We start from the raw sequence: 55,956 nt of genomic DNA, 5'->3' as shown, positions 1-55,956 counted from the left end.
AGAAATTACACGTCATTAGAGAATGTACTGTCTATATGGGGTTCAATCCCATTCTGCCTACATCCCAATTTGCCTACAGAAAATAATGTAGACACATTGGGAACACAGTTTCATCCCCATCTATTTACAGTAAACTACGGTTATAACGAACTAATTAAGACCACTAATTTTTGTTCGTAATAACCGTAGTTCGATATAAGCATACATACAGCATATATACAACAAATGGTCGGGACTAAAAAATAAGTTGGTTTTATCGGTCAGATCGTTATAAGAATGTTCGTTATGAACGTAGTTTATTGTATGTAAATGGCACTTTTGTTTGACTTATTTTTTAAAATACCTATTGCCCAATCAAGTCAGGCTTGTACTGTTGCAGCTTCTTGTATAAAATGTTAGTCACCGATATAGCTGAGTAGAGGAATGAAATTGTTATACTTATTACTGTTCCATCTGGGACTCCGGAAGAAAGACAACCATGCAGTTCCTAGCTGCCGCTGGTCACCTTATCAAATTTGAACAATAACTTTTATGATTTGCCTTTGGTTAATTGATTGAATGTGCAAGTATTGCCAAAACTATAGTTATATTTTTTCTTCTGTGACTTATCCGTGACTTTCATTATGTGTTATGTTTTATTTCATTTAACAAGTGTTTCCCATTGTGCCTACACTGTTTTGTTGTCTCAGTATGGACTAGTTTATCTCCTATCACAGGTGAACAGTCATGTTCACTCATGTATCACTTTCTAAGCATTAGACCGTGCATGATTTTACATTAGGCAGATAGGGACTGTGGGCATATTTGGATGACTTCCTATATGGGGTTATGCGTAATTAATAAACTCGTAAAAGTATATCTGCAGCAACACAAACTAATATTGCGTTTGATTATTTCTAGTTATTGTTTGACCGTACAGCGGTTTCCCTTATGATTGGTGGATTGAAATAAGTATGAACAGAGTCGCATTCTTTACAAAACTGATAACATTCACTATAACACTTGTATGAACTCAGAATTATTAAATTCTGTACACTAAGTTTAACAGGACATGTTTCAAGTAACAATGTAGCAAATGTAATTTATTGTCATATCTTACAAAACGTAAAATAAAAAAAATAAAAATGTTAGGTGCTATATTTAGCATGCATAAACAAGTGGACAAATAAATATTTACACAGTGAAACCGCGTTTATATGGACATAATTAGTCCGGAAACTATTTAGTAATGTCTTCATTGTTATGGACATTGGCAGCACTCCGTAGAAATGATCCTGAAATTTTGTTAATTCGAACGCTTTCTTTCGAAACATTAAGTTGTACTATTTTTGACGGAAAGCTTAATATCTATAACAGAGAGAGAAAAGGCGAAAATGTAAAGTCATTACCAAGCATGGTTAGACATTTGATCAACAGTTGACAGATGGACAGTTTTACTGTAATTGGAGTAACAGTTAAAAGGGCTTACGCAACGGCAATATTACGACCATTTATAGACGGAATGGAATCATGACGGTATTTGCGTAGCTCCACAGCCTAGATTGGTTACGTTAAGTTGATATTGGTATTATTGGTGTTACAACCATACCTGCTAGTATTGGTCTACCAGTCATACCCAAAGGTAGTGTAAAAGTCATATCTCACAGTAGTGGCGCAAGAGTCTTACCACACAATATTGATGTAACAGTTATACGACACGGTATTGGTAATAATCACACCAGACAGTACTGATGTAACCAGTCATACGAAAAGGTATTGGTGCAAAAGTCATACCACTGATTAGTGATGTAACATTAAAACTACAGTAAACTACGGTTATAACGAACACGCTTATAACGAACTGACGGATATAACGAACTTCTTTTTTGGTCCCGACTATTTGCTTTAGTTATGCTGTACATATGCTTATAACGAACTACGGTTAAAACGAACTAAAATTAGTAGTCCCTTTGAGTTCGTTATAACCGTACTTTACTGTTTTGCAAAAAGACGAAGCTTACATCACACAACTTGCTAAATATATACCATGTGGTGGTGGCTATACATAGCTTTCTCAATATGACTACCGTGGTGACCACATAGAACGATGGCTTCGAACCCCTTGAGACAAATATGGGTGTCGTCATTAGTGGGAACAAGCATGTGAAGTTTCAGCTTCATTGGTCAATTGGGTTCTAATGATGAGGGGAAGATGCTTACAAAGCAAGGGCGAGGTGGTGTCAAAGGAGAGGATGTTTGCAGGTGAGCTAAAATATAATACTTTCTTCCCATGTATTAGAGAACGTTCATTGTCATTGTTAGTGTAATTATTTGCTGAAAATCCTTTTGGTTGAGTCACTGGTTGAAGATATCTAAAGGCCGAGGTTTCCATGCTGTCTATCGCCTGCAGTATTGCGACCACACTGCCGTAACACTCACATGAAAATGGTGGTAGTGTGTTTTACTTGGATTTTCCTTTTCTGATAACAAACAGGTATCTGGGGTAGGCCTGTGTGTCCCTGAACACGACATACATGGTGGGATTGTCGCTTCTGTCGACGGCGCATCCATAACGGACAGATCGTTTCCGGTCAATTAACGGGGTGTCAAACATTTTCTTGCTGCCTTTTGTAGACACGCCGGTGAGAACGTGCGCCAGATAGATGTACTTGTGTTTGGCATCGTCCGGAACAGAGAGGACATCATTGGCGGAATAACTGGCTTCGGTAGCAAAGTATACACCCCGTCCATACTTCGTGCCTGAAAAATACATGCACACTATACAGCTGGGGTAGCATCGCTGCGATTAATGTTCGTTTCATAATGTCCCATGTATGGAGCGGCTGCTATTCCACTCTCTGATGTATCACGAATGTGGATTTCTTTGGATTGGATTAGATGTTCTGGATGTGTTGGAAGTTATGTAAGGTGTCTTTCAGGACTTCCTGTGTGATCTAGTGGTAGAGCGTACGCCTGGCGAGCGGAAGGAAGGTCGTCATAGCAAAAGACATTAGAAAATGGTAACCCTGCCTGGCGCTCGGCATGTAGGCGCTAAAACAAGGACTGGTCGGCTCGGAGTCACTGCGTCCGAGTTGGGTATTCATGTTAAACTCAGTGGGTTAGCACTATGAAATGGGTTTTAGTCCGGACTAGTACAAGCACACACACACACACACACACACACACACACACACACGCACGCACGCACGCACGCACGCACGCACGCACGCACGCACGCACGCGCGTTACGTTAAACCCCATTTTATCTCACCTCACCTTAATACCAGGTTTACGTTACGATAGGTTGGCAGTTTTTGAATTAATGCTTTTATCTCAGTGTACCATATTTTCCATTTTCGCTGGAGGCCATCAAGACACATATATAGTAATGTTATTTAATGCTTTAAATAGCAACACCACAGGATTATTTAGAAAGCCTGATTCTAATAGGGTATCGGCAAATTAGTTTTTGATAGCATAAACACCCATCCACGCAGCCAGGGAGGTTAAAAACAATATCAGCCAAGTCACGCAAAGACTACAAATACGTGGTACTGATTAGTCCCAATGGGGTGCAATACATTCTAAATAACACTATTTACATAAATAGTACGAAGCTATTTCGAAATTGATTCCTAATTATTACTTAAAGGTCAATCACCGATAACTATAAAGTCTGAAAAAAATGAAACATTCTTACTATTAAATTATTAAATCATCTTTCTCCACTTTTTATATAATTGACACTGGATGGTTACTACAAATGTCAAAATCGGTAAGTTTTATGTGTATAGACCAGTATATATGTTTGGGTCTGAGTATAATTGTGACATGACGCAATTTTATGGCAATACTCTTACCGTTCTTTCCGCAGTAGCCTCTATTGAATCCATATTTGTTGATGTTTTTAATGGCTTCTACATTCGTACCATGCCAGAGTTGTCTTTCATTGCTCTTGTGTGGGTAGTTTCTTTCCATGGCTTCTTTCTGTATCTGATACTGCTCGTACAGGTACCTGTGCTGTATCCTGAACACCTGAAAACGTTGACAGAGAGGTACGTTACTAGCTACAATATATCTAAAATACACTAAGGAATACAAGTAACTGTACTTCACATAAAGTTCAGCAAAAAATAAATATATTTTGAAATTTATTCTGAAAATAATGCGTCCTACAATATATATTCATTTAGACACCTCCACCACTTTAAGGTCCTGATTCACAGTTTTTACGTGCTTGTTAATGCACGGGGCACTATTTGGATGTTTGCGTGTTTGTTGTGAACGAGATACTCATACACGTGGTTTATGACCGTGCGCAGCACGTAATGATTGTTTAGCTATCAGGTGCTCATAGAAACAACGGAAATAATTCTAACCGCTAACGCTTACGTCTTGTATGCTGCAAAGAGTAATGGACCAAAACGAGTGAGTGAGTGGGGTTTTACGCCGCTTTTAGCAATATACCAGCAATATCACGGCGGGGGACACCAGAAATGGGCCTTCACACATTGTACCCATGTCGGGAATCGAACCCGGGTCTTCGGCGTGACGAGCGAACGCTTCAACCACTAGGCTACCCGACCGCCCCTGGAGCAAAACGAAGTTGCCAGACATTTTAATGTTCTTCGAAACACAATATCATGTCCTTGGAGGCGTTATCTACAGTCAGGGCAACACATATGACTTGCCATAGGCCGATCGTCGACGGACAACCACATTCGTCAGGCACGCCCAGCTTGGTGGAGACAGAATCTGAGTTTCAGAAGACAAGACCGGGACATGTACGGTATACTGTCCACAGATGAGTACAGGTTTCACATGGACAGCTCTGTCTGATGGTCGTGGGGGATCTACAGGCGTTCACAAGAACGTTTAGGCTCAACTCAACGTCAGTTTGGGGAAGGAAGTGTAATGTCATGGGATGGGATCACAACCCATAGATGAACACTACTCATCATTGTCAATTTGTCATCTGGTGTCTTCAATGCATGTCTGTCTCGCCTGTATCAAAGCAAATGGTGGTCACACCCGATATTGGCATTTTTAATTGAGTTGTTACTGTAACACCAGCTCTCTTTACAGCGTGTCGCTCTGCTTCTTTTTACCAGGCAAGGGTTTCGTCAATGAAGTTGTTATGATAAAACATTGATGAGAAGAATTTCTTTTTCAATAACAGAACATTTACACATCTTTACATGAAGCACAATTACTTTTTTCCGTTAGTTTATTTTAACTAATCCCTCTTTAATCGTACCGAAAGGTGCACGGGTATGGTCCAGGTTGCTGTACAGTGGAGAAGAAGTCCTCCTCCTAGCTGATCGTGGGTTCGTATTCCAGATTCGACCCACTTATGAACCTTTTTGGTACTTTAGGCTCATTTTCAACCAAACTTTTACAAGACTTTACATGACTGAACTTCTTTTGAAACCAAACCAACTCACTCACTAACTATCATATTCATTACACAGCATCTCCCAGCCATTATGCAAATTGCTATTGCTGGCAAATTCATTTTGAAGTAATGCAACAGATAAATAACAGATAGTTTGTGATGTTAAGAAATAATCCATCACTGATTACATCAATACTATATTCAGAGCTTTATTCAGTCCAGTAAACATTGATGCTTTAGTTAAAAAAAGCAGTTAATATTCTATGTTATTGGAGCATGACGAGACATATTACCCCTAATATCTCAAACTTGTCCCCAGCGCTGGACATGAATATTTGACGAAGTTCATCTGCTTCGGGTCCAGCCATGATCCTGGGCGCGACCATATCTTTGGCACCCATGTCTTCCCAGGTATTAGGGAGAGGCACAGCTGAAGGCACAATAGTTAAACACCTCTATTACAGACACACCTTTTGTTTTAACTTTCAAATACCATGTGTTATTCATCTTCGTGTATCCTGTGTTTTGTGTCTGCATTCAAGTCTGATAAGTACCTTGGACCCATTCGCTGCAATATCTTCGTTTCGGAAGTGACGTCACACCCCCATTGTTTCTATGTCCTAGTTAGCATAGAAATTCTCTCGCTCGGAAGTGTAATTTTATTGCACAACCACTACTGTTTTTCGAAATCAGACTCAAAGCAGAGCTGTGGCTTCGAACTGCTCCATGGCATTAATCGTGTTATTAGATTGGCGATATATATCATACACTTTGTGTTGTTTTGCGTTTTCTAAAGATATTGAGTTTTGGTCTAATGTTGGTAATGTTGTGAGGCAAAAATATGAAAACGAGGAACAACTATAAAGAGATGATGGGTATAGTTGTTTTGTTTATCACTACAATAATAGACAGAATCGAGTAATGAAAATTGAAAAAGGTAACATTGCTTATGTTAAATTCAACCTCCAATTGATTATACATGTATACCATTGAATTGAATTAATATTACGAGTCTATTATCCGTCTCGATGTGTTCATGTCAAGTTTGACATTTAAAGCCTTCAGGGTACATTGCAATACACAGTGTATGTTGTCTGCAACCACCAACATACAATAGCATACATGGCAAACGTGATAAAATTGTATTTTGGACCAACCTGGGCCTTTTTTTCTGAAAATCTGTAGTGTGTGGTTGGGGTTTTCCCGGGGACTGAGCTCCATAGAGGTGAAGTCTATGTTGACCTTACATGTCGCTGTTGGTACCACAGCCGTAGGATGTGTAGACCTCATAATAAAAGCTTCTTCGATCAACATACTGGTCATGGGCGTGAACCCCATCTCAAGACCATCCTCCGTAATATACCACCACTCCACAATGCAGCGTAGAAGTTCGGCCTTTTCAAGGTTCTTCTTCAGGAACTCAATATTTTTCAGCACTTCCTGTGTTAGGCTCTTGGCCTTGATGGCGTCAACCTTCATCCCAGAGTGATGAATGACACAGTTCTCAGTACTCACCTCTGCTCTCACGTCAATATCGGCACACGTGCGTTGGATGTCTTTAACCTGGAAATGGTAGTAATACTAATACATCCATCACAGCTACATCAGTGCGTATGGGACGATCTGACCTATGATATATTATAAGTTGGTATCGCAGGAAATTATCTGCCATGACGGGTTCTTTTGTCACTAAAATGCAAATCCCAACATGATTATGAGGTATAGACACCTGAATTTGGAGAATTCAAATCAATCATAGGCCTATGGCCTCTGAGAACGCCTAGCTGAACGCATGTGGTTAATGTAATTTGGTACTTGCTGATAACAGTCATTTACGCTCTTTCTCACTTCATCCCAACTTGAGTACTGAGAAATCAACGCGTTACATATTAGCAACCACGTATCAAAGGAAAAAAATCCGAACAGTTAGCGTCTCCCTTGAGAACATAGGTCAATCACTTGTAATTTTGCACGATATTCGACGATCACCTAAAAAGTATACACTTTGTATAAATTCAATTAATAATATCATATTGCATCAGTGTATTCTAAACATGTAGTTTGATTTTAAGTATGTTTTATTTCATTAATGAAAGGTGAACAATTTCCTATGATATAAAATTTGATAGTTTTACATGTTCATTTCCCTATGTAATATATTCGAGTAAATCAGCTATTTAAATGTTCACTTAATAATCCAAATAGTAGTCGCTTTCTTAAGATCAACACATGGATATATCATGACTTATCTTTTCAAAATGAGTCTTTTGTTGTTACTATTATTATTATCTCAGGTATGACTCATATGGGTGGAGCATATGAACGTTCATACTAATATGTTTCTTACTGCTGTTGCTTATAATAACTTATGGGTATGAGAAATACTAACAAGACTTCCTTTGTTGATCAATCAGAATAAAGTATTCTCCTAACCCATGGTTAGGCATGCATCACATTTCCTAGATAAGGTCTAAAACGCTGATTAGTTGTAACAAACTGGTATACCAAACCTATGGTTAGTGAAATATACGGAAGAGATATATATGGCCTCTGCGCATATTTGGAATAATTAATAATTAATAATATAATGTCGACATGCGATCAAATCCAGACCTGTTGTTGTGTCAGTTCACAGATCGTTGGGTTCTCTAGTGTCTCCACAGACAGGTTCTCCTTCAATAGGTTGTCCAAGAACTGCTGACATTCTCCAAAACTTCTTCTGTTGTTAAACACTATGTTCATGACAAGTCCACCTTGCATTGTACTGCCATTGGTGTCATTCGGTGTTAGTGAGCCTGATAATTACAAGGGCACCTGTGCTGTATTTGAACATTCCGTCAGAGCATTTCTTTCTGTCACTTGGTATACTCAGAGACCATATGGTATTTCTGTGACAATGTAGTATTCTATTACTCAGTAACATTGTGAGTGTAAACGAGGTAACGCGTTTCCGAAATTTTCCAGTTGATCCATCGAAAGTGCCAGAATGTCAAGAATTAGGAAAGATGGTTTGAGGCCCAAAACTATTTTGTTGTAAAAAAACTTAAACGTAAAAATATTTCAGAAACTATGAATGACATATTGATATGGATAATTTTCACCGCTATTTTGCACAATGGAATCTGTTCCGTTGGAAAATCGAGACTAGATATTCGCTAAAATTGACGATATTTTTAAGTGGCATTTTTGAAGCTGTGTTATCAATAAAGATAGAGTTGATATTGAAAAAAACAAAGAAGTAAAGTCATTGGTGATCTCAGTCTGCATTGAGATGGAGTCAAAGCAGACGTCATTTTGAGATGAATTGTGATTGCATATGGGCGATGTGTAACTTACCCTCAGTTGGATGTTGAGAAGACGTTTCTGCAAACCTGTATCTTCCCACACATGTAGAACTAAGATGTTTTTCGAACAGCTGCACGGCGGCAACTATAGCTGCAGGGTCAGTGAAGACAAGTCTGACTTCTCGGACAAACTCCAGGGCGCCCATGAGACCTCTGACGGAGTTGATCAATACTTCCGGGAGAGTTTCAGCCTTACCTGGACATAGCAAAGAGAGAAGAAAAAAAATCATTCTGTACAATATCTTTGAATATAATCAACCACAATATCAAAAACTTCTTAAATTCATCACGATTCCAAATGCGATGATGCATCATATCACTGGCCTTGTCATTAAATATAGAAACAATAGAGCTGTTCACAAAGCTCTATGGAGTGCACGCGTCCATATAGGCATTGCATACAACAATATGGAAGTCATGTCTCTCTATGTATTAAACCCAACAAATCAGTGATTTAGTATGAGCAACATTATGACAACATGATCCTCAAGTATATTTTTAATGGCTATCAAAAGTAGCACTTGAGACCTTTCTGCCTCCTATCCCCACGGACAGGAGTGAAATACGACTCACCTGCCATAAGCGGGATGGCGATGGAGGTGACTTTGTTTTTCTCGGCTTTCCGCAGACACTTGCAGATCATCTGGAACAAGTCTCCGTTGAAGTAATCCTTGGATACGCCCAGTATACTTGAACAATGATGTCCGGGGACTCGCAGCATCACACCTCCTGACTTTCGGATGTTTGCATCTTGGAGCAAAACATAAGGTAATCAAATCATCCACGTTTAAACTATCATTTCGAGATGTGGTGTCATCACTGATTTTCAGTGATCTATTTATATACGTTTCACCACTAGTTTTCCTTTTACTCCCGATGGAATGTGTTACGGTAAAAAATCGAGACTGACTTTTCTTCTGCAGGATTGATATTTCAAATGTACGTGCATTGATGGCATCGGTTACGTTGAATTGCATTGTGTCATCTTGGATCGATTTGGATGTTTGATTCGGATACCATGATGGCTGAATTGTTTTCTGTTTGAATATAGAGCAATCAAAGGGTAGAATGAAATGTTTGGAATGAAAGTTGCTTTGTCCAGTGTTGCCACTGATGTTGTGATGACATTATAAGACAGATTTAGAACCCTTTTTTTCTACAATTGAAATGGAATCCGTAATCTACCTTTCCACTGACGAAAGGTGTTGTCTCCAAATTCATGTACAAAGGTCCACTTTACTTCGCCTGAAATACGAACGATAAAGACTGTACTTTGTCTAAATGATCAGAAATCTGTAAAATAAAATAGCATTATTTGTGAAAAATTACACTTGCACGCCAAACCAATACATGTATGTACTCCAAGGAACTCACACGAGACTGACATCTTGTTGTCGGTGGGGACTACAACAGCATCCACGTCTTCTTTAAAGATGTTGCCTTCTTTCACTTCAAGCTGAACATGGCCTAGGAGGAACTCTGTTGAAGATAGGAGACCGTAAATTAAAAGAAAAGTCAAAATAAATATTCGAATTACAACATTGGACCAAAAATGAAATTTAAAGAGTATATACAACTGTAATGCTATGGCCATACCTGTCATCATTGAACTGTTTGAAAGGGAGGTAATTCGTGGGTTCATTTTCCCACTGTCATAAGCATCCTTGAACATCTGTAGAAAGATACAAAGTACAAGATTAAACGTCCAAGTACTGTAACAAAAAAAATCCTATTTCGTTATTACGAAAATAAAACATAAAAAAAAACAACTAAAAAAGACAAAGTTTTTTTTCAAAAAAGTTTTAGTGAGACTGGTTATTTTTGTGTTACAAGCAGATACATCGTACCAGAATTTATATACATTCTCGTGATCTGACTGTGCGTCATCACACTTGTGATAATTGTTTTTTTTAATATTAATGTGAGTTCACATGCTGTCATTATTTATGTACCTTCAATAGATATTCGTCCGTGTGAAAAAATACAATCACAACCTCTGCTAGAGAATTGCAGTGGTTTGATGTTGAGAATTCCTTAACAGCCTCTCTAAAGCATATTGCCACTGTATCTGCCAGATATTGCCTTTTGCCCGTGCCAATGGCAGGGAAGGCTATGCTGCTGTGACCCGCTGCAGACGCTTTGTGTAGACACTGCAGTATTGTCTGCCGTAGAATCTATAAATGTCACACGTATGTTGGTTATGCAGTTTCATTATTAAATATATTTTAAGTAGGTTCCGTCAACCAAAATTAGCAAGACAAGTAATGGAAAACGAGGTTCACATCTGATTGTGATAATAATTGAGTGAGTGAGCGAGTTGGGTTAAACGCCGTTTTTAACATTATTCCAGTTATATCACGGCGTGTCAGCTTAATGTTGGAGGAAAGCCCGAAGTGATGCAGTTCTCAGACGTTTACCACTTCCGTGAAACCCACGAGCACGGGTATGGTGCTGGCAAACCTAGAAACATAATCGGGGCGAACCGGGATTCGAACCCACAATCATCGGTTTCTGGGGTGCCCAATGGAGGCAATTCTGCAAAGCGAATTACGAATTACTGCCCCCCACCCGATTTACACATGTATCAATAATGGATATTACTAGCAGGAGGTCAAATATAACATACGCGGAGGTAGTTGACATTCGAGACGGTTAGTTAAACTTGAGAGTCAACATGATTATGGGAACTCAAGGAATGCCACCTTCTCAGCTTGATCGTGATGCTCTGGTCTACAGATTGGAAGACAGCAATGATACAGCTCCTTGCAGCGCAATTTTCCAGGGCGAGTCTTCACAACATCACCAACTCTACAACCTTGTGGATAAAGCACCTTGCATTCCGCCTGTATGCTAGCGCCGCCTACTTTGATGATGGCCTTCGACAGGTCACCACCAGACAGGTCGAGTTTCTCGTTTGTTGAGTTGACAATGACATCCGCCTAGTTGTGAACACAGATTAACGCATGATAGTATCCGTTAAGGAAAATGCAAACTACCATTGGGTTTAAACTGTAAAGTATTGCAGTCATAATTTGCACAAAGCGGGAATCCAAGTCCATCTATGTAACTGGTAAATGATCATGTAATCACACTATGTGTTTCACGCCACATGATCAAGACTACTTCTTGATTTAATTACCTTTGTTATTGCGATATCTCCTAGTTTGAGAACAACTTCAACGTCAACTGACGCAACGTCGTGCGGGTGTTCTTCCCCTGGAAGAAAATCGATTGCAGATGATACAGATTATTGTACGAAAAGTCATAGACCCAGAAAAAAGTATTTACAGAAGGTTTGTTTGTCTGTTGTTTAACGCCGAGCTCCAGCTATATGACGGAGGTCTGTAAATAATCAAGTCTGGTCCAGATAATCCAAGGATTGACAGGGCTTGAGTATCGAGCTACACACCTGGGCTACGATGACATGCATCAACTAAGTCAACAAGCATGTACACCCGATCTCGTTAATCGCCTCTTACAACAAGGAAAAAGTTGTTAAAAACGCGGATCTTCAAGGGGAAGTTCATGAACACCAGGTTTACTCACTACAATTTCATGGGTAGCATGCGCAAAAGTACAGGAAATGAGTGTGAACGATGCTGGCAGCTATTCAAAAATAGAACGTCAACCTCAGAGAACAACCAGTTTCTATATTATCTGCCGAAATAGATTCAATTTGGTTTATTAGGCAAAATAGTGTTGACACCACCGTCATCCACACACCTTTCCTGCAGAAGTAAATGTTTGTTGCCCGACGCCCCACAGCAGTTATCATGCCATGAGATGGCGACCTGTAAACAAACTCGACGATCAAGTGATGGACCGAAAATGTCACTGACACAATAACACATTTACTGATTTGTAATTTTGAATAACGTCTGCTGTGTACAAGTGCTTAAAAGTAGTGGGGGCAGTTTTATTGCATCAGCCAAAATATTTCTTTTGTTGTTGACTCAGCATAATACACATGTACACATTGACAACTGTCAGTGCAAATCAACAATTATGAAACTATGAAGAGTGAGTGAGTGAGCTTTGAACAGTAATTCAGTCACGGCGCGTCAGCTTAATGTATGACGAAAGCCCAAAGTAAAATTACCACTTGGATGAACCCCACGAACATGGGTATGTTGGTGACAAGCATAATCGAAGCTAACCGAAATTCACACCCAGGATCATAGGTTTCTGGCGTGCCCAAGGGATGCAACTTGTGAATTGTGGAGTCTTTGATGACTGGACCACCCAATCAAATAGAAAGAGATAGGTACGTGTAACACTGTTTACATGATGTTGACGACAACCAGATGAATATAATGTTACCCTTTTCGCGAACAACTGGTGTCATCAGTGATCCATTCATATAATTGTCACCTCTATTTTGCCTTTTCCGCCCAATTTAGACTGTTTCAACGGATAATCAAGGTTTCATATTTTCATAGGAACCTCGTTTATAAAGTAGAAATGACATTCTTTTTCAGAGCAGGGGGTTAATTAGGATCGACGGGACACGAGAAACAAGCAACATACAGATGTTCTTATAGCCATAAACATAACGCATTACGTAGAGGTTGAATATTTCTGACGGTTCTTTTTACATTTACGAAGGCTTCCACATAATGCGTTTGCATGGTAAATGGGAAGAACGTCAACAGCAGAACCTTCCTCATAGAAACTGTACCTACCTGTCCTCTCAGGGTCTCTACTAATGAAACACTTATATTTATCTTCCGCTTGTCTGATTGTCGACTCTCCTGTTGCGGATTTGAAATATTTTCTGCCCCCCATCAGCTGTGACTTGTATGCTTCTATCTGAATATCAGTGGCCAGGGTCTTTATGCGGCTAAAAGCTTCTTCAGCCTTTCTACCATGCATGATGATACAATTGGACTTGAGATCAAATGAGATAATGACAGACAGTTCTCTTCTAATAATATCTATTGACGATGAGCAGTGTCTCTGAAGAAACACGATTTTGTCTCTTTCTTCGTAAATCTTTCTTTCCTGCTTTTCCTCTCCTGAACCAGCTTCTCCTGATGACGGTGTGGCCTGTTCTGGTGCGTACTTCCTCAGGATATGCTCCTCCTCGGCGCGTTCAACAAGCACCAGCAGATTTTGTACAATAGGTAAAAGACGGTCCTGTCCTCCAACCACTAAATATCCTGGATGGTCCTCGGACTGACTCACCATTACTTCATCTGATGTTTGTGGAAGAATATTTGATAAATCTTTCTGTTTCATTTCCGGCCACAGTATATGCATTACTGTAACTGTATGTACTTTTATATCTCTCAGGACATCTGTGATCATTGTATCCATGTCTTTTCTCCATGTCTGAATGTAGGAAACTGAAGAGTCTGAAGTATCGAGAAGATTCTCTTTTACCAGTGCAACGACCAGTTCATTATCCCCACTTTCGTCCCATCTGATTTCACCATGTTTAGGGTATACTGAGGCTGCTAACTTCATGCCATATGTATGAGATTGTTTCACAAACTTCACCTTGTTGATATCCAGGTTCTGAATGGTATACAAGATATGGTCATCTGCGCGAAACAGCTCAAGGTATGTAGCTGAGGGCGGATCAGGAAGGCGTTCTGAATCTAGAACAAAATTTGTTACAGTTTCATTATGCTATAATAAATATAATTCTGGAGTACATGCAATGTAATGTAAATTATGACGAGGCATGATTAAATGGCTACCCCAGCATAAATGAGCTAGCAGTTACTCTATTTACTTACACTAACTACCAGAGACGATGTCTGTATTTCAAAGGATACCAATTATAGATTGAGGTATGGATTTGAAATTGTTGCCATACCATAGAGCATTGTGTCCCCTTTGATGAAATCTTTTGTTACATAAATTTACCCCATTATTCCACAAAACATCCAGTGATATGTCGTGTCATATGCTTGTGACTTCATGGTGGCTTCTTACATATATATGTGTATGTGTGTGTGTGTGTGTCTGTGTGTGTGTGTGTGTGTGTGTGTGTGTGTGTGTGTGTGTGTGTGTGTGTGTGTGTGTGTGTGTGTGTGTGTGTGCGCGCGTGCATACATATATGTGAAGTTTCCGGGGTCGAATAGGTCTTCAGCAACCCATGCTTGCCGTAGAAGGTGACTATGCTTGCCGTAGAAGGTGACTATGCTTGTCGTAAAAGGCGACTAACGAGATCGGGTGGTCAGGCTCGCTGACTTGGTTGATGCATGTCATCGATCCCAATTGCGTGGATCGATGCTCATGATATCGATCACTGGATTGTGTGGTCCAGACTCGATTATTTACAGACCGCCTTCATATAGCTGGAATATTGCTGACTGCTGCGTTAAACAACAAACAGACAGACAGACATATATGTAGACATGTTGACGCTGCCATTATGACATGACGTTTTTCCGATATGGCTAAAAAAATAGAGTTAACATTATATCAATATTTCATATTCTTATATGTTATTATATTTTTCTATTGATGCTTACCGGATACAGTGTCCCAAGGGGAGATAATTTCACATATCTCTGATGTGATGATCTGGAGTGTTCTATCCCTTGGTTGAACAGCCTGGCCTTTTGGGCGGTCAGTACAGTACGACAATAGGCTACGCCTCTTTTCTCTACTGTCCAACGTTCTTCCAGCACGATTACGTAGCACTGTACGAGCACTGTCTCCAAAGTCATTTGTCACGTCATCCTCGTCAGGATCGCCAAACACGCTGTCTCTGCCCATCAGCAACCTTCTGTAAAGAATATCTTCATCCGCCACATCCTCAGATACACTGCTCATCAGAAAGCCCCGGACACCATCTCCAAACTGAGCTGTTGTGATTCCCAGCTGTTCATCATTCAGCAGCAGCTCATCCTCAGATGTTCCGAACAGTCCGTACATTGGGTTGGTAGCCATTGCTGTTTGAAGTCCTTCAAAAATAAGTCTTCTCTGTGTCGGCACCTTTTCTTACAAAATCGTTATCTTGTTTACGTTCTGTCATAAAACTCCCAAGGCGACATGCGAATCATGCAAAGTGCTCACTGGATATCACTCATCGTGTCTGCATGTTTGAAATAAATCCCAAACACCTTCACGTTTTACCAGTCGAATTTAGTGTGTCCTTCACAAAGGTATGTACACGTACTTCTGGATATGCTTCAACATGGCTGCAATGGGCCCTGCTATCAATTGTACCTACAATCAGCAGGGTGGCAGGGGCTAGTTAAGGCGTCCCTAGCCAAGATTCACTTCTTTGACAGTGTCAGTGTATTAGACGCCACGTCAATTACAAACCTGTTGTACTATCACATCCTGTTACAACATACCTGGTGCAGTTAAAAATACCTGCTACCTTAACTGGCCACCTATACAACTAATAGCCGTACCTGTGCATGTATAAAATAACCAATGTCTATATATATTCTATTAATTTTCTTCCTGCTTGAAGTTGCTTGCCGTGTCCTGTGTTGAAAGTTTCAAAGGCAAATGTCATGCATGGCTACTATGTCATTCTATTCTTAGTTCAGTATTCACGGTTTGCCCTAGATGTGCGGCAGTTACATTTCTGTTTATACAACTCGTGCGGCTTAATCAAAGAGGATCCTGGTTTACAAGTTTAGAGTTGAATATGTCAATACAATATTTCCGTACGTCTCACTAACACTTACAATTTGCTTGGTGTGGAGAGGGCTATTCAAAATGTATTCTATACTTTGATTTGTTAGCGAAACAGTTCTCAAGAGCGAAATATTTCTGGTATGCCCCTCCGCTCACCCACTTATAAACGAAAACATGTTTCATTCAGGAAACACCCGAACAGGTTTGTGACTTTTATTAATCAAAGATAATCCGTTGTTCTTCGTGTCTCGTAATTGTCAAATATAGTTATAAACTGGGTATGCCACCAGCATGCATGTGGCTACCTTCAATTATTGATCTGATGGTTTAAGGTTCAGTTTGTATATGTAGGATGTAGGATATTTAAGGAACATTTACCAAGTCTTAGTATCAAGTATAGAAATAATATTTTCTTTCAATTAGATTTACAGTCTGCTGATTAAAAGATCTCACATTTCTACATCTTTACTGATATATCTCTAAAATATATACTGAACCCAAGTAACATTGCATGAAAAGTTGTCATTTATATATCCGGGTAATTTTGGTCAAGTTTCTAAAATTTAACATTATCTTGTCCGGAATAATGAAATTTGATGATAACAAAACAAAGCAGATGACAATAAAACCGATCGCCCAAACCTATCACGGCATGGGCCATGGTGACCCGATGCACGTGAGTTCCGTGCAAATTAAAATGCACATGCGTTCCCCCGCTTCTTGCCCTATAAAAATCCACCCAGGTCGGATAACATTCATACGTTATTGAATTGCTACCACTTGCGAGAGCAACAAGAGACTTCCTCCAGCAGAATGGCATCAGAATACCGAGGACTTATGCAGGATTAAATCTTATGCCAATACTACATTCAAATGAAACTGTTTCCATTCCCTGTAATAGTTTTGACAGTACTTGTGTATGTATCCTTATGAGTGTATATGTAGTTTAATTTACGCAGCTCCGAGACACATACTTGCAAAAATGTATATTTTTTTCAATTTCAATCTTGTCAGCTGTATTGTTATCTGTTGCCAACTGAAACGTCACTAATTCTGTCAATGGTTGGTTCTATCCTTTGGAAAGGCAATGTTTTCCCACTTCGCCAACACACGGGGTCATCATACCATTTACCTTACACATTGTTGGTGCTTCCAGCGGACTACCATCCACTTCACCAGCATCTGGTGTCTTCATACCATTTACCTTACACATTGTTGGTGCTTCCAGCGGACTACCATCCACTTCACCAGCATCTGGTGTCTTCATACCATTTACCTTACACATTGTTTGTGCTTCCAGCGGACTACCATCCACTTCACCAGCATCTGGTGTCTTCATACTATTTACCTTACACATTGTTGGTGCTTCCAGCGGACTACCATCCACTTCACCAGCTTCTGGTGTCTTCATACCATTTACCTTACACATTGTTGGTGCTTCCAGCGGATTACAGTCCACTTCACCAGCACCTGGAGTTGTCATGCCATATACCAAATACATCGCTAGTGCTTCCAGCGGACTACCATCCACTTCACCAGCATCTGGTGTCTTCATACCATTTACCTTACACATAATGATTTGTTAGTGCTTCCAGCGGATTACAGTCCATTTACTAAATACATCGGTAGTGCTTCCAGCACACTACCATCTACTTCATAAGCACCCGTTGGCATCACGTCATTTGTCAAACACATCGTTGGTTCTACCAGCGGGCTACCACTTTCATGCAATTCACCAGCACCTGATGTCGTCATGTCATGTACCAAACACATCGTTGGTTCTTCCAGCAGACCGCCACTTCCATACAATTCACCAGCACCTGGTGTCGTCATGTCAAGTACATTGATGATTGGTGCAACACTAGGATACCCATAATGACCACACCTACACCAGGTGTTATCTTGATTAATACTTTTAATATCGTAGGTGTTACCAGTATCACCTGGTGTCATAATGACTTTGTACATGTAAGTGGTGAATGTGTTGTCATGTCACGTCGAAGGCCCTTGTCCGATTCCAAACATACATGTAGGTACAACAATTTGTCGCTGTCGTGATATATTTCTTCGACAATGCTACAAGCAGCGTAAATAAAGTGATAAAACCCTTTTCATTGTTATACCAAATCTCTACTAAAAGCAGGGTCCGTTGTTCGATTTTCACGGTATCATAAGCATGTGTTAATGAATCATATAAAAAAAGTGAATATACCAGTTGTCCCCGAAACGATGAGCTAATCCTGAGCTAATCCGTGTGTGTGTGTGTGTGTGCGTGTGTGTGTGTGTGTGTGTGTGTGTGTGTGTGTGTGTGTGTGTGTGTGTGTGTGTGTGTGTGTGTGTGTGTGTGTGTGTGTGTGTGTGTGTGTGTGTGTGTGTGTGTGTGTGTGTATTCTAGTCCGGACTAATGCCGAGTTTATAGTGCTAGCTCACGGAGAAACTAAGTTTAACATTAACATCCCACTCAGACACCGTATACTGTTCCCGAGCCGATCAAGTCCTTGCTTAGCCCCTAATGCCGAGCGCAAGGCACTACCATCTTTTGGTATGACGCGGCCGGGTATCGAACCCCGGACCTTCCGCTCTCCGGGCGGACCAAGATCACGGAGGCTATCCCGGTAGAACTGTAGTGAGTGAGTGAGTGAGTGAGTGAGTTGGGTTTAACGCCGCTTTTAACAGTATTCCAGTTATATCACGGCGTGTCAGCTTAATGTGGGAGGAAAGCCCGAAGTGATGCAGGTTTCAGACGTTCACCACTTCGGTGAAACCCACGAGCACCTAGAAACATAATCGGGGCGAACCGGGATTCGAACCCACAATGATAGGTTTCTGGTGTGTCCAAGGGACGCAACTCTGCACAGCGAATCGCGGCGCCTTAGACGACTGGGCCACCCGCGCCCCCGGTAGAACTATAGGAAATACTGCGTGTACTAACTATATGAATAATAATCATCACTTTTATTGATTATCTCCAGACTACCAGTCGGATTACTATTAAGTGGACCATCTCTCTGCTCTTCGGTCGATAGCAGCACTCAGGATGTATAGAATATGGATAAGGCGAAAAGTTTTGATATTCACTATGATGTTGAGTTATGCTGTCCATGTACTCGTTCACGTTGTAGTCTGACTAGTTCAAGTAATGTATGCTAAATGGTTGAGAGGGCATCATAACATTCTAGGCTTATGGGTGAATTGTTTTACGAAGCCCTGTTTAGGCGAATGTAATCCGTCTGACATAACAATCTATTGGAACAACTAACTAGTTGTGGTGTATTTATCCAGACTTGCTATATGTATGTCTACATCCGTTTGTCTTCTGTAATAAAGAATAAAATAATAATTCAAACCTTTTCTCTTAATGACTTTATTCCTGGGTTTTCTTTTATCAGATCACAAAGTGAAACATCACTGCTGCATCACACAATGCATTTCGATCGTTCAATGACTTACATGTAAAACTTATACATGGTGTGCAAGTTAACGTCACGTACAATGTCAAACATATCATAAATCATGTATAATCCCAATCCAACCCGAACCCAACTGATAAAGAGTGCATAAGTTATAGGTGAGTCATTTGGCATTCCTTGCAAAAGTTCTATTAATATATATTTTAAACTTAAAAAGAGCAGTGACAACTTGGAATCTAATGTGTCTCCTGTAAACATAACTGAACTATCTATTCGTCTATATTTATAAATTAAATATGTTCAGACTGTTGAGCTATTTATGCACATAAGCCTGTAGCAACATATTAATACGTCAAACTAGTTTAACTACTATCTGTATGTGTGTATGCTTGTGCGATTCTGCGTTGTGACTTGGGGAAATAAAAACAATTGATTGATTGTTTCATTCATTGATTCATTCATTATATGCCATAGCATGCCACATCTTTATACATTAAATGAAAGGTATTTACTCAACTCATATGATATAACAATAACAGACTGAGTATATAAACAGATGTATTCCCCAACAGTCATTCGTGCGTATTTCTCATGCGTTATCGGTTTCTTTTTTCCAAAGGCTTATCAGGTAACTAGTATAACAGACAATCTAGTGATCGATATTGTGAGCTACGACCCACACCGTCGGGGTACGATGGCACACAAACAACCAAGTGACCGAGCCCGACAATTTGACCTATGTTATCGCCTCTTACGACCAGCACACGTTCATTTGGAAAGTAACTGGGGATCAATTCTAACCCCGAATCCGTATCTACACAGATATAGCACAATGAACCAATGTTGGCGAAACGTCTGACGAATGACTACGCTGCTTGCGGTTCAGTCATCCAATCAGCAGTGTTTCTGTGATAAAACTGGGTTGAGAAATCATAGATAAATATGATGGTCAGGGATAGATATCTGGTGTGTAGACAAACGAAATAAAACACTTAACTAAGCAACTCCTCTCAAAGTCTAGTCGAAAGAGGCATGTCAGATTAAAGAAATAGTGCAATTTTCCCACACTGTTGTACTCGTAACTATAACAGTGAGATGAACTACTTTAAATATCCTCAAACACTGTCACATTCATAATAGTGAAAGGGATGTGAACTACTTCAAATATACATCGTTGTCCTCAGACACTGTCACATTCATAATAGTAACAGTCAGATGAACGACTTCAAAGAAACAGTGCTATGTATGTGCATGAAGTGCATGTAGAAAATATCGGCATGTAGACGTCTTTGCAAGTGCAAGTGATGACTGGCATGTAGAAATAGAATGATCAATGTTGAAGGTAAACGGTTGTCTGAGTGAGGCCAAGAACTTTTCGATTTATCCTTGTTTCATTTATTTCGCGCTTGAAAATACTTCAATGTCCTCATAGATATATAAACATTACATTAAAATGCACACATAATGCATATATACTAGTATAGTATTATGTTACTTAAGCATGGTGTGTGGCATTAAGAATCCACAAATACCCATACCACATTTTGACCATTTAAGCTTATAAATATGTTCAAGATCTAAGAGCACGTTGTGGCATTGCGTGCATTTTCCCGAATAGTCTCTTCAAGCAAAATCCTATGTCCCGTTCAAAAACAGTTTTCATTCATATAAGTTAACCATAGAAAACCGTATTTCAGCCATTGTCACAATGGAGCTGTTTTATTGCAAATAAGTATTGGGGATAGACATGTGTTGCTCTGAAAACGATATACAGGGATGAAGTTTCAACATCATTTACAACCACAGTCGCGGCTGACGCCTTCTCTTCCGCTTTCGTGGGGGCGCCGGTGATCACTTGGCACAGGTAGATGTAGTGAATGCCGTTGGTGTCTCGATGGCAATATTTATCCCGAGTAGCGTAACTTGCCTCTGTGGCAAAAGACATGCCTCTGCCGTTGTTGGTGTCTGTGAATAATTGGTAAAGAAAAACCATCATAGTTGTATTTTGTGATTTGGAAAATGTTATTATGAAAGTCCAGTGAACAGTAATATAAAGATATTTTGGTAATATAAGAGTAAGGCTATTTTTCGGGGCATTATTATTTGCAGAAGCCCGAGGTCTTCCATTAACTGCCCGAGGAAGGAGGGCAGTTGAAAAGATCGAGGGCTTCTGTGCACAAATGATAATGCCCTGGAAAATAGCGTTACCGTTATTATAGCCAAAATGGATAGAATTTATAATTGTTATCAAATAAAAATAAACAACAATATCGGTTTTGAAACAGTTACTGCAATCAACAAGAATTTCACTGAGTCACTTTTGCGAATATGGAAACGTAAAAGAACAAACCAGATGACGTATCTATTGAACGTGACGTCACCTTTCCCTGTCCCCATGACGTCACCTAACAACGGGCGTGATAATGGCCCGTCGTCAAGCAATATGAGGGCATTATCAAGTTACAATGGCCCGCTCATTTCTGAGAACATACGGACGGTTTAATGATATATCTATCCATTTTAGCTGTAATATGTAGTATCAGTCCGTCTTCAAATAATTAACAGTTTATCATTTCAAACGTGATAATATCGAAACGGTCAGAACGTGACGTCACTTTTCGACTTTACTATGATAAGACGTTACATGTATGGAACGTTTTGGCTTTGCATGCAGTCACAATTTCTAGAAAGAGTTCGGTATTGTTACTATGAGTTGGTTAAAGAAAAAGTGTTTCAAAAAACGGTAATCCCAAGTTTGTTCACTTAATGTAAACCATCAACCGTCAACGTCAATCGGGAAAGAAATATCTCTTCCGGAGATATAGTTTGAACTCACACAAGCGATATCTCTTGCGGTGGTCTGTTGCAGATATAACGCGTTATGGTAAGCTATTATTGCCACATATGACATTGAACTTTTTTCATTAAAAAAAGATGAAACACATACACAAAAGAGGACAGAAGAGTTTGTGTAGAGTTGTCAATGCACTGTAGCTTTTAGTGTATATAAGTAGTTATTAAAATAACTTATGGTGTGATAAATATAAGATTCAATTGTGTATCATTTTACCATTGTCACCAGAACGGGGAATGTCGAAGCCATGCGCATTAATGTCATCAATATCCTCCACGTTGGTGCCACGCCAGAGGAGTCTAATGTCGCGCTCAGAAGCTGGTCTGGTGTTCATGGCCTGCTTCAGTAGCTGATACTGCTGGTACTTATCTCTGTTCTGGATGCGGAGTATCTGTAATACAACAGTTCCATTAAACAACGGAGAAAAGAGGATCATATTCCTTAATCGTATGTAAACAGTGAGAGTGTTGTTTTGAATGGGGCTTTGATAAGTATATCAATTCCCAAATGAAGGTCAAACATATTTCCTACTTCGGTGAGAATCGTACATACATGTGACAAAGCCGTTTCCATAATCATAAGAAATCTATATTTTGCAGACAGGCCATTGTTCATAATGAGAGAAAATCTGGGCGTCCACCAGAGGATCCTGATTCGGCTAAGGCTACGCACCCCTTACAGCAGCTTCTCGGACAACTGGGCTATCCATATTCCATGTAATTTACCAATTAGAAGAATATAGGTCGCCAAAAGGAGAAACCTACGTCTACAATCTCAAAAGTGTTTCCAGCGCTGCTCCGAAATATTTCCGTCAGTTCCTCTTCTTCTGAACCCGATATGACCCTTGGTGTGGTCAGGTCACTGTCGTCCATATCATCCCAAAGGTCCTCTGACCAAGTATTGGACAAGATAGACAAACCTGCGATAATGGTCAATATCATTAACATTTGGTAGAACAAAAACATACAAGTTCAAGCTCAAAACGTACATGAGGGAAGTTGGGCAAAGGTATATTTGGCTGGTAAAATATTATTTAGACATGAACCCTTCGTTTACCTTTATTTACTTGATAATATAGCCTGGATCCGATTATTGTGGCTTCATGTGAGCATTATTCCTGTGCTCGTGGATTTCACCAAGGTTGAAAACATTGCTCACACACACGTATATCCTTACCCGATATAGTATATCTCCTTACACTTGCTTCACCGAAAGTCTCCTTGAATACCTGTACAGCTTCAGCCACTGCTGCAGGTTCAGCAAGGATCAGTCGTACATCTCGGAGGCATTTGAATTTATCATGGTTGTTGATAATAGCCTTATTGAAAGCCAAGATGAAGGACTCCTCGTGTGTGTTACCTTTGTGAAAATAGCTCAACATTCATTCATTCATCAATACATTAATGATTTGTTTCATTGGAAGCATTTGAGGAATTGTGAATACATTTAAAATGGTATGTTTCACTGGGTGAAACTTATTTCCAATCTATGTCCACGGGTTGTAATAAGAGTGAATGACACGTTCTGTTTTTTTGAGATAAGGAAAAATAATTAACTACCGAATCAAAGGAACTAAACCGAAAAAAGATGGTCTTTTAAAACTACTTAAAAAACATATATTCAATCGAGAAATTTATTGCTATAAAAAAGGATGACAAGATTTAACTTTAACACAAAATGATCACTTTTATTCTCAGCATTTGATTCTTAGTTCTCTGTTGACACATGCTATGTTTGAGTCTGAGTGTGTTGCAACCGTTTTGGTTTGAAATATTACAATGTTTGTTTGCCAACCCTTTAAATTTATTAAAAAGTGCATTCTGTCATCCTATGTAATCCGTAACAAGTTTTTGACGGAATACTGTATTAATCTAAAATACTGGGAACAATAAAGCATTGCAAAAACAACAACTAATAAACATTAACTACCAGAATGAGCTTAAAACACAAATGAGTTCGTGTTGATAATTGCCGAGTCTCTTTGTTTGATGAACAAGATTTATTCCAGTTCGAAACATTCGGGTTCCCTGAGGTTGAGGGTAGGGATTGTTTAACATGTGTAAGGTCTGTGAATTGGCTGTCGTTTCTCATTGTGACCTTACCTGTGGACGAACGTAACATATAATAAACCAGTATGATGGTGTCGCGCTTTTGATGTTGCAGTGGATTAACCGGACATTGTTAACGTCTATATAAGTAAAATTGACTATAGGTCATTATGCAAAATTATAGAGAAATTATATATCAATATATATTTAATTCGGAGAAATCCCTCGAATCCGGAAGAAGCATCAACAGATTCTGGTAGTTTCCATTACCTTATATACGATACTTGTAGCGGTGAAATCGCATTGTCTTGTGCATTCCTCGTTGTACCACAACAGTATCTTGAATGAATGAAATGGGCATTGGTCATTTGCCAGGAAAAGGTGTATATGTTTCCGCTCACGCTACGAAGGTCAAGGGTATTGTGATAGAACTGTATCCAGTATTGTCAGAACGCAAGGACCGTAAAGTTGTTGTACAAGGAAAGCATACACGCCACTACAAGTAAAAGCGCGAAAGAGAAAAGTCAAAAACGAATTTTCGCCTTCTCGACATTTCAGGTTTGGGGGACCCACTTGATACAACGAGGTCGCGAGATTGCAAACTCTTGCATGATATAAAAATGTCACATTCTCGGGTTCTTGAAGATTTGAAAATACACATTCGTTTAAAAAACACGACTGCAGCACCCTTGGTTGTGATGCCCTATCACCACATAAAGTACTGATTTTATAGCTCACGTGATTGGTAGGTTATGGCGAGCGACATGGCTTTGTCCTTGTCCGCTTTACATAGACACTTGCTGATCAACTTCCACATGCTGTACTCTAGAGACTGTCGTGGAGTGGTGACAGTCTTCGTTGGAGGTTTGGGCAGAGGCAGTATCATAGCTCCTGTTGCCCTCAGACTTGATTCTATTGAGAAAATAAAGAAGCAGGATATACATTCCATAATTCTGCAAAGTACAGTAATTTCGAATTTCCTGAATTTATGGCTTATATATAACTGGAATATACAAGGAAAACAACATATGTAAGCGTATCTGGTTCACAGTGCATGTATCTGGTTCATAGTCCATGTATTTATGTAGGACAGAATACATGCAAATGCGGGTGAGGTGGGCAGAAATGGGGGTTTACAACTCGTTCTAGATTATCTTACTCATATCAAGATGTGTATGGACGTTTGTTGTGTTTGTGTGTACTAGTTCGGACGTATGCCGGTTTTATATGGAGACATATTATTATGGACCTAGGGGCCGCTTGTTTATCGGACGTGTCGATTTCTGGTAACTGACATTGAACGCTTTCTTACAGGATTTGACGAAGCACATTCAGGAGAAACTGAACGTGTAAAATTGAGGACTGTTGGGTTAACTATTTTCTTTCACTTCATCACATTGCCTTTGGAGGATTCCCCGGACAGCTTTATTTAAAAAGAAATGGGTTCAAATATTTGAAATTAATTGATGAATTCTGATATAGATGTGACATGACACTATTTCAATAATAACATGCTACAATGGTATAGTTGCCTTTTTTAAATATCAATAAATAAAGAATATACTCCCAGTTTGATCTTTGTCAGTAATACTGACCTATAGAATTATATCGTTGAGGTTTTACCGGATTCTATAAATGAATTATTATAATGGATAATACATAAACGTATTACTGATTTAATCAATATTTAAATTTTTGCTCTGTAGTTTCATACAATGATAAATTTAAATTTGGTTCAGGCGTTCCAAGTCATAAGCATTTAAAAATCGATATTTTCTAAATATCTTTATTTGTGGGTGATGTACTTTTGAAAATGTGATTATAAAGGAATTAAAATAGTATCGGAATTATGTTTAATATGTATCTTAATGAAATGCTTTATAACATATTTAAACAAATAATATAATCGGCCGCACAATGTACATCGACAATATGAGATATACGACCAAGTAGATAAAGTGTTATGAAATCATTTCAAGTATTCGTTTCGCATTGAAGTTGGACTTTTGGTACAATCTATCTATTGTGTACTCCCGGCAGAAAGTCCGGAAACATTCCACACGCCGGGGCAGTGATGACTTATCATTGCTTATTACTGACACAATCAAATTTGCGTGACCAGAATTTTCTCTTGCATGTAAACAAACGCTCTTATTCTGAAATCAGAGCAGAATGGCATGTTGAAATGACCTTTTCAGACATGACAAACCGTCACATCTCGCTGGCCTATGGAGGTACCATGTTGACCACAAGGAACCCAGGGTATGAGTTGCCATGTTGGTGATGTAGGGAATCAGTATATAAATGACATTGCATCATCTTAAATGTCCCAGCTCAGAATTGACAATAATCACTGCATATTTATTTTCTTATAATTACTGTGTCTATGTTGACTTCGTCCTATTTAGATGACACGGCGTTACTCACCTGATACTGACATGCTGTCCGCGGGGACTACAATGGCGTCGACGCACTCCGTGAGGATGTCGCCCTGCTTCACCTCCAGCTGTAAGTAGCCCTGGAAGAACTCTGAAACACAGGAGACATGATTGAAATACGGGTGATCTTGAAAGACGGGAGATTCGGTAACTACTGAGACTCTGAAACAAAGGCAATATGAAACCACAGGGACTTAAAACTGAGGGATTCTGAACCAAGGGATTCTGAAACTACGGAGACTCTGAAACAAGACATTCCGAACCAAGGGATTCTGCAACTACAGGGACTCTGAAACAAGGGATTCTGAAACCACAGGGACTCTGAAACAATGCATTCTGAAACAGGGCATTCTGAAACTACAGGGACTCTGAAACAAGAGATTCTGAAACCACAGGGACTCTGAAACAAGTGATTCTGAAACCACAGGGACTCTAAAACAAGGCATTCTGAATTAAGGGACTCTTAATCAAGGCATTCTGAACCAAGGGATTCTCCAACTACAGGGACACTGAAACAAGGCATTCTGAAACAAGGGATTCTGAATTTACAGCGACTCTAAAAACACATTGCTCTGTTAAATACATGGGACTCTGAAACAAGAGGGGAACGTAAAACATTAAGAAACATTGTTAATTTGGGCAGGTCTAAAACGCAGGTGACACGGGGAAAGTTTTACCGCTGAGTTTAGAAATACGGAAAAGCTAAGATCTGTCTCATAGATGAGTTTTACAACAAACCAATGACAAGTCATAAGCAACGACTGAGAAAGAATTCATTTATAATCAAAACATCGTCATCCAACTGAAATGAATATGATTGGTGTCTCGTACGTGACTGGTCGTGGACCATGTATAGTGAACTGTCTCGTTGTGATGAAAGAAATGGTGACGCATAAAGCATTGTATCTTACCCGTTTTCTGCTCGGTAAGGGTCGTAACTCGCCTGTAACGGGCATCCACGTCAAACGTGTCGATAAATGCCTTGTAAAACAATCAATAATGAAGTGGTATTTATTTCTTTTTTAATGTTATTTGTTACAACAGAATCAATTTAGAAATTACTTTTTCTGAAGGGAACCTCGAATATACCATACAGTTTGAAAAGTAAAGTTCATTTAATATATGGTTAGCGAAACGTTGTTATATATATAGAACTGACCCAAGTATTATCTTTCGAATTAACACATTTCTGTATTAACGAATAATATTAAGGGAGTAATTAATGTCCTCTGTGTACATGTATAACTATAACAATAGTTGCCCGGTTAACAGTGTGTCCGGATCAACGTGGCGTTACTGTTCACCCAAATAAACATCTACTTACCTTAAGTATCGTTTGATCTTTATGGAAGATGACGACCATGATTTCTTTGAGAGAAGTCTGCGGGTTTAATTGTGAATATTCCCAAATTGTTTCTCTAAAGACATCTGTCACTGCACGAGGCGGATAGTTCCTGACTCCAGCACCAAGAGCTGGAAATGCTATGCTGCTGTGTCCTGCTTCAGATGCTTTCTGGAGACACTGATGTATTGTGAGACGTAACACCTGTATACGAGGACATTATACACATTATCAAAGGTGTGTTAACCACAGGACACATCACGCAACACCACAGGGACACACAGCACATTAGGTTGGTAGGTTAACTACAGGACACATTGCACATAACCACAGGTGTGTTACCTATAAGAACACAGCACATTATCATAGGCATAGGTGTGTTAACCACATGACACATGATACATTACTGCTGGTGTATTAACCACAGGAACACACAACAAAGGTGTGTTAACCACAGGAACATACAACAAAGGTGTGTTAACCACAGGAACACACAACAAAGGTGTGTTAACCACAGGAACACACAACAAAGGTGTGTTAACCACAGGAACATACAACAAAGGTGTGTTAACCACAGTAACACACAACAAAGATGTGTTAACCACGGGGACACACAACAAAGGTGTGTTAACCACAGGAACATACAACAAAGGTGTGTTAACCACAGTAACACATAACAAAGATGTGTTAACCACAGGGACACACAACAAAGGTGTGTTAACCACAGGAACATACAACAAAGGTGTGTTAACCACAGTAACACACAACAAAGATGTGTTAACCACGGGGACACACAACAAAGGTGTGTTAACCACAGGAACACACAACAAAGATGTGTTAACCACGGGGACACACAACAAAGGTGTGTTAACCACAGTAACACACAACAAAGGTGTGTTAACCACAGTAACACACAACAACGGTGTGTTAACCACAGGGACACACAACAATGATGTCTTAACCACAGTAACACACAACAAATGTGTGTTAACCACGGGAACACACAACAAAGGTGGGTTAACCACGGGAACGCACAACAAAGGTGTGTTAACCACAGTAACACACAACAAAGGTGTGTTAACCACAGTAACACAACAAAGGTGTGTTAACCACAGTAACACACAACAACGGTGTGTTAACCACAGGGACACACAACAATGATGTCTTAACCACAGGGAGAAATACGACAGATGTGTCAATCAAAACGAAGCAAATGACACAAGATAAGAGAGCGATTTCTCTGCAATCAGCGATATTCCAGCTATTTGCGCGGTCAGTCTTGGTCAGGCAAATCAGTAGTCGATAGTATAATCAAGATCTATGGCGTTGGGCAACATCAACTTCATTTAGATCATCCAATTGACGTCCCAAAGAGGGAACCAATAATTTGGAATACTCTTAATTCATTTAAGTAACACGGACTTTCTCACCCGGGAAAATTCGGGTTAGAATAGGTCCCAGCCACCCATGCTTGCCGTAAAAGGCGACTAAGCTTGTAAGAGACGACTGACGGGATCGGGTTGTCAGGCTCGCTGACCTGGTTAGTGCGTGTCATCGATCCCAATTGCGTGGATCGATGCTCATGATGTCAATCACTGATTGTCTGGTTCAGGCTCGATTATTTACAGACCGCCGCCATATAGCTGGAATATTGCTGAGTGCGGCGTTAAACAACAAATACAACAAAGATATTTAATCCAATTAACTGATGCATTAACGCCATTTGTTTTAATTTAAAATGTATTAAAAGTATATGTGGCGAAGAAAGCTATAAACAAAGCTATGTAACAGAAGATTATTCGTTGAGGTCACCTCTTCATGGTGCTGGTGTGGTTTGTAATTTGGAAGACAACAGTGATGCAGCTCCTTGCAGCGTAGTTTGCCAACATACGTTCGTATCTGCACCACGTCACCATTTCTCATACCCCGTGGAAAGAGCTCCTTACATTGCGTCTGTACTATGGAGCCGCCTACACTCACAATAGCCTTGGACAACGCCGATGTTGACAGGTCGAGCTCTGTATTTGTGGAGTTGACAATCACATCTGCCTGATGATGAAGACATATCTTACTAGTCATGCATATGTTATTTTATGTGTTCTGGGGTAATGCAACCATATAACCATATAACTATATAACTCTATATATGTATATCTAGCATAGTAAATATCTAACGATATATATATATATATATATATATATATATATATATATATATATATATATATATATATATATATATATATATACGATCTAGTAGAAATATACAATTGGTGTGCAAGAATCTGTTAAGTTACATGACTAATTGTCGCATTCAACGCACATACCTTTGCTATCGCTAAATTTCCTACTTTCACTGTGATTCCGATCTCAGCGGATGCTCCACCTTCTGGAACAATATAATAGCAGTAGAATGTAACGATATTTCCGATGTGAGAAAGATTACACCTCATATCCAATATCAATTAAGACTAACATCTAGTCTCTGAAATGAACAATGTTTACAGAAAAATACCTGTTGTTAAATTATAGTTATAAAATGTATCAAAAAGGAGCCAAAAGACTTTCTTCCTTTTCAGATATGCAGTAGCCTAGACTTGCCAAATCGTATAGACTTGCATGGGCTGTATTGGATTTAATTGTTTCAGGGTCTGTATGACAGACTAACATTGATTCTCAAATGTCGTTTATGACGAACTAAATTTAAGAGCTCTCATGTTGAAAGACTAAATCTCCAGTAAGTCAGTCGCAAAGTACATTTTGAAAAACCATTAAAATATATTTTAAAATTTATTTCAATAGTATGGTAACGTCTATCAAACAGACCTACACGCAGCTTGCTTGTTATAATGACCACGCATTTTTATGTAATATCATTGTCACGTAAACAGATATCATTGTTGATGTCATACGTCATAATATATGTTTACGTCACAACTTGCCCTGTTGATGTCGTGTTGACATCGGTGCTATCATAACAGTGAGTGAGTGAATGAGTGAGTGAGTGAGTTAAATTTTACATCGCATCGGCAATATTCCAGCCATATAGCGATGTGAACTAGGTATTTAATCTAAAATATCTGCCAACAAAGGACAGTAAAATAGTAAGTTATATCACAGTTTTTTAATAAAACAAACTAGATCATAATTTCCTTTAAAAACATATAGTATTAAGAGATTAAGTCCTATCAATTAAAACAAGGCTATAGACCACCAACAACCAAAGTTAGACCACCTTACTGGAGATCATGGGGACTTACAGTACCTATGCTTCCTGCATGACTCCCCAGCAGGATTTATGCCATCACTTTGGTTACCAGTGGGTGTACCGTATGCTAGCCAATATTAAAAAACACAAAACAAATTGACAATACAATCAAAGTTCTAAAACGCAAGTCAATATTACTTACCTTGATCGAGAACGGATTTACGTGGCACTAGCAGGAGGACAATATTTTTACGCTACTTTAACCACCCGAGTGGCACCACCACCAACAATCTCAGTTGATGTTAATATTTAAAATGTATATCATCCATCAAAATTTATCTATTAGTTCTATTTCTCTTAAAAAGTCAAGAATTAAATGAGTACTGACATTATTAAAAAGATCCTTCAATGAAGATGAATGATAATATTTATCCCTTGTGAGAGAGAAATCGGCTATCATAACAGTGGAATAACAGACTGAGTGTATGAGAAAAGCATCGAACGATATCCAAAGGCTGAAAGACCTTAAGTAGCACGTGACCCCCCCCCCCCCCCAATGATAACCTCCTCATTGAAAGCTCTCTTAGAAACTTTATGTTGAGGTGGCCATGGCCCGTTTCGCAGTGCGATCGTCGCGCTCCGTCTGCCGATACTCATGTACTGTAGCACAGACATTCAAATTCATACTGCTATGCTCGCGTTTAGAAACGGGCCCCGGTCTTTGTCACTGCTATGTGATGAATCTATTCAGCCACTCTTTTCAGACATGTTCACCAATGCTGTTTAGAGTGACAATACACTGTGTACTGTCAACACGCCCTTGTAGACAGGGATGCATAAACGATAACATCCTTCTATATATTGCACAATTTCCGCACCACAGACACAATGAAACAAAACGTCACTTCGATGTAACGAATATACACAAAAATGTTCCAACTTACGGCGTTGAGCGCTATCCTTTCTTCTGTTCACATAGGACGCCCCATTCTCCGGTCCACGCCGTCCCTCTTGGGTTTCTAATCTCAGCTGTTCAGTACTTGACACCAATTCCTTCATGGAATTTCCAGTTTTCGGGTTCATTTTCACGACAATGCAACTTCACCTTCACAAAAGTACATAATTAAGGTGATTCAAATGCAGCTGAACACAGCATCCCGCTACAAAGAATGAACTTTCACCTGCGTTGCTTCTGTACAACACTGACGAAACTTCTGTTTGTTATTTTTGTTTGAGATGACACGATACTCTCCAAACCAATGTCATTTTAAATAACTATTAGGGCGTGACATGATACATAATACCAGCACGGCAATCCTAAATATAGTCTTCCCAACCCATGGTGTGTCATTTCTGCTTGAGCAAGAAGGCTCTCGCGTATCTTGAAACACTCTGAGATACTTGTACTTCAGTAGCCAACTGTAGGACACGTACGCGAGCCTTGCAGGACTTATAGACACTCTAACAGCACTCTAACAGCACTTACGATTTCATAGCAAGGGAACATCGGCCCTCACCTTGTTGTTCACTGACATTACTTGGTATCAGCATGACGTTTCATACCTACAAACGTGTAATCTGTTTATCTAAACACTACTACTGTACACAATATCCAATGTCAATGTGAATAATGAACAAATGTGTTGTATCCGTTCTATTTTAACATACACAGCACATATACGCAGTAGGATTAGTCTCAAGGTCTCCAATCACGCATATGTTTCAAAGAAGTTGTATTTCAACATACGAATACAGACAAAGCATGGTAGCCGTGTTGATCTCGTGTATGGTGTTTTTTGTGTGATTATCACCCTATTTTATATTCATAACACAACCAGTCACATTGAAAGGGGCATTGTGCAGCAAACATTCAAACATTTTTATATAATGTTGAAAGGGCCTATAGCAAGTATTTGTTGGCGTCCACTATTCACGTTTTCAACATGTATCGTGTGCCATCTGAAGGACTATATACCCTGGCTCGCGCCACGGTGGTATGAAGAAGCGTATTCATTTTACGTCATAGTCAGTGTTCCTGATGTATCATGACAGCCTGTATATAATCGGTCCAGTCAGGATAAAAAACCCATGATGACACAGCGTCAGCGATTGCTGTTCAAAGCGGAGTTAAATCATACTCACGCTAGATCTCATTGGGCAACTAACCATTGCAAGTCAGGACAGGAACAAAAGACAAAGCGTAATACGGGCCCATTTTGGCCAACTGGATCAGCATGAATTAAGAAATAAGGAAATCCTTTAGAAATCATATGACTGTATATCAGACTTTCCTCATTTGCATATACTGAACCGATAACATCACCAACATAATATGTCAAAAAAGGATGATTTGGAGGGTTTTTGGGACGCGTCAGTATTATCAATACGTGATTAGAAAAATGAGCCTTTTCGCTCATACGTTTGATCAATTTCAAGTGAGTGAGTATGTTTTTTTTAAGGCGCGTTAAGCAATATTACAACAATATCACGGGGGCGACAACAGAAATGGGCTTCACACATTGTACGCACGAACCCGGGTTGCGGCGTGACGAGAGAACGCTTTGACCATTAGGCTACCCGACCGCCCCTGAACAAGTTTAAACCTCGCAAATGTAAAAAAGTAGTTCAGTAGTTTCCGTTACTTTACAATTTGACACTTCCTGTGGGTCACAACTGCCAAAACATTGAATATATATTGGCAAGATATGTTCATCATCAGGAGACATACAGTGAAAACATGACAGACTGTCTCAATGTTTTTCAGGTGAACAATTGACTTCCCTTTGCATGTGTTTGTGACGGGTGCCACCGGTGGGGCTAGATACGTTCTCCTTTTCGTGATCACCTGGTATCATTACTATTTATATCGTTCACACTGAAAATAATTGACGACATAGCACCAAATCAATCAATCTTTATTTGTACTTGAGGCCTCAGGCCCATATACAAAGTATACAAAAAAATACAAATTATACATCAAGGGTGATGGCGGTTTAATATATATATATATATATATATATGATACGCACCAATATTTGGATTTTGATCATGTCACCCGTATCATACAAAACGAAATATCCCTTACCGTCTCGCAAGACGTATTTGTACCATTGTTTCCGGGAATGATGTTAAAACTACTCGCTGAACTTAAGAGTTTCCTACTGCATCAAAATTATCCCGCAAAGCTAATTGAAGATAGCATACAGAAGGCGCTAAGTATTAAGCAACTAAAACTGAGAGAAAAGTCTGAAGAAAACAATATGGGGAATAATTTAACTCTAGTATCTACCTTCAACCCTAATCATGAAAAAACATTATCCATGGCTCAACGATACCTGCCTATTTTGAATCAAAGTATTAAAATTGAGAAGATATTAAGCAAATGAAAAATTATCAACAGCCAAAGACAACCCAAAAATCTTAGAAAGAGTTTGACAAGTTCTAAATTTGATTCTGTTGCCATCACTCCACAGGTTTCTAAGTGCGGTGACAAACGTTGCCTAACTTGCAGCAATATAATTGAAGGCTGTTCAGTCCAAATTACCAAAGACACTAAATTTACTGTAAAACAAAATATGACTTGTGATACTAGAAATGTTATTTACTTGATTAATTGTAGTGGATGCAATGAAAAGTATATCGGACAGACTTAAATTAAAAAGAAGAATGAATCTTCACCGCTCACAAATAAAGCAGCCACACAACCGCACGATTCCACTCAGTGAACATTTAGAAGCATGTGGAAACGGCAACTGTTTAGTTTTTCCCGCTATATTTTGACCATGAACCTACATTGTTTCAATAAGAGCAACATTTCATTCATAAATACGCGCCTAAGTTAAATGTAAAGGCGCAAGCTATTTGTCCATTGTCACCTTGGTATTGTGACGTCATAGTTTATATATATATATATATATATATATATATATATATATATATATATATATATATATATATATATAAGTGAAGCTTTACAAAAGTTTACTAATATAGCTGGATCATAATCATTAATTAAATTTACAAAACATTTTGTGTGTGAATTTGCTTAAATATTTCTTTGGTACAAAAAAGGTTTTTCAAATGATTGAAACATGGGCATTTCATTATTATCTGGAATTCATCCTCCAAATCATTTAAAATACAATTCTGACAGATTCTTTTACATTTTTCAACATTGTTCCATCTTCCAATATTGATGTAGATTTTTGCATCTCCAGTTCTTTAGAGAGCTAAGTATCGTCTATGCATTGAATATTTTTTGCAATACACATATGGTTGAGCATTATATGAAAATTTGTTTTTACTGTAACTATCGAATCATGTACTTTCTCTTAATTTTACTTACCAATCTTGAATAGAAATACATCTTAATCTAACTAAAGTTTATTCATACTTATTGAATAATCACTATTCAACTCATTGGGAGACCCTGACTTCTCCAAGCCCTATTAAACATAAAGATTATGTAATATTTGTTACCAAATTTCTCCTATCACATTCATCTAAGTGTTTTAACATATTATATGACTTTTTGGGTATTTCGTATTTCAAAGTCAATTCGTCTATTAAATAATTTAATAGTTTCTTTGCCGGGACTTAGTTTGATTGTCGCCAAATATTATTCCAGTCCTTTTGGGGGATTTATATCTAATGTGTAATATATCAGATTCACATATTTAACATACCTGGTTCCTGGTTACCATCATTAAAACTTTGATCGCATATTGAAATTACGTATTTATTGATATGAGCACGCATTTATCATTATTGGTGGATCTGATCAAAACACACTTCAAGTACAAAACATATGAGTGTCCTATAATGCATATGTTAATCATCAGTCAAGTCTGGTTAGAACAAATACAGCTAACAAACAATAATAATTCACGAAACCGTCGAGCTGACGTACATTGATTAAATACCGAACGAAAATAAGGTACATGAACGTAAAAGCAATAGTGGGGTGATGACAATCATGAGATGACACTTTCAACGTGAAGAACAAAGTCTGGTACTTATTTGATTTTTTTGTATATGTTTAGGTGGAGTTCTATCCGGGATTCGAACCCACACTCTCAGGGTGAGGCACCTAATCTCCAGCATACAAACTCAGCGACCTTACCCACTGAGCCACTGAGAATGGTGATTAAGTAGGGTGATTACGGGTGTGGGTTCGAATCCCGGATGGACTCCACCCAAAGATACACAAGAAATTGTACTGTATTAAGAAAGTACCAAATATAACACATAATCATTTTTTCAACAAGTGACCCATATCGCAAATTTGAAATCTAGGAATGTAAGAATGTTCCGTTTAATAAAAGATTGACAAATAACGGAGCCCTTTCATCCAGGATACTCTGACAAAGATCCCATTGAGCACAGCCAAGCCATTTTCAACCTTTACAGATAACTTTCTATATGTTCATTTCAATCTAGGATAATACTGACGAGGGGAGTCACCAATAACTCAGAGCTGCCAGTTGCCCACATGAGAGATCTGTCCGCTACTTGGGTCCACCGGGATCATTCTACCCAGCTGCAAGAAATAATCATTATGGGTAGGGAAGAAAATGTATTGATGTCAACTTCTTTCGGAGTATATGCTTACTCCTTCATCAGGAGAAAGAATGCTATGGCCCATTGACATTGAGTATTATGTTCTCCGGCTCATAGCATTCATTCACCTGATGAAGGAGTTTTTTAGCCACTATCAAACATATACTGTTTTTTCTCGGCAGTTTATACAGAATCACAACACGGATAAATTGATATGTATGTTTAGGACGAGGAGGCGGAATAGATACATTGTTTCAGATATGCTCCAATGTCTAGAAACCAATGCACTTATGAATTAACCTATGTACATCCGATGTAGACAAATCATACTTTTCGTAAAGTGTAAAAAACATCAGTAAATCCCACCTCGCTTATCCACCCGAGACATCTTCATTGACTCTGTAGGTGACATGTGGAACCGATTTGTAAGGAAGTCAGCCCTGACCGGACCCCCCGGGCCTCTGAAGGTGACCGAGGTGAGACCTTCCCTGTAGGCCTGCTCCAGCAACATGTTGCTCACTGGTGGGAAGGCCTTGGGCTCCCCCTCGGGAGGGACGTAGTACCACTGGACTCCGGTTTGAACCGCTACGGCTCGTTCCCGTGTTTGATGCATCGTATTTACATCACGGAGGACGTCCTGGGTCTTCCTGTACGCTGCCGTGACGTCTTCTTTGGACCCATGGAAGGACACCATCCCATTGCTTCTGTCTACCTGTGCCATCACGTGCAGATCCGTGCAGAGAGAGGTCACTTGTGAAACCTAAAAGCAATTCCTTACATATTATCCATTTTTTGGCAAACCCAGTAAGCAATGGTATGATGCGTAAAAAAACATCGTGGCGAAACTAGGATTCGTACCCATAGTTACAGTGAGTGAGTGTGTTTAGACCCTTTTAACAGTATTCCAGTGATATCACGGCGTGTCAGCTTTATGTGGGACGAAAGTTATGCATGTCTCAGACTTTTACCAATTTGATGAAACCCATGCGTCGGAACATGGCCCTGACATACCCAGAAATATAAACAAGGCGAACTGGTATAAGTATTAGACGTGTTAGGTACTGTAGCCCAAACACAACGAGGTCCTACACCGAGGCTCACCTTATCATCTGAAAGCGTTTCTAGTGCCGGATCAGTCAGTATTTCTGTTTCTAAATTATCGTGCAAGATGGTTGAGACCGTCTCACTGCAGTCATCCAGGTGCTCTTTGCTCGTGGCCAACATGCGCAGTCGCGGTAGTGAAGGCAGGTGATGATCATCCAAGATCTTAGACTTGCTTCGGTATGCTTGTGGTTTGGTGGCTAGAAACAAAATCAAGAATCATCAAACAAACGAATTCTCAAGCACAAACATACAGGAGAAAAAACAAGGAAACGAATTATTAGAATACACAGCTTAACAAATCATCATCACGTTGGGTATATAAAGAACACATTGTAATGATTACTTTTCATAAACAATAAGTTTTGTTCGGAAGTAAATTCGGTTTCGAGTTCTGTTGATGTCATTTCTGATCATTAGCCTTTTTGAAAAGGCTCGACAAAGCGTCAGCAATTGTTACGTCAGAAAACAGACGCCTAAGTGTGTCAAATGTCTTCACAGTATGTTACAGAAAATAGCCCTTATTGATACAACTGTATGTAATCGTGCCTAGTGTATATTATATTAGATTGGGTTCACATACACTGAGTGAGACATGCTTGTCGTTTGAGGCGACTAAAGGGATCGGGTGGTCAGCCTCGCTGACATGGTCCATGGAAGTCAACTTATCCCAATTGGGCAGTACGATGCTCATGATGTCAATCACTGCATTGTCTGGTTCAGATTAGATTACTTACAGGCCGTCGACAAACTGCTGCAATATTGCTAAGTGCAGCATTAAACAGCAAACGGAGCAATACACGGAGCTGGACAACACGAATGGCTTCAGACAGTACACCCCTTGGGAAATCGAACCTGGATGACTAACAAATGTTTAACAACGCTACTCAACAATCCAGTGATTGGCATCATGAGCATCGATGCACGCAAATTGGGATATAATGATATGCATCAACCAATTCACCGAGTCTGACCACCCGATCCCGTTAGTCATCTCTTACGAGAAGCATAGTCGCCCTTTATGGCACGCATTGATTGCTGAAACCTATTCTACCCCGGATCTTCACGGGTCCACTACTTACGTGAAGGCAATCCATCTTCCTGGGGGAGCAGAAAGGACTTCCTCATAGCTGATCGGCCTACTTTCTGTCTGAACATGAAAACGCACGTGGACATTTGTTCTGCGTTGTTGAGGATAACTCGAACATCAATAAGGTATTTCAGGTTCCTCTTGTAATGATTGATGGCTCTCTCCATGCCTGTGGCGAATATCTCTGCGTCAGCGTCATTTTCTGTAAGAAACGTTCCTGATTATAATTCTTTAAAATACACATACTAAAACATGGATTCATTAAAATTTTTCTAAACAACTAGCATGGGTGAAAAAGAAGCATATTTTGCCATAACCAGACCCTCTTTGCCAAAGCTATCGTCTTCAATGATTCTAAGATATATCTTTCACAATTTCAAAGATACAATTTTAATTCATTTCAAAATACAATTCTACAATACAATTTGGTCACTTCAGTTATCAATAATGTAAGCTTTAACTTAAAATAATACAATCATAAGCAACTGTTAAATGTGTGTGTGTGTGTGTGTGTGTGTGTGTGTGTGTGTGTGTGTATGTGTGCGTATATGCCTGTTTGTAAGTTTTTTGTTTTACGACGCACTCAGTATTGTGGTTCAAACAAGTCTGGACCCGATAATCCAGTGATTGATATTCGAAGCAATGATCCCCACCGGATTACGATGACAGGTATTCAACGAAGTGACCGAGCCTGATCGTCCGATCCAGTAAGTCGTCTCTTAGCATGCATGCGTGTGTGCGTGTGCGTGTGCGTGTGCGTGTGCGTGCATACGTAAGTGTGTGTGTTGGGGAGAGGGAGGGACGTATTACGCATAAATAAATACATGTAGATGTGGCCGTGAACTCAATTATTCCAATACAGTAAACTACGGTTATAACGAACACGCTTATAACGAACTGACGGATATAACGAACTGACTTTTTGGTCCCGACTACTTGCTGTAGTCATGCTGTGTATGTACTTATAACGAACTACGGTTATAACGAACTAAAATTAGTAGTCCCTTTGAGTTCGTTATAACCGTAGTTTACTGTATATGTTGGACTACACGTGTTACCTGGAATAAGGTGGCCTATTGCGAGTGACATAATCTTCTTCTTGTCCGCCTTCTTGAAACACTTCTTTATTGCTTCCTCAACATTGTTCTTGAAGTATTCCGTGGACACTAACAGGATATTCGTGCAGGGCATATTTTGAGCAGGAACGATGACAGCCCCGGATTTTGTGATGTTTGCTCCTGGATTACAAAATGTTGATAAACTGTTGTACACTTATTTTATGAAATACTGAAAGAGAACTTCCGAGAAAACGTTCTAGGTCCCAAAACAAGAGAACGTGAGAATGTGGCCAATTCATCGCTTTCGTGTGTTCTCACAATTTGTTTGTTTTAAAGGTGGAGATAACGTGAAACCGAGAATGTCACTTATTGTTTTCCAAATCAATTTATTCCTGACGATGCCGTTTGCAGTGTCAATCTACAGATGAACTCTTTTCCTAATTTACGAATAATTGGGACGTGGCAGTGTGCCATTGATAATAATACTTTATTTTTATTGCGCAGGTCACTGGATCAATGTGCTCTCAAGAATCATTCTCAGCCCCCAGGCGCTAGAAAGTTAACAATCACATTGCAATCTCATCCTATCCATTCACTCCTGGGGTAACAGAGGCACATTTCGAACATAGTCACTTGCCCATGGAGACGCAACATGTGTTACACGTGTTTCTGTGTGGCAGGACCGGTGCCCCCCAAACTCTGAGGAGCCAAGCTGCCGAAAAGCGGTCACCCATTAGTGACGCTTAACTTCCCCTGATTTATGACCTGTGACGGGGGCCAGTAATAATGGAGTGAGAGAGTTGGATTTAACGCCGCTTTTAACAGTATTCTAGATACATCACGGCGTTAGTAATAATGGAGTCTGGCCAGACAAACCAAAGATATTGCCAACAGCGATCTCCGCCACCAACTACACAAATGCTGTTTTGCTTGGGACGACTCTAATCAGGAATTTCCAAAGGTGTCGAACTTAAGAATACTGCTAAAGTAATATCCCGGAGCAAGGTTTCTGGACTTTACTGTGTGTCAATGACTTCAGTGTGTGTGAATTTTGGAAGATGCATCGTACAAAGAGAATATCACCCGAGATTCTTTGGATATTAAATATATCAACACGAGTTGATAAAAGTTGAAGTTTTTCCACTTTTGATGTGTTGATATATTTGATACCCAAAGACACGAGGGTGAGATTTTATTTATCATCAAACATCATTCATCCAACTTTTTCAGTTTGTAAACAGTAATAGTGAGTGAGTGAGTTGGGTTTAACGCCGCTTGTAACAGTATTCCAGTCATATCACGGCGTGACAGCTTAATGTGGGAGGAAAGCCCGAAGCGATACAGGTCTCAGACGTTTACCACTTCGGTGAAACCCACGAACGCGGGTATGGTTCTGACAAACATAATCGGGGCGACCCGGGATTCGAACCCACAATCATAGGTTTCTGGCTTGCCCAAGGGACGCAACTCTGCACAGCGAATCGCGGTGCCTTAGACGACTGGGCCATCCGTGCCCCCGTAAACAGTAATAAGCAGTGTCTAAAGTGTACTTGATCTCACCCAAGCGATATCTTCTGTGAGAGCCAGTTTTGTATGATACAAATACATTGTACAAAATTTAGTTCACATCATACATATGTCATATGGATTAACTTTAGCTATAATAGCTTACGTTCGCTTCCTACCATACAATCGGGGCCATACACTGACTTCAGAAGTCCCACCAGACCTGAAATCAAATTTAATTGCGTGATGAAAACGGCAAAATGTAATTGTGAAAATATATAAATGAAATTGACTATAAATTCGACATCCACTGAAGGGTCTTTGACAACCATTTGAATCGGTGGTGGGTGAATTTTGTTTGTATTTTTCGTGTGCCTGCCAACTCCAACCATTAACCCGTGTGTGAGCTGCATCTAAATTGTGATGAATGATATTCTGCATTTATAAGCACAGTCGCTAGTAAGAGGTATCCATTATTGTATCAAATAATATTTCCAAATACGGCAGAATGTTATCAAGAGATTATTCAAAGAAATCTGTTATTAGTTCTCCAAATCCAATAACTGCTGGAATGATGTTAAAAGCGGCATAAAAATACAATACTTGCCTTTGAGTGACAATTTGTTATCAGTTGGTACAACGATAGTATTCACTTTTTCCTTGTGAAGCGTTCCTACTTTCACTTCAACCTTGAGGGGGCCCATCCGAAACTCTGCAATAAACAGTCTGTCACATCAACCTGATCCATTTCTGTCAACATTTCAAAAGTAACGCTCGTACTGACACTAGAGATGAAAAGCTATATTAAACAAGGTGGGTACAATGAAATTGCAGATGGAATAATATTCATATGGCATATTTAGTAGTTGTAGCTTAAAGATAACCGCATGTTAGGTTTTGCTGACGTGGCACCTTCACTCTTCGTCTTATCAGGGGTCGTTGGTTCTCTGATCATGGTCGGGTCGCTGTCAAACGTTTTACTGAACGCCTGTAAAAGAAACGTCGAACATAAAGTTCACTATGCATAGCAGTGGTGTCGGTGTTGGTTGGTTGGTTGGTTTGTTGTTTAACGCCGCACTCAGCAATATTGCAGGTATATGACGGCAGTCTGTAAATAATCGAGTCTGGACCAGACAATCCAGTGATTAACATCATGAGCATCGATCCGCGGAATTGGGATCGATGACATGCATCAACCAAGTTAGCGAGCCTGACCACCCGATCCCGTTAGTCGCCTTTTACGACAAGCATAGTCGCCTTTTACGACAAGCATAGTGACCTTTTATGGCAAGAATGGGTTGCTGAAGACCTATACTATCCCGAAATCTTCACGGGTCTGGTGTCGGTGTAGGTTTCAGATGTTGTTACTATTTATAACTATTTCTTGCTATTCACTGTGCACATCCAACATACATACGAGATTACATGTTTCGTTAGAGTAGATTTGTTTGTTTGTTTCTTTGTTTGTTGTTTAACGCGGCACTCGGCACTATTCCGGCTATATGACAGCGGTCTGTAAATAATCGAGTCTGTGTCAATCCAGTGTTAGACATCATGAACATCGATCCGCGCAATTGTGATACGATGACATGCATCAACCAAGTCAGCGAGCATGACCAACCGATCCCGTTAGTCGCCTCTTACGACAAGCGTAGTCGCCGTTTACGGCCGGCATGGGTTTCCTGAATATCTATTCTACCCCGGGTCTTCACGGGCCCGAAAGGGAATAAATATGTTCAGGCCATCAGGGAGAGAGTAACGAAAATCTTGTTGTGAAGAAGGATCCACAAGGTATTATGTAATAAAAAATAAGTCACCGCCTTTTGGACAACATCATATTTTATGGACCCCCAAAAACTGATACTGAACTCGACCACTAGTCTCGGTCAGGATCAGTTCGTTGGGTCTATGAAATAAGCTATTGTCCTCATGAATGGTCAAGAATTGATAAATATATGTCCTGAGATTTATATTGAACCATGTTCATCTTTGTTCTATATCGCTTTAAGTAACGCTATTCTCTTTGAGGATCTGTATTACTAATACAAATTACTACCAGAACACCGCTTGTCTCTAACTGAATTGGTTGATAGACATTACTTAAAAGTTGACAGATGACAAAGTAGACACAATGTATGGATAACAACAGTAATCAAAGAAGTTGTTATCCATAAATTGTGTCTACTTTGGTGTCTCGAACTACGGATAATTCGATATTAATTCTGACAATGTAAGTTTATGGTCACCACTCCACGTATCTCGAACTACGAATTATGAAAATAATGGTCCCAAGTACTTCGATTTGACGAGGTTCGACAGTATATATTATCTATTAAAGTGTTACAAACACAAACCTTTGTAGTTTTGTCATCCTTGTGGTATAAGACGATGATCACCTCCCTCAGGCAAGTCAGGGGGTTCTCTTGGGAGAAAGTGGCTACTCTCTCCTTGAACACCTTGGCAACTGTCTCCGGCGGGTATTGCAATATCCCAGTTCCGAGGGCTGGGAAGGCGATGGTCTCATAGCCTCTGGAAGGGGCGCGTTGCAAACACGTGTCCAAAGTCTTCTTCAAAAGCTAAATTCAGAGGTTAAAAGCAACCATCATATTCCTAATGTGGGTAACACTTTATATTAGTGTATTTATGCGTAGATTCTTTGTTATAAAAGGAGCGGAAGGTGAGTCAGTCATCAATATTTAGTTTGGGTTCACAACAGCCTACTTTCTCGCTATGAGTAACGGTCTATGTTGGCGTGTTTCGTGCGCTTAGCCCATATTAAAATGGATCGGAAGGTCAGTCATACCTTTATATAAATAATGGGAAATGATACTGATTATCACTTTAAGAGCTGAACATATGGAAATGTGCATGGTTATTGGTGACAATGGTGACAAGGAAAAAAAGAGTAATTTGTTTTTATTGTGTTCTCATAAGATGACACAGTCCGAATCTGAAAACAGATTCGTCAGCGTATACATTGTAAGAAGGTCGTAAAAATATTGAATATGAAAATGAAATATGACGTGCATAACACACGCTATATGTTCCTAGAATGTGTAAACTGAAAACGCAAGCCATCAGAACACTAACTAATGGCAATGCCGAGGGCCTACCTGTAAAGAGTCGGCTGAATCAGGCCACTTTGGGAGGCAGCAATGGTACACTTTCTTGCAGCGCAGATTACCTCCCCCTGTCTCCGCGACATCGCCGAAGTTGATGCCCTTACGGTAGTGGGTATTACACTCGTTCTGTATGGTCCAGCCACCTTCTTTAGATATCGCCATAGAAACCGCTCCCTGATTGAGTCTCAGATTCTTGTTGGTGGTGTTCACTATCACATCTGCCTGTACCACGGGAAAACAACACTAAGTTGGTATACAAGATAAAAATCTATTTCTCTCACAAGGACGTCAGGATAATCCACTTGACACATGGACGCCAAGATAACATATTTATTCCCACACAGGCCTCTATTACATGATACATATGTGCACATCTTTATTTGAGCGGTCGAATCCTATCACAACGAAATGAGTTTGGGTTTTGTCAGTGTAAAATTGACTCATCTGTAAAAGTAGTGTATTGCATTATTTAACACCTGATATCATCACTATTTGACAGTGATTCATAAACACATGCTCATTGTCTAGTTGGAATCGTCGACCCTGGTTTTGACAGATATTTCTTATGAATATGGAAAGGGTTATGTCGTTTATATTTCTTAACAAAATCTTAAATTAAAATATTTCGATGTACAATATACTTGTAATAGTCTCGTAAGTCTCTTAGCGCTACAGAGATTACAACTTCAAGAATAAAATGGAACTCGTCTTCAGTCTTATTAAGGTTGCACAGATGGCAGATTCTACAGTGACAAAATACTGATTTACTGTGTCAGATAAACAGATACGACCTACCGTGGTTTCCGACAACTCGCCGACTTTGACTGTTATCTCGACACCCGTGCCACCTCCTTCCCCGACATCTATATGGATATGGACACATCTATATAGGTCTCCAATATGATGCTAGGAACGGGATTATATACATAAACTGTCGGACACAACAGAATACACATGAAAACTGGATTTGACCACAACATTACAAGTGTTATCAAAACGTTACTAGGCTGAAAACTGTCCCCAAAATAGATCCAAAAACATAACTACGGCTGTATAATAACCAATACATCACCATCGAATAACTATTTCTTGTTTGCATCATTTTTTGCCACCACTCAAACATGGGTGTTTAGGTTCTTTTGACCGGTAGCTTTTAAATAACCCTCTCCATGCGAACAGCAATATGTTAAAACTTTCACTTAATCATAGGCGAGGCACAAAAGCAGTATTTGTGTCGTCAAATGCCAATAACGTATCAGTTGGTGACAACAAAGGGAGACGTAATACGTCATATATGTGTATGTGAATTTGAACTCGAGGAAAGTTAGGATATTGTTTGACGAAAGAAGACAGTCATTTCGATCTCAGGGGCATACCCTTCGTTGGCACGTCTGTTCCAAGAAGTCTGTTGTTTCTTTCATTCTCGAATATCTGAAACAAGTACACATTTAATTAACAAAAAACGCGTTTGTCGTTATTATCAGGGACAATAACTAACAACAAACTTTAATTGTATAACCTATCCTCTACTAGATGCAATGGCATTCGAGGAATTAACTAGCTGTTGGATTGCCCCTATTACCAGTTCCAGCTATATTCTTATCTGTAGTTTGGGTAAATCAAAACTACCCGCAGGATATAATCATGTCACCATGGGCTTTCATCCTTCTTTAAAATATGAGCTCTATTAAGTTTTCAAAGCAGCGTTTCTACAGTACTGTACCCCTCTACAAATGTTTCACTAAATGTTCCACCACCAACTACAGTGTCTCCAAACACATCTAGCTAGCTATGTCACACAAGTACCTTGTATGTCTTTTCCTCTGTGTCGTACACGACGATATTTATTTCCTGTAAGCCGCTCTTGGTTGTCCGTTCATACAAGGAGATGGCCTCGAACAGAGCTCTTGCAGAAAAGTGAGGGGGGTAGCCGAGTCCCCCGCAACCCATCGCCGGGAACGCTATGCTGGTGTAGTTGGAGACGTCGGCCGCCTCAAGGCACGTCAAAACCGTTTCCCGAAAGACCTGCCAGGGAAAAAACAACATTTGAAGAAGATGTCTACTGAAATGCTATTCAATGTTGCGTTACACCCATGTCTCACATTGTTGTAGTAAACGGATTTAGAAACTACCTGTGTTTAACACATCAGGTGTAATGTTGTTCATTACATTCATTTCACCTCACCCCGCCACATTCAACTCACCTCAACTCACCACATTCATTTCACCTCTCACTACATTTATTTCACCTCATCTCACTACATTCATTTATCTAACCTCATCTCACCACATTCATTTCACCTCATCTCACCACATTCATTTCACCACATCTCATCAAATTCATTTCACCTCATCCCACAGCATTCATTGAACTTCACCTCACCACATTCATTCACCTTCATCTCACTACATTCATTTCACTTCATCTCACCAAATTAATTGAACCTCATTTCATCTCATTTATTTCACCTCATCTCACCACATTCATTTCACCATATCTCACCACATTCATTTCACCTCATCTCACCACATTCATTTCACCTTATCTCTCTACATTCATTTAACCTTATCTCACTACATTCATTTCACCTCATCTCACCACATTCATTTTAACTCACCTCACCACATTCATTTCACCTCATCTCACCATATTCATTTCACCTCTCACTTCTTTCATTTCACCTCATCTCATAACATTCATTTTACCTTATCTCACTGCATTTATTTCACCTCATCTCACCACATTCATTTATACTCATATCACCACATTCATGTCATCTAAGGGGGCACGGGTGGCCCAGTCGCCTAAGGCGCCGCGATTCGCTGTGCAGAGTTGCGTCCCTTGGGCACGCCAGAAACCTGTGATTGTGGGTTCGAATCCAGGTTCGCTCCGATTATGTTTCTAGGTTTGTCAGCACCATACCCGTGCTCGTGGGTTTCACCGAAGTGGTAAACGTCTGAGACCTGCATCACTTAGGGCTTTCCTCCCACATTAAGCTGACACGCCGTGATATAACTGGAATAACTCACTCACTCATGTCACCTAATCTCATCACAGTTATTTCACACATCTCACAACATTCAGTTCACCTCAAGTGCACTATCCACAGCTGAATAACTTGTATCCTGGTGTACTATCAACATCTGACTAACTTGTATCCTGGTCACTATCCACACCTGGATAACTTGTAACCTGGTGCACTATCAACACCTGAATAACTTGTATCCACGTGCACTATCAACACCTGAATAACTTGTATCCAGGTGCACTATCAACACCTGAATAACTTGTATCCACGTGCACTATCAACACCTGCATAACTTGTATCCTGGTGCACAATCCACACCTGAATAACCTGTATCCAGGTGCACAATCAACACCTGAATAACTTGTATCCAGGTACACTATCAACACCTGCATAACTTGTATCCTGGTGCACAATCCACACCTGAATAACTTGTATCCAGGTGCACTATCCACACCTGAATAACTTGTATCCTGGTGCACTATCAACATCTGCATAACTTGTATGCAAGTGCACTATCAACACCTGAATAACTTGTATCCAGGTGCACTATCCACACCTGAATAACTTGTATCCTGGTGCACTGTCAACACCTGCATAACTTGTATCCTGGTGCACTATCCACACCTGAATAACTTGTATCCAGGTGCGCTATCAACACCTGAATAACTTGTATCCAGGTGCACTATCAACACCTGCATAACTTGTATCCTGGTGCACAATCCACACCTGAATAACCTGTATCCAGGTGCACAATCCACACCTGAATAACTTGTATCCTGGTGCACTATCAACACCTGAATAACTTGTATCCTGGTGCACAATCAACACCTGAATAACTTGTATCCTGGTGCACTATCAACACCTGCATAACTTGTATCCAGGTGCACAATCCACACCTGAATAACTTGTATCCAGGTGCACTATCAACATCTGAATAACTTGTATCCTGGTGCACTATCAACACCTGAATAACTTGTATCCAGGTGCACAATCCACACCTGAATAACTTGTATCCAGGTGCACTATCCACACCTGAATAACTTGTATCCTGGTGCACTATCAACACCTGAATGCTTTGATGTTGATTCATGGGGTAGCACTTCCATACCTCCAGCGCGTTAACTCACAAAAGGCAATGGTAACGTTAAGGATAAGGTAAGATGTAAACAACTATACATTCCTACAATAAACAATTTGGACAAGAGGCCCAAAATCGGCATACCTTAATATTCTCTATCACCGTGCCCCAGGGTGGAAGGCAGCAATGGAATATACTCTTGCACCTGAGCTTTCCGCCTGACGTCACAGCAAGTTGCCCGTATGTTACGCCCTTGGAGAACCTCTTCTTACGTTCCTTTTGGAGGTCGGCACCAGCCGCCTCTGATACGGCCTTGGTGAGCGAGCCCTTACTGAGTGTGGGGTCTTTTCCGACGGAGATCACGATTACATCCACCTAAACACAAGTTAGATATCTGTTTTGTGACAGGGAATAAATAAATCGCGTGTTCCTCAGTGACATAATCGATTATACATGGAAGTCCATGGTGTGAAATCCATATATGCATTCATATTGTGTACATGTTACACACACTCACACACACACACGACAGTATGCCAGTTGATAAAATATTCGCAGCGATATTAATTTTAATTATCAAAAAATAAACTTACTTGTCCATGTCTTCTGAGCATCTAAAGCGAAAAGCAAATCTTTGAAGACAGTTTGCCAGTTGATCATCATGATGCCTATTTCATCATCGAAACTCACACCAAAGAAACAGAATGCATGCAAGTTTAATCTATTGTTGTTTGTTCAGGATTTCGTTGTGAAATCCTTTAAGCTTAAGCCTCCTGTAAATCATGCTGGATCTCACATCTCATATAGGAACAAACATTCTGTTGCTAGATGTGAGAAGGAAATTCTGAAATTTAACAATGAAGCACACACATTCAGGGTGTCCTGCAACAGTGACGTGGTTTGTACAAAGGTCCTTGACAGCAAATTCTGTTGTTTGGGAAGGATTGTTAAGAGAGATCCGATCCTTTCTCTATTATTATTATCGTCACCATTACGACATTTAATGAAAAGACAGCTTCCATGATAGACTTAGCAAAGATTTCTTTCGCTTCGACGCCTTACGTCAATGTTAGCGCTGAGAGCTTGGTGAATAGTTCCCCAGATAGCATATACCAGTGAGTGAGCCGGTACATAATCCCGTTATTGACAGCATGTGCAATGTGCACACATTCCACCAGACAATCTTCCAGGGGGCCCGTGTACAAAGCGATCTTAGCGCTAAGGTGATTGTAACGCCTATACCTTAACATAGAATTACGACAGGCGTAACGCTAAGGTTAGTTTGTACAACGGCACCCAGGTCCTGCAGTCCCGTCGGCTCTTAAGACAATCATCGGGGAAATTGGGATCTACTATACTCACGGTGGCACTAACTTCGAGTGAAGCACTTCATATCCGAGAGTGTGTGAGATTTATATAATGGCGCTTGGAAATGTATTTCAGTTATAACAATTCAGCTTGATGTGGGAGGAACGCCCGATGTGATGACAGTCTAAGACATTTGTGAAACCTACGAGCACGGTGCTTCAAAACCTTGAAAGATTAACAGAGTGAATCTGGGATTCGAGAGACGATCATATCTTTTTGACTGCCCTAAGGGTGGCAACTCTGCACATATATTCGTGGAGTCCTTAGACGAATGGAATACCCGCTCCCCTGCAAATGTCAAATTGTATTTTGAAGCTACAACTGCGAAGTACAGCATGGAAAAAAAGATTCGTATCCATAATGTGGCTTGGTGTTGATTTGTACCAACACGGTGTTTAAGTTACAAGTTACATACTCACAAGTTGTTTGGTGATGTCTCCTTTTACGACTGTCACCTTTGCCTTGAAAATGTTTCTTCTTCCCTCATCAAAACTTGAACCTGGAAAAAATTCACATCACATCAGCAATCATCACGTATAAGCTACGGTCCACTGATGCTATTTTTGAACTTATTACAATCCTTAGTTGGAAAAGCAGCACCTTTAAAGTGTTAACGGGTCAACCTAGGTAAAATACACATAGAAGGTCTTATTACGTCGGAACCTCCTCCAACATTAAGTTGAATACCCGGAATCGATTCGCAAGATGTGCATTATTTCGGAACCTAATTCTCGGTGACTCCACCCGTAAAATTGCAACTGTAGCGTAAATGGATTTAAGACTCGACTCATTCACTCACTGAGCTGAACAGCCGCGAATTATTATTTAAAACAGCATCTTCACAGATCACACGTTCACTTACCGATAGGAGGTGTATCTTCCTCAATATCTATTACACAGACATGTGCATCTTCAGCTACTTTCATCATGGAGTTCCCTGACAGGGACTTAAGGAACTCCATGGCACCCGGCTTGTCCAAACTGGAATACTTCACTACAAGTTCATCGCTCAACGACTTCAGTTCTTCTATGGAATGGCTGAGTCGTGACCTCGGCCCAACAACTTTCACCAAGAAAGATGTATGTTCAAAAGAAACATCCACTTCGTATTTGGTCTTGATGGCGTCAATGGAGGATGAACAACAGCGGTGGAGGGCAAGGAATATCCCTCTTTCGAAGGTGATTTTCCTTTCCTGGATATTACTTCTTTCTGTGGCTTCTGTCAACATCGTCATGACAATCTCTTGAACCTCAACAGCACAGACCATAACGGCAGGTTCGTCGTCGGTTAATTTATCTATTATGAACGGTTCTTTCACTCTCTGGTGTATGGATTCGATGAGCGTCTTCCACTTAGCCACTGTTAACAAGTCCTTCTTCAGATAGGTGACCTTTACTGACTCGGTGACTATTTTGGATACAGTCGAAGCTGTCGCCAAATCGCTCGCATGGATCCACAGTTCATCAGAGAGAACCTCGATCACCGCAAGCAGATTTTTGGTCGCTAGTTGACACTGAATGTAATCTTGGAATTCCACACGAGTGAATGCGAACAGTAAAATCTTAGGCACATTCACGACAGATAAACTCTTAACCTTTTTGAGAGTTTCTTCAATTTGAATCCTGGTCTTTATAATGTCAGTTCCTGGACCAACTATAGTAACACTTCCACCATCTATGCTGATCTGCACGGTAAGACCTCGGAATTTTGTTTCCAGAAAGACCGGACAGTCGATGATCTGCAAATACCTTAACTCCCATGGTTTCAGGTCTGTAAACACTTGCTTTTGTTGAGAAACCGGAATCATGTCATTGTCCGGGAGATCCCGCTCTACACCCCGAACTAGTTCCATGATGTTGTCAACTACCTGAGGCACGAGGGAGTGCGACCCTACTATGATAACACCAGGCAGATCATCAGAAGGCCTAATTCTCAGTTCCTCTGGGTTGGGATTTTTTATTGTGGACACGGAATCAGTTGCCTGTATTTTACCCCAAGTCTTTGGCAAAATTGGAACCTTCATCACCAGGATATCGTCAAGGAACTTCTTTATTGCTGTCTCAGTCTGCTCTCTCCATACCTGTATGTCTTGCTCGGATGACAGTCTCGTTGCGTCTTTGGCTTCCAGTGCAACAAGGCGGTCAGATGTTGCGTTGTTCCACTGTATGACTGCTCGGCATGTTTTGAGGATATCTATAAGCCTGTTCCTACAGACAACGGACTGTTTCAGGAATGAGAGTTTATTGCTGTCCAAATTATGCATGACAAGCATACTCATTAGTTCGTAGTCGTCAGGAACCTCTGCTACTTCTTGGCGACATTTTGTAACTGAAAATGGAGCATAAGCTCAATATATATCACATCATAAGTTCAATGAGATTCAAGCTCTATTGTTTGTACACGAATGAGAAATGTTTAATAATTAAAAATAGCTGTGACTCATCAGTCACGAAAATATTCTGGCTAACAATTGTAACTTCAGTTAGTCATGTTTAAAGATACTACACTCATCCTTTAGCCTTGCATCAGGTATCCATTATTAAACCAGTGTTTCATGATACAACATTCACCTTTCAGCCTTGCATTAGGTCTCCTTTAATAAACCGGTGTGTCATGATATAACACTCACCCTTTAGCCTTCCATCAGGTCTCCTTTAATAAACCAGATTTTCACGACACAACACTCACCCTTTAGCCTTCTATTAGGTCTACCTTAATAAACCAGTGTTTCATGATACAACACTCACCCTTTAGCCTTGCATTTGGTCTCCATTAATAAACCAGTGTTTTATGATACAACACTCACCCTTTAGCCTTGCATCAGATCCCCTTTAATAAACCAGTGTTTCATGGTACAAAACTCATCCTTTAGCCTTTCATTAGGTCTCCTTAATAAATCAATGTTTTATTATACAACACTCACCCTTGAGCCTTGCATCAGGTCTCCTTTAATAAACAAGTGTTTCATGATACAACACTCACCCTTTAGCCTTTCATTAGGTCTCCTTAATAAATCAATGTTTTCTGATACAACACTCATCCATGAGCCTTGCATCAGGATTCCTTTAATAAACCAGTGTTTCATGGTACAACACTCACCCTTTAGCCTTGCATCAGGTCCCCTTTAATAAACCAGTGTTTCATGACACAACACTCACCCTTCAGCCATGCATTAGGTCTCTTTAATAAACCAGGTTTTCATGATACAACACTCACCCTTTAGCCTTGTATCAGGTCTCCTTTAATAAACCAGATTTTCATGATACAACACTCACCCTTTAGCCTTGCATTAGGTTTCCTTTAATAAACCAGTGTTTCATGATACAACACTCACCCTTCAGCCTTGCATTAGGCCTCCTTTAATAAACCAGTGTTCTCTGATACAACACTCACGCCTTAGCCTTGCATCAGGTCCCCTTTAATAAACCAGTGTTTCATGATACAACACTCACCCTTTAGCCTTGCATCAGGTCCCCTTTAATAAACCAGTGTTTCATGATACAATACTTACCCTTTAGCCTTGAACCAGGTCTGGCAGGAGGCAGTGGGGGTGGTGTGTGTCCCGCGATCATTTCCTCAAACTGGGATATCCTCATGCTCTTCGCCATTTCCCCCATGTCCCTCCTAAAGCAGTCTTTGATGCATGTCTTGAGGGACATATACGGGGATTCCTCTTCGGGGTCGGACTGCTGGCGCATCTCGACAGGAAAAACATCATCCTCATCGTCATCACTAATCTCATTATAAACACTGTCTGTCTGTTCAGGCGATAATTCTTTTTTGTCGACCAAGCTTAACATAGCTGAGCGGAATAACTTTGAAGGATCTTTATCTGTCTTTGATCCTGTTTCAGAACTTTCGCTTGACGCATCTGCTGCCTCTGCCATCGTGGTGGATATGTTTTCTGTCAAATAAGGAATTTTTGTTTAAAACAGTGTCGAAAAATGTGTAAATAATATTCCCAACATATAATAAATCAAAAGCTGCTGTCAACACGCCCGATCATATGCACCTTGTCTTATGTTACAGCACAATATGTGTTTGACGAAAAAGAGAGAATCAGGGTGTTACAGAAATGTTTAGATAGAATAGTCTTATTGTGTGGATATTGTGTGGATCTTACACTGTAAGTAGGTTGTCGAACATGTAAGGGTTTGTGTGTGTATATATTTATCGCCTACATATATATACACACGAAACCTTACATGTTCGACAACCTGTCCACGTCTAGCATCAATGTCTAGCATCTACGTCCACCTTCGATGTCTGGCATCTACGTCTAGCATCCATATCCAGCATCTACGTCTTGATTCTACGTCCTTCATCTACGTCTGGCATCTACATCTCGTATCTAATACCACAAACTACGCATAAATGCAAGATATGTACACGAACCCTCATCTTACAATCTAAGATACTCACCAACCTATACACAATATAAGATATCCACACCCTCTACAGTGTGAAAGGTAATCCTTGCATGTGAAACTATGGAATATGTTTCTCGTTACAACTGAAGCGACGCGACGTGTGATTGTCAAAGGCAAAATTACCTTCGACAGTTACCCAGCACGCCTATCTCAATCCAACTGACTTGATCAAAACAACCCTCAACTTTAATCGCTACACATTAACAAACCAACATTCACGCTTCTAAACAGTGGCGACTGAAACAAGACCATTACACAATCCGAGACTCCAACAGTGAAATCAGCCATGACAGTTGACTACACCAATGTACAAAGTTCAGTTGGGTAACCATTGATCATTGAGGTATTGAAGGCGGTACTTGCCTACCTGTCACTAGTACCTGACACTTCCAGCCAGTTCTCAAAGATTATAATATCAACACGAAGTCCCTGTGTATAAATACAACTGTGAATCACGGTTACATCCAGTAAACACAGTAAACACAGTACCTCCTCTCTCTCTCTCGCATGTAAGGCTGTATCCCACTGCGTGAGGCGTATTATCTACATAACCTACTTACAGTATATGTCAACGAGCACCTGAATGTCTCGTGTCCTATCCGAGCCGTGCACTATCCAGGGAGACTCACAGAGAGTCACACTTCCTTGTCACAGTCGTGGTCCGACAAATGGGCAATCGATAGCTGTCACTGCGGGTAAACCCAAGCCCGAAATAGATCCATTGTAGCATTATAAATATCTAACCGAAGCGCAGATGATATGTAACCACGTAGTACATATTCAAAGGTGAAAGGATTGACGTTGTATATTCATTAGATGACATTGATATTTTGAAAAAATGTTGATCATTCTGTACAAATGTGCTTCAAAGATTTGCCGATTGGGGATCAATGGGGATATTCGTCTAGTACCACGTCTAGCACCTACGTCTAGCATATCCGTCTAACATCTTCGTCTAGCATCTACGCCTAGCCTCTCTGTCTAGAATCTA

The 55,956-nt window shown here is 39.9% G+C and overlaps 3 protein-coding genes across 8 annotated transcripts; all 3 read right to left on the bottom strand.

Annotated features, from left to right (window-relative positions):
- Nucleotides 1-1,165: 1,165 nt before the first annotated feature.
- Nucleotides 1,166-16,073, bottom strand: LOC139453090 (protein mono-ADP-ribosyltransferase PARP14-like). The gene is made up of 15 exons (XM_071234714.1): nucleotides 15,201-16,073; nucleotides 13,401-14,318; nucleotides 11,858-11,934; nucleotides 11,421-11,657; nucleotides 10,671-10,892; nucleotides 10,315-10,390; nucleotides 10,093-10,197; nucleotides 9,904-9,963; nucleotides 9,292-9,468; nucleotides 8,711-8,914; nucleotides 7,988-8,169; nucleotides 6,532-6,937; nucleotides 5,668-5,804; nucleotides 3,840-4,014; nucleotides 1,166-2,739 (listed from the first exon to the last, which is right to left on the bottom strand). The coding sequence occupies exons 1-15, from the start codon at nucleotides 15,619-15,621 to the stop codon at nucleotides 2,441-2,443; spliced, it is 3,696 nt and encodes a 1,231-aa protein (XP_071090815.1). The 5' UTR covers nucleotides 15,622-16,073; the 3' UTR covers nucleotides 1,166-2,440.
- Nucleotides 16,074-19,683: 3,610 nt separating this feature from the next.
- LOC139452259 (protein mono-ADP-ribosyltransferase PARP15-like) lies at nucleotides 19,684-33,185 on the bottom strand. 3 transcript variants are annotated; one of them, XM_071233658.1, is made up of 12 exons: nucleotides 33,141-33,185; nucleotides 32,568-32,728; nucleotides 30,743-30,804; nucleotides 30,228-30,464; nucleotides 28,398-28,619; nucleotides 27,985-28,054; nucleotides 27,063-27,164; nucleotides 25,374-25,547; nucleotides 23,764-23,946; nucleotides 23,352-23,506; nucleotides 22,804-22,978; nucleotides 19,684-21,698 (listed from the first exon to the last, which is right to left on the bottom strand). In XM_071233658.1, the coding sequence occupies exons 2-12, from the start codon at nucleotides 32,704-32,706 to the stop codon at nucleotides 21,427-21,429; spliced, it is 1,791 nt and encodes a 596-aa protein (XP_071089759.1). In that variant the 5' UTR covers nucleotides 32,707-32,728; nucleotides 33,141-33,185; the 3' UTR covers nucleotides 19,684-21,426. The 3 variants fall into 3 exon arrangements, with proteins under 3 accessions (XP_071089759.1, XP_071089758.1, XP_071089760.1); XM_071233657.1 differs by having other exon boundaries at nucleotides 33,110-33,163; XM_071233659.1 differs by lacking the exon at nucleotides 33,141-33,185 and having other exon boundaries at nucleotides 30,743-30,801; nucleotides 32,568-33,082.
- A 1,467-nt stretch (nucleotides 33,186-34,652) lies between these two features.
- Nucleotides 34,653-55,611, bottom strand: LOC139452390 (uncharacterized). Of its 4 annotated transcripts, none has more exons than XM_071233858.1 (18): nucleotides 55,526-55,611; nucleotides 54,047-54,439; nucleotides 51,397-52,863; nucleotides 50,954-51,033; nucleotides 49,311-49,541; nucleotides 46,866-47,084; nucleotides 46,436-46,490; nucleotides 45,855-45,922; nucleotides 45,051-45,281; nucleotides 44,292-44,513; nucleotides 42,850-42,925; nucleotides 42,545-42,649; nucleotides 42,104-42,160; nucleotides 40,432-40,611; nucleotides 39,366-39,575; nucleotides 38,284-38,483; nucleotides 37,549-37,942; nucleotides 34,653-37,162 (listed from the first exon to the last, which is right to left on the bottom strand). In XM_071233858.1, the coding sequence occupies exons 2-18, from the start codon at nucleotides 54,420-54,422 to the stop codon at nucleotides 37,155-37,157; spliced, it is 4,179 nt and encodes a 1,392-aa protein (XP_071089959.1). In that variant the 5' UTR covers nucleotides 54,423-54,439; nucleotides 55,526-55,611; the 3' UTR covers nucleotides 34,653-37,154. The 4 variants fall into 4 exon arrangements, with proteins under 4 accessions (XP_071089959.1, XP_071089960.1, XP_071089957.1 ...); XM_071233859.1 differs by lacking the exon at nucleotides 55,526-55,611 and adding an exon at nucleotides 55,455-55,506; XM_071233856.1 differs by lacking the exon at nucleotides 55,526-55,611 and adding an exon at nucleotides 55,333-55,481.
- Nucleotides 55,612-55,956: the final 345 nt, after the last annotated feature.

The sequence above is a fragment of the Haliotis cracherodii genome, unplaced genomic scaffold (genome assembly GCF_022045235.1).
Source record: "Haliotis cracherodii isolate W230 unplaced genomic scaffold, xgHalCrac1.p SCAF_9, whole genome shotgun sequence".
NCBI classification, from domain to species: domain Eukaryota; kingdom Metazoa; phylum Mollusca; class Gastropoda; order Lepetellida; family Haliotidae; genus Haliotis; species Haliotis cracherodii.
Note: the sequence above shows the minus strand (reverse complement) of the source record. Positions and strands in the feature narration are given on the sequence as shown.

Coding starts and splice junctions, on each gene's coding strand:
- LOC139452259 (XM_071233658.1), bottom strand. CDS start 32,706: ATGAACCCGAAAACTGGAAATTCCATGAAGGAATTGGTGTCAAGTACT. Junction 30,465..30,742: donor GAAATTTAGCGATAGCAAAG/GTATGTGCGTTG, acceptor CTTCATCATCAG/GCAGATGTGATTGTCAACTC. Junction 21,699..22,803: donor TCCCCGTTCTGGTGACAATG/GTAAAATGATAC, acceptor AATTATTCACAG/ACACCAACAACGGCAGAGGC.
- LOC139453090 (XM_071234714.1), bottom strand. CDS start 15,621: ATGGCTACCAACCCAATGTACGGACTGTTCGGAACATCTGAGGATGAG. Junction 8,915..9,291: donor CGCCATCCCGCTTATGGCAG/GTGAGTCGTATT, acceptor TGCTATGTCCAG/GTAAGGCTGAAACTCTCCCG. Junction 6,938..7,987: donor GTGAACTGACACAACAACAG/GTCTGGATTTGA, acceptor TACCATTTCCAG/GTTAAAGACATCCAACGCAC.
- LOC139452390 (XM_071233858.1), bottom strand. CDS start 54,422: ATGGCAGAGGCAGCAGATGCGTCAAGCGAAAGTTCTGAAACAGGATCA. Junction 49,542..50,953: donor GAGACATCACCAAACAACTT/GTGAGTATGTAA, acceptor ACTTGTGTTTAG/GTGGATGTAATCGTGATCTC. Junction 38,484..39,365: donor GGAAGATGGATTGCCTTCAC/GTAAGTAGTGGA, acceptor TTTTGTTTCTAG/CCACCAAACCACAAGCATAC.